The sequence below is a fragment of the Aphidius gifuensis genome, linkage group LG1 (assembly GCF_014905175.1).
Source record: "Aphidius gifuensis isolate YNYX2018 linkage group LG1, ASM1490517v1, whole genome shotgun sequence".
In the NCBI taxonomy this organism is placed as follows: domain Eukaryota; kingdom Metazoa; phylum Arthropoda; class Insecta; order Hymenoptera; family Braconidae; genus Aphidius; species Aphidius gifuensis.
In genome coordinates, this window is record NC_057788.1 from 6,983,196 (window position 1) to 7,037,347 (window position 54,152).

At 27.2% G+C, this 54,152-nt stretch overlaps 1 protein-coding gene across 3 annotated transcripts; it reads left to right on the plus strand.

Moving 5' to 3' along the window:
- The first annotated feature begins 6,418 nt into the window (after positions 1-6,418).
- On the plus strand, positions 6,419-53,816 carry LOC122847448 (frizzled-2). 3 transcript variants are annotated; one of them, XM_044145139.1, is made up of 2 exons: positions 6,419-6,817; positions 50,633-53,816. In XM_044145139.1, the coding sequence occupies exon 2, from the start codon at positions 50,678-50,680 to the stop codon at positions 52,901-52,903; it is 2,226 nt and encodes a 741-aa protein (XP_044001074.1). In that variant the 5' UTR covers positions 6,419-6,817; positions 50,633-50,677; the 3' UTR covers positions 52,904-53,816. The 3 variants fall into 3 exon arrangements, with proteins under 3 accessions (XP_044001074.1, XP_044001073.1, XP_044001072.1); XM_044145138.1 differs by lacking the exon at positions 6,419-6,817 and adding an exon at positions 22,080-22,601; XM_044145137.1 differs by lacking the exon at positions 6,419-6,817 and adding an exon at positions 39,136-39,554.
- Positions 53,817-54,152: the final 336 nt, after the last annotated feature.

Below are 54,152 nucleotides of genomic sequence, written 5' to 3' on the forward strand. Positions count from 1 at the left end.
TCATAAATTTACACGTGAATATATCTACAATTTCATTTTACACATATATATATATTTTTTTTAATTATTCATATGTTAATTGTTGAATAGTTAATTACACCTCTATGCGGTTCATTATCGTAAAATTGCATATGCAAAAATTTGCATGATTTAAATTATTCAAAATAAATAATTTAATTTTACTGATAACCAAGTCTTTGTTGAGGTTTTTAATAAACAATTGTATATGGCTTTGAAAATAATTGTTAATGATAGATAAAAAAAGAGGCAAAATATTAAATAAATACAAACGGATATGTTGGAGTATAAAAAGAGAAAAAAATATAGAGCATAATATGAGCGTTTTCCGGTATTAAAATTGACATGTTCCAGGATTGTCGTAGATTGTTGGCATATGACTAACAGTATTAGTAGAAATGCTAAGCATCAGGCCACCAAAGAAACCACAACATTTATATAACCTCCAGTATATGTGATACAAAAATAAAATATATATCAATATGGACTACTGTGTTCTTATTCGTAAACTTTGGTGTATCAGTATGTTAAGGTGATGAGAGTTTTACCACTTTAAACGACAGCTTTATATCTAGCTATATGCTTGAAAATAATACCAGTTAAAATTTATACTTTTTTTTTCTTTTTTATATTTGTTATTCCGAGCCAAATAAATGAAAAAAAAAACTCTCACATGAACAAAGTAAAGATAGTTTTAAAAAATAATTATTCTAACCGCGTTTTACTTTGTTAGTCGTTTGGTAATTCGTCAGTCTTTTTCTTCAATATTATCTTTTACTATTTGTTTTTAAAGTTTTTTAAATTTTTTTCTTTAACAAGTACATAAAAATATTTATTCTTGTTTTTGCTTATTAACTTTAACAAAATTTTTTTTTTTTTAAAAACGATAAAACCATTTACGAGTTTTCACAACCAGAGCTTTTTTTATATTTATTTTTTTCCCTAAATAAAGTGATATAGTTTTTTATTTTTTTAAATAAAAAAACATTTTTTTTATAGTTTGAAATATATATACTATGTATATGTGAGGACAGTTGGACAAAAAAGTAAACTCAGTACAAACGGAAATCCGAGACAACCGAGTGTAATTCAAAACCACGAAGCACGTGTATACTTCACACGTTTCTATCTTTGCAATATGTATAAATTTTTTTTTTCAGTTATGACTTTTTTGTGGTGCATTTTAACTACCCATCTTTTTTGTTATTTATTTATTTTTTGTTTGAAAAATTATCAAAATTTTAACACATGTGTTGCAGTACTTTATTGTCGACAGTTTTTATTTTTTTTCCAAGTAAAAGAATAATATATTGAACTGTCATAAGCTGATATTGTTATGATGATTCGATGCATTTTGATTTGGTCACACCTATATATATATCCGATAAAAAATATAATAGAAAAAGGAGCGGCCGTCATGGACTAATGACGAATATGTATTTTTATTTTTTAAATGCAATTTATTCTTAGGATTGGTTTAATATCTTCTTCAACAATTTTATTGTCCAAGTATTTTATTTTAATTTCATTGTTATTTAATGTTTTGTTTGATTATTTATTTTGTCATTACACTAATAAAACCAGGATTACTTTTAGCTACTATTTAATGTTGTTGTCGGGATTTTAAAAAATCATTTTTCGTTTTTTTTTTTTGGAGTAAGCTATGCGAACACTGATGCATATTGTTGATGGAATAAAATTGCATGCAGTTGAATCTGTACTATGTAGAGAGTTCAAATTATTCGAGGGATTTTTCTGGACTATTTCCTTGTATACAAAAAGCCACATCGATTCATCGAGTGGTCGTCTGGCACACTCGATGTCATGAATTCTACTCGTTCCAATAACCTCCTGTCAGTCGCGCATCAAGCATTTTTGTAGATCCCCTCTGTCATTTGTCTATTTTTTTATTCCTATTTTTAACCCTACTTCATACTTTTACTCATTTTTTTTTCTTTCGGCTTGTTCAACTGCTAATTAGAATCCAGCTCACATTCACTATCGATTTATTTCATCGACCGTTAAGATTAAACTTTTACCATCAAAATTATTCAACAAGTTGAAAATTAAAGAAGAAATAAAATAAATTTACAAGTTTTATTTATTAAAGAAAAAAGTTTATTATATTTCTTAATGATTATAATACTTGATAAAAACTTGAGAAAAAAATTTATTACTTAACTTTAATTTTGTGAAATTATATTAGCATGTTAAAGTTAATAAATATTTCTTAAAAAATAAAATTATTGGTAATTTTAATTGACATTAATTTAAAACATTTTGAGACTGTTGATATTTTTTTTTGTTAAATATTCAAAAGCGTAAAAAATATTTTATTTGTTAAAAAAATATATGAAATTTTTTAATTTGATATAATTAAAACACAAGTATTTTCAATATACGACTGAGTGTATATTTTTGAATTAATATTAATTTAAAAAGTCACTTTGCGAAAACTCCCTATTTAAATAAAAATAAATAAATATAAATTTTAAACTCCATAAGTTGTTGATGCGTTTTCTTGATTAGTATTTGACGCACTGTTTGACATAACTTGGAGGGTGTTGAAGGGAGAAATAGTTTATCAAATGGAATTCAAAGTACGATATAGAATCCAGAAGTTGGTTAGCTGGTAATTTTACTTTGAAACTCAATTGATTTCTCATTTATGCAACGACTAAACTGTCACACCAATCGCACACAAGCACGACTATTTTACTTTTTAAATCATCAACGACTCAATAAAACGCCTCAAGCCCTATTATTTATTCCCATCAGTTACACAATGATAATCCACCATACACTTTTTCATCTTCGCTTTGTGCTTGTTTATATATCAATCACATAAGAGAATAATATAAAAATGATAATCTACTTTTTGACGTTACCGAGAGAAAAAAAAACAGGTATAGTTGATTGATTCCAGATAAAGTAATTGTTTTTAAAAATAAATTGGACAGTTTATAGAAAAAAAATAAATAAAGAATCATATAAGGAAATTTGAAACTCGTTGGATGTTATGTATACAAATTTTAAGTTCCATGGTTTAGTAAAATTAAAATATATAGAATTTAAAAAAAAAAAATGCGGCTTTTCTTTGTGCGATTCTGTAGAATATAGTAATACATATGACGATTCGTAACGAGTGTTGCCATGACACCAACGACGGGTGTACACCCCGCATGCTTGAAGTCCCTCTCATCGTACTCCCTTAAATCTCACAAACCCTCTTTCATACGTATATACATAAAGCATCAACTCGTTCAATGTTCTATATATGCATTAAAATAATGTACATAAGGCACTCCTAGAAATTACGTCACTACACTTCTTGCCTTTTCGTCATTTAAAAAATTTTCTTTTATTTTTCCTCATCATCGTCATCATCATCATCATCATCATCATCATCGACAACAACAACAACATACTTTTATATTTATATGTACAAGTTGGTAATTGGAAGGAGTATCTACTTTATTATTTTACCAATTTAGTTTTCATTTTTTATATTTGAATAAAATATCAGGAGAGCAGGTAACATAAGAGGTGAACTAGGAATTAAATAAAATACCTCTTTGCTCATTCTATGATCCTGTGAAAAAATTAATCTGCCCACTATTTTTTTTCTAATTGATTTTTCAAAAATAAAATTTATTTTTAAAATATCAGGAGAGCAGGTAACATAAGAGGTGAACTAGGAATTGAATAAAATACCTCTTTGCTTGTTCTATGATCCTGTGAAAAAATTAATCTGCCCACTATTTTTTTTCTAATTGATTTTTCAAAAATAAAATTTATTTTTAAAATATCAGGAGAGCAGGTAACATAAGAGGTGAACTAGGAATTAAATAAAATACCTCTTTGCTCATTCTATGATCCTGTGAAAAAATTAATCTGCCCACTATTTTTTTTCTAATTGATTTTCAAGAAATAAAATTTATTTTTAAAATATCAGGAGAGCAGGTAACATAAGAGGTGAACTAGGAATTAAATAAAATACCTCTTTGCTCATTCTATGATCCTGTGAAAAAATTAATCTGCCCACTATTTTTTTTCTAATTAATTTTCAAGAAATAAATTTCATTTTCAAAATATTTATATCAGGATCGTAGAATGAGCGAAGAGGTATTTGAATTTCCTCGACAAAATATTTTCAATTATTCAATCAACGAGACAAAAGAAATTAGTGTATGTTAAATAATATTTATATTTCCTACATTAATATTGCTGAAAAAAAAGTAATACAAATAGTCTACGAGTTGACCTGGCCTGTATTTATAAAAGTGAATTTGTGGTATGATATATATATTTCTTATAGTCATCTCAATAAATAATAAATATACTTCGAAAAACTATGAATCCTCAACACCAAGGTACTTCTACTTTTATGACTTTGTTTTCTTTGGCACATTACCATTCTTTCATTCATACTCTTATTATTCATTCTATCATTAATATTTTTTACTTTGTCTTCATATCTTATTTTATTGTCCAAGTTATACTAAGAAGTGTAAGTTTTAGATTGTGCTTAATTCAACGGGTATGTTTATGAGAATATCGGACGCCAAAATCAACCCCCTTTCTCATAGTTGTATATTCATTTTATTACCATGTCGAAAGTATCATAAAGACAAGTCACAGTCGTGTCAATGAGTAATAAAATTGACTCAACTTTGTTCAACATTTATTTTTCTTTATACTTCATGTAAAAAAAACTTTTATTACTGACAATATCATAGCTGAATTATTACATATAGCTGAAAATAAAATCCATTGACATTCCTGAAAAATAAAAATCAAGTAATTAGCATTTCTCATCAATTCTAACATTATTAAAATTTCTACAAAGAAACAACTCTTTGATAGATTCGTTTCTTCTTATACATATAAATCAATTTTTTTTTCTATCAAGGCTAGTTTAATAAATGATTGTAGAAACGCTTTTACACGATTGGAGGATTTGTCTGGGATATCCGCATAATTGGATCTTACGAGTTGAAGTAGAGAACAATATATCGACTATCCAATCGTTTGATAATCCCCTTGAGTTAAATTCTGTTTTAGAAAGCTTCCTTGGATAACACTCAGCTGATGATATTTTTAAATTTTCACGAAATATTAAATTTATATCAATAATTTCTATACTTTTTCTTTTTAGGAATACTTAAAAAATTTTTATCGTTAAAATACATGCCAAAAAAATAATCTATTTAAATAAATTTATAACAAGCAATGACATTTTTTCGAGTCGTTTTCTTCTGGCGATTTTCCAGGTACATTTTTTTTTTTTTTATCCCATAGTACATGCTAACCCTTACAGTGTGAAACACGCGCGCCAACATTTTTATTTTTCAACATTTTTCCTTTCATATATTTATTTTTATTTTTACCATTATTATATTGTTTGTATTTTTTTTTTTTCCTATTTTTTCTTCACCTTTTCAGTGGGATTTTTTACGTTCTCTTATTCTTTCTTCCCTTGTTTTTTTTCTTTTTGTTTTTTGCACCCCCAACGATACAATTCACATGCCAGCGGTCTACTCGCCGGAAATTTTATGCATTCTTTATGATCATATCGGACCATCAACTTTTCTGAATTTATTTTATTTACCCAGTTCATTGGTAAATAAAAATTCTATTAAATCAATAAATTTATATATACACTGTATGTAAGTTTATAATGTTACAAGTAGAATAAAACTTGTGTTCTATTTACATGAAAATGACATACTTTAACTTAACCCTAAGTAAAACTTTTTTCTTCTACATTTATATATAACAAAATTGATGATTTGCATTAGTTGGCAATTTTTCATACTTTCATTATAATGAAAAATTGTAAAAGCTTCTTTTGTTACAACTAATCAATATATACTAGTAAATTTTACTTTATGAATAAAAATAAAAATTTTCTTTTACATAATATCATGAATATAAATTTCAGTAACTTTTATATCAAAAAAAAAAAAAAATTACTGGTGAGTAAAAAATATATTCAATAATGACAAAACTTTGAGACGTTATGCATTTTAGGGTTGAAAAAAAAAATAGATTTAAAAGATATTGCTATATTATTTTTTTTCTTTTTCAAAAATAAAATAATCAAAAAAAAAAAAAAAATATATTCGTTTTCTTCGGTCGTTGATTTCGTCGATTTTCATGGTATATATTTTCTTTTTCTTTGAGTATTTTTATGTATTTTCATCTTGGTTTAGTGTCAATCTGTCTCACTTTATTACCCTTCTTGATAGCATGATAAAAGTACGCATGTGCCATGCACCCTATCGATTTTACTTGGTTTCACATGATCGTCACGAGGCGTCGCACAAACCCCTAAATTTTGCCTACCAACATTTTTACTTTATATCACCCCCCCAAAACACTTTCGCGTATCGTTGCGGCCGGTGCCTTTCAAGGTTAACCCACATTTTCAATGTATATTTGTGTTTAATATATGTGAGTGTGTGTGCCATTCAATTTTTTATCTTATTATTATTATTAACAATTATAATAGTTGGATTATTTTTTTATAATCATAAATATATTGCGAAATAGTATATCATTATATTCTCTGTTGAATTTTTTAAATTTAACAAGTTTAAATTGCGTTTTATTATTTTTTTTGGATAAGACTCTTTTTTATTTTTTCATTATCAAGGAAAATTGTGAAAGTGAAATATTTATTTGGCAACGGGAAAATATTAAACTGAGGAAATTGATTATTAAGTGGTAGTGTCGCGTTACGATCAGACGTATTTCTTCAACCCAAACATCCTTTTTTTTTTTTTCTTACTTTGAGGTAAGTCAATACACTACTCGTTTTTTTATTTATTTTTTATTGACTTTTTTTTTGGTTTAGTGTTTATCTTCTTTTTTTTTTAGCTTCAAGGTATTTTTTGTATTTAAATTTTTGATTAGTTGCTACTAACTTTTTTGCAATTAACTTTCACACTTTTTTTTTATAACAGAAAGAATAAATAAAATTACGTATTTTTATGTTGATTATTAAATTATTTTTATAAATTTTTAAGGACACGGAAATTTATTTTATCTTTCAGTTAAATAAATAAATAAATACCCGTTTTTATGCAATCCACTGTGGACACTCGTTTTTCATTTATAAATATTTAATTTGATAATTAAAAATATGAAAAAATTGATATGTATTTCTGTTGATAATCATATGAATAACATGATGATTTTTTAAACCGATTACTTTTATTGGAAAATATAATATTTGAAAACAGAGAATTTTAGAAATCACTGGTAATTAAAAAGTATGTGATAATTAACGATATAAAATAGAGAATAGAAAGCTATATACAAAAAAGAAAAAAAAATGAATTTTCAACAACAAGGGAAGTAAAATGATGACGGTATAAAGAGGTGAGAGGGTAGAAACAACATTCGGAGGGTTGTACAAGCGGTCAATGTATATACCGGTATCTAACTGAAGCCAATTAGTGTGATTGGCCTTTGCACCATTGCACCTTCAAACACAGCGACCGCTCATAACTATATATATATTGTGATTTCATTCGCCTGAACCACTGCATTGAGCCACGATTCGATTCAATTATCCATTACATATTATTATTCAAATTTATTGAACTAATAGATTTTATAAATTGGCTATATATAATGAAAAAATAATAAAAAACTATTATCCAATAAACCACACTTCAAATTTATTGATTTAAAAAATATAAAATGGAAAAATTCCAACTACTATTTTGCTTAAAAAAAAGTAAAATAATTTTTCTTTTTTACTTGAGTTCATCCCTTAAAAAGATCGATGACTCTTTGTGTATACTCCGCTTATTTCTTTTACGCTCGTCTTAAGATGAACGTATATAACCCTTTTCAAGTTTTTTTTTTATTTTTTCTTTCTCGTTCTTTCGTCGAGGAAAAAAAAAAAGTAAAAAAAAAAATAAATAACCAAGCCACAGAAAGGTCTGTAAATTTACAGCAAAAGATCCTGAACTTTATATCGACGTAAAAGGAAAAAAAAAAAAATGTATATAGTTGTATGTGCACGTACGCAACTACGACTTGGATTATATATTGTATATACATAAATGTTGTAGGTGAAGAGGGGGATAAAAATAAGGGGGAGGAAAGCCTTCTCGGCCCCGGGTGAATTGATCGTGTTGAGGGTACAATCATCCATCACTGCGTGACAGTGTGTCCCGACCCAACTGCCTGAAAACGCACACCCCACCTCTTCTACGTTTATTTCCTTGGTATATAATATATATATGTATAATATAAACGAGGGAATGAGATGGCAAAAGTAGCAGTTGGGGGTTGCAATCGGTCGTAGGCCTCTGTAACGTCGGCCGATGAACCAACCCCCTACATATATAAAATTTTCTATCTTTTCTCCCTTCAACTTTTACCATTACAAAACTCATCCTTCGTGGTATATTCTACCCGCACTTTTTTTTTATTTTTATTATTTTTTTATCCACCCCTTACTATAACCCTCACCTATTCTCCTCTCTCATTTCAGCCAACCAAGCCCCGATGCGGTAATTCAAATTTACTTTTAAAACTTTTGAAAATTTGTCAACAAATTGAATTTAAATTGCCTCTCAGATCAAAGCAATGTATTTTATTTTTTCCTCAATTTTTTTGTTATAAAAAAAAAATTTATAGAAAAAGTAATAAAAAATATAATAATACTTTTTTTATTTTTTAATAAAGTTTATCTTGTTATTTGAATGAAATAAAACTTTGTAATATATATTGCATTAAAAATAATGTTAAACTTATAATTTTTATTGTTCTTTTGTTGGTCTTTTTACTGAAAGTTTATTATTAATTTATTATGTATTTTTTAAAAAATCATATTGACTTGAAATTTACTTTTGAATCGATAGAATAATTACAATTTACAAGAATCCCTGGGTATTTCGACTGATGGTCGTTAGCTTGAATCGAATTCTGTACGTTTATCTGGGGATTCCCGCAGCGACATCAATTTTCCCCGTCACGCAATGGTAAAAAATCAATACATTTGTATTTATTTTCTTGTCAGTTACAATGAAAAAAATGTTGAAAAAAAAAATAAAATAAATATTGATATAAAAGTTTATTTATACATATTCATCATAAACATACACACGTAAAAATCATGTTTTATTATTCATAAAAAATATGTATTGTTAATGAGAAGAGGTAAAAGTAAAACAAGTTGATGAAGAAAAAAAAAAAATAGTATATTTTTCTTTGTCTTTGTATGTGTGTATATACCTTTATAATTGTGTGTGTGTCTGTATTTCATGTTGAGCTCATTCAAGGGTTTTAATGAAGGATATCATCGAGCGTGTTCTCAACAGTGTTTGCTCGGTCAGCCATTGTGATCTTTAATGGACCAATATTTGCAAACGAAAAACCACCAATGTGTATACAATTCGTGGTAGCTTGATAACACCCATGGTATGTGAGATTCTCAATCATCTTGATGGATTGACTTCCATTATCTTCATAACTGTAATTACAAAAAAAAATAAAAAGAAAATTCCATTAAATTTCATAATAACAGTTTATTATTTATGAAGATAAAATTATGGAAAAATAATTATCTGAATGGAAAAAAATGTAGTTATATATTGCCTCAATATTTATGGTAAAAATAAGAATTTTTTTTTTGGAGAAAATATTTTCTTTGTCTATTCTTTTGTAGTCTATTCAAAAAATAATTATTTAAAAGTTTAAAGGGAAAGAAAAAATGGAAACATTATAATGTTTATTTAATCTTGTAACTCTTAAGTCAGCAAGGAAAAAAAAAATAGAAAAATGTAAAAAAAAAAAACTATAAACTTATGGATCTTATTTTTCAACTTGTGGGTCCTGTCAAAAGCCGGAAATACTATAAAGGGATGAGATGCAGTAGGGTATGAGGGACTTTGAACTTTTACCAGAAAAGCTGTTGCAATGGTGACAGGTTCATTTTGGTGACTGAATACTTTACATATTCATAAAAAATAAATCCTTTTTAGTTATATAAATATACTATTTTCCAAAACAACAAGTTAAACTTTACATGTGACTTTGAAAAACTTTTTGTCTATGACATATTTTTTGCTTAATAGTCTTTATATAAATTTGAAATGCAGAAGTACATAGTTAATTTTAATATGTCGCATAAACTCATCAATTTTATAAGAGTTTAATTTATTCATAATTAACGTGAGTCTTTAATTCTTTTATATTTTCAATACCAATTATATTTTATCAATTTTCAATTGAAACGGTTTCCTTTTTATTTTTTTCATTATACAATTAATTTTTTTGTCAACTTGATTTATATTCATTGTTTAATTATACTTGAATATTTTATATATAATTTTTTAAAGATATTATTATTTCTTTTGAATTTAATTTTAGAAAAAAATATATATTCTGTTACAAAGGTATGATTTTTTTTTGAAATTTATTTTTCTTTAAAAATGAAAAAATATTTTTACTTTGTTCTGTACCTGTTAAGATAACTGTGCCATATATTTTTTTATTCAAAAAAATGAAAAATTTCATTTTGGTTTGAGTGTACAAAGAAAGAATGTCCAAGAAATTTTAAAATAAATTACAAACAATTTACAAGAAAAACGAAAAATGACAACAGAAAAAAAAATATATATAAGAAAATTTTAAGAATAAAAAAAAATTACGTTTATGTGTCTGTTGAGCATAAAACAATGAAAAAATTTATATTTTTTTTATTTTTTCGTTTAGTAAAATACATAGAGTCATTTTTTTTTTACTTTATTTTTTTTGCACTTGCTAACGAGTGACGAGCTCACCCTTATGTACACTAAACTTACATATCGTATACCATTGAATTCAGTGACCCATTTATTCAATGGTAAATATTGTCATTTTAAGATTTACGTCACTGTTTAATTGCAACTTGTATTTGGCACACGACACCTTTGACATTAAATATTCTGAGCAACTTGCATAGATATGAAAAAGAAAAAAAATTGAAAGATAAAGAAAAAAAAAATAGTAGGTTTGAAGGAAAAGGGACAAACAACCGGAAACGGAAACGTGCAGAGGGAGTTGATAAAACCAAGTAAACACAACGTTCTCAGTGATATATATATACTTTTTTTTTTTTTATTTTTACTTGAAAACGGTGGCTGCACACACAGCATATCACTTGAGGTAAACTGTGTATAGAATCAAGGGTGAGAAATACGACTGTACACAATTGCTACGAAGATCTCGTATATTTACTCATCTTAAATCAAAATGTACCTTGGATAAGATAGTGAACATATTGATTCAACCATTACATGTCTAACTCAGAACAAAAAAAATACAGTTTAAGAAAAAAATAAAAAAGAAAATATTAATAATAAAAATTGAAAAATCTTTGACTTTTAAAAAAGATAAAAAATATTTCTTTGAATACAAAGAAAGAAAAGTAAAAAATTTTTAATCATAAAAAAAATTCTTTTCAAAATATTCAAGATAGCATATAGAAACAAAAAAAAAATATTAAAAAAATAGATAATAATAATGTGGGAATATGTTGACACCCCGGATGTTGTGCATTCATAATTTAAATCGAGGACACAAATACTTGAACAACATAAATAATATGTCAACTCTTTATGAAGAGACATAATGCATATATAGTTATTTGTGATTGTTACAATGCCGAAGATAATTGAAGATGTGACAACGACTGGACATTTCTAAATCATGTCACACGTCAAATAAAAAACTTCATGTCAACTCGAGACCAATTACTTAATTTTATTTTTTATTTTAATATATATTTTTTATTTTTTTTTTTCATACGCAAAATGTACCGCATGTTAAATTATTATTACTGTCAATTTATAATTTTTAAATCATTTACTGAAAAATATACTATGTATCAAAAAAAAAATATTAATAATTATTTATTTTCTATTATTTTCTACGACTGAATTTTCTATGATCCAGGTCGATTATCAAAAAAATAAAATAGCAAATTTATAATTCTATTTATTACTAATTAAATACTATACAAAAAAAAATATTATAAATATTTAAAGTACAATTTTAATCATTGAAAAAATAATATTAATAATAATAAAAAAAAAGCATGAATGCATATTAATTGCTGATTTTGCAAACAAGAACAGCAAGATTGATTAAAACTGTGAATTCCAGATTTTCTGGATTAAAAAATCCAGATGAGTTTGCAGTAAATTGAGCCAAATAATTTATCTTCTCATTGTATTAATTCCATGAGCTTCTTGGTGTCTATATATACTCATTTTATTATTATTCAATCTCACTGATAAACCACTAATATTAGAAAAATTTTATTATTCATCACGAGAATTATAATTAATTGGGAGAGTGATTTAACTGAAACTTTTTTAGATGAATAATTATGTGACACCAAAATTAATTTTGAATAAAATTTAGCACTATTATTCCTACATCTCTAAAATCTTGAATTTTGCTCTTGGATATTATATATACCCTATGACTTTAGAGTATATCAAGTTTCCAAGTATTCAGAATATTACTTTGATCATTCTCAGAATACTAATCACACTTTACTTCTAACATTACATCGAACTGTAAATATATTTAATATCAAATTTGGCAGTATTAAAAATTATATACCACAATTAAAATTTTTTTTTACAAATTGATAAATACATTTTTATTTATGTAAAATAATTTTTTAAATTTATTTTTGTAGTCTTTTTTTCTTATCATCACAGGTAAATAAGATTTATCAAAAAAAAAATAAACATAAAAATAATTAAATTAACATTTTTATATCTTGTTTTTGTTTTTTTTTAAGTAGCATGAGATTACGTATGCTAAAGAGTTAAAATTATCTACACGCAAAGTGAACATCATCGACACCTGTCTGCATAATATCTGTGAGTCGCGTGGCCAGAATATTGTTGAGCATCAATATAGCTCCAAAAAAAAAAAAAAAAGGAAAAAATAAACGTGAAGCATATATGAATGACCAGGAAAAAGAGAGAAGCATAAACTCGTAGCTTTCATTCTCGTATCGTCAGGCAATAAACCGGTCGTTAAATGATCGTAAAATGTTCACCCCGTGAAATGCTTTCAACTGTCTACATATATCCTGGGGCTAAAGGGTGTAGGACTACGATTAAAATGCGACAAACCAATGTGACACGGTTACCAAATAAAACAAAAAATAATTTAAATTATAACAAGTGTTTTTGAAAAATTATTTATAAATATTATTAACTCAATTAATTTTTCATTATCATCAATTTAATCAAACGAAAAAAAAAAAATCTATAATCATAATAAATAAAATTTAATAATCATTAAATTAATTTTAATTAAATAAAAATATTAATCAAATAAAAATTGATATATATTTATTATTTTATTTACTTTCATTTTGTAATTGAATTATTATTAATTGAAAAATTAATTTATATCTATTTTTTTTATGTAAAGAAAAATATTTAATAAATATTAAATGATAAAAAATAATTTAATGAACGAATAATAATGATAATTATCACACTCATTATATAGATAAATAATTCAGTGTAAATTAAAATTATCATTTGATTACATCAACATTTACAGATGAAAAAAAAAGAAAAAAAAAATCAACATTATTAATATATTTGCAATATTATTAGTATATAGTAATAAAATAATTTATATAACGTATTGATTTTAATTATATCCACAATGTTAATTGAGCGTTATTGAAATCCAGCTGAGTGTCGGACAAACAAGAATTACAAACACAAATACCAGGAAAGTTCCGAGATCAATACGCAAAAAACATATAACAAAGTCTATTATTTATTTTATTTTTAGATACTTTCATAACTAGCTTATTTCGCCTACTCGTAAAAAAAAATAAAAATTTAATTTTTTTATTTTTTTCGTGTATAGATAATATATATAAATGTGTGTTATGATTTTTTGAAAAGCAAAAATGTGACATCCGCTAGATGAAAAAGTGACTCACTCTGATGATCCCATATACATGTTTGATATATTAATTTAAAAATAAAACAAATATATTTATATTTAAAATTTGTCGCGTTAAATTTACTAAAAAAAATATATATTTAATGTTTGATAATTTCATTGAGTGTACATGATATTTAAATAAGGCATTAACGTGATTTTCTGTTATCTGAAAAGTATATCACAGGAGGGTCATACCGTTATCGTAAAAAAAAAAAAAAAGAGTCCCTTTAATAACGGAGGGTCTTGTCACGTTTAAACCCATCCACGTGTCGCAAGCTATATATTTTTTGAATATCTTTGTGTTTAGCTACTGCACACTGTTTATCATAATAATCAGCATAACAAAAAAATAATAAAAAGATAAATGAGAGGCGATAAAAAAACCTTTTTTTTCACATTGAAAAAATAAATAAATGCGTCGAGTAAAATAAAGAAAAAAATAAATTTTTGTATAATTAATCTTTTGTATTTTATGAAAAAAATAATAAGTTGACATTGGTCAATATTTATCACTGACCTGTATATAAATTTATGGATACTTTTATTATTGTTTATTATTTATTAATAATCTAAATAAATAAAACTGTAATATCAGCATAAATGATGAGGCGCCACATTTATTTTTCATTTTATTATCATTCATAAATATTTATTTCAATTCAATAAATGAATAGAGGGTAAAAACATATTTTCCATTATAAAAACATTTATAAAATATTGAATAATATAGCAGAGTCACGGTAAAAACCACTAAAACGTATTAAAAATTGAAAAATAATAAAAAAAAAAAAAAGATTATCATTTATCAAATAAAAAAAAATATTCGTAAATTTGTTTTTACATTTTGTAAAAAATTTGTTGAATAAAACTATTGAACTATATATTCACCGCAATCGAATTAACTTGATGCATTTTCATGGAAATCTCGTCTTTGATGTCGGAATCAAATCGATAGATATCTATGAAATTTGAATTATTCGCTTTTTATATTATTTTTTAGAACTGTTAAAAAAAATTTGAAAAATCAAAAGAGAAATTCTTGATTCTTTTGTGAGATATTCAGTTTGGATTGAATGATGCATGATGTCGAAGAGAAAGGGTGCAGTATTCAGTAAAATTTGTCACCCGGATATCAATCAATAATGAAATCTAAAACGATAGACACCCATCAGTATGCTTTATAGACTCTCCTAAAACTACACATATATATATTGCTTTATATATTTGATGATAACAAACTGGACTTTCTCTTTCGCTCTTTGCACTAGGCACACTTGAATCCAAAAATGGGGACAGCAATCTGCATCATGGGGACACGATAGAAGAGAACTTAACGATCGTATATATACAGACACAAAAATCACAGAGTTTTTGGACAATGCCCTCTTGATGTATCCTCAATATATTCACGCGTGACATAACATATGTGAATTTATATTTACTGTCAGTCTTTATTTATTAAATATTTTTATAAATATCAATAAATTATATTGTTCATGATTTCAATTTAAATTGACATATACCATTTAAATTATATGATTCATATATAATTTATATCAGTAATTTTTTAAATAATTTTCCAACTAAATTTGAGTCGATAAAAAATACTTTGACTACATAAAATCCATCAGCAATTTTTTAATTTTAAATTGAAATTTCTACATGTGAATTTTCATTACATCATTGTTTCTAAAAATAAAAATAAAACTAGAGTAAATATTTCTTGTTTATTTCATAAATAATAATTAAAAAAAACTTTGGATAATTATTTTTGAAAAATAATATAATTTTAGGGCAATTAGACAGAATAATCAATCATTTACAATACGACATTATGTATATATACTTTGTCACCACAATATTTCGTCCGGTGAAACGTCAATCATCTTGGTTGGAATGTGCAACGTATTTACTGTAATTGCGACACAGATGTTTCAGAGTTGAATTCAAGGGGAATTTAGAGAGAATAGGAAGTGAAGACCAAAGGGAACATTTAGACACAAAATGCTATATACTAGACAAGAGCAAAGATAGATCTGGTGGGTGGGTAAAATAAGGGAAATTCTAGGGGTCTAAAGCCGCACCCTGGATCATCAATGGCTTTTATCTATGTATATATATAGTCATTGATTCTATTCTCTATATAGTTTGTTATTTGTACATACATGCTGAACTTTGTAACTAAATTTAAGGCATCAGTATCCTGAGTTTAGTTATCAAATTGCTATTTAAATTATCTTCTCTTTTATATATATAAACTATATCCAGGTACATACAAAATACAAATACATGAAATTGTGATTCATTTCAAATTTGGTCAAATTCTGTGGAACGGAAAATCAATAAAATTGAAAATAACAAAAAAAAATAAATAATAGCTTTCCAGCTTCCAATTGCACCCCTTTTTTTTTGCGCTATATATATTTTTATCAACCACGCTTTTTGAATTTTTTTTAAATCTCCACCGTGATAAGATATCATACCATTTTTTTCATTTTTTTCCTCTTTCCAGTATATCCAATCTGACTAATCGATTATTCAATTTATTCCTTTTTTTTTTTTTTATTTTCCAGACAAATATATATGAAATTATATTCTTCATTTATCAACAATATTTTTTACGGAGAATAGATTTATTAACATTCAATGAATATATTTTTTTATGCTCTTCATAATTCAATGAATAAATACATATTAATTTTTAAATAATATTTTTCATTGACAAAAGATTGATTTTGCTTTTTTTTTCTTTTAAAATAACTAATTTTATATTTCAATTATAATAATGAGTTTAATTTTTCTTTTTTCATATAATCAAAGTTTTATTTTAATTTTTGTTTGATAAGTTGATTAAAATAGTTGTTTATATATTTATCTCCATAAAATTAAAAATAAAAAAAATAATTTTTATCTTTATAAATTATGACGGTATATAAATATTGTAGTATAACAATAATAAAGATAATAAAAATAATAATAGTAATAACCATAAAAATAAAGCTATAATAATAAAAGTTGATAAAGAGTTTGGAGACATGATATTTTGTTGAGGGTTAAAAAATAAAAGTCACGTCTAAAAAGTGTCAAAGTATATTGAGAAGTGGTGTATAGCGCAGAAGCAAACTCCTTGAATAATATTCACCGATGCACAAGATACTTGTCATATAATTACGCACTTGTGTGGTATCTATATTCAGCACAAATTAAATTGTAAAAAGAAATATAAAAAACAAAAAATTAAACTCTTATTAATTAATATATATTTAAGAGTATTAATGTATTTTATTTTTATGAAAAGTTTTTAAGGATCATAAGGAGTTTTTATAGATCATAATCAAAATAATCAACGTGGCTAATTTTAAATATATTTTTTTTTTTAATCTTAACACTATGATAAGAAGAAAAAAAAAATATTTAAAATATAAACTTGTTTAGTGGATATAAAAATAAAAATTCTTCGAGAAAAATAAGCTGTTTATCCAAGCAAAAACAAACTCGGAGAAATCGAAAATGCAAAAAAGTTTGCATCCTTATGCTCCTTGGAACATGCTCTGAAGATTATTTCTTTGAAATTCAGTGAAGACATATGTATGAAAAATAAAAAAATATATATACAAATCTCAGTATAAAACAGAATAAAGAGTCTAAAATTCAGCTTCACTTTTTTTTTTTTTGTAGCGTCACCAAACGCGCCTCAAAATCTCTTTGGCACCACGTAATTTTACAACCACCCCCATTACATACAAACATGAAAATATACATATATCCTAAGAGCCAGTAAAACTCGGTACATACAGTACACATCAAGTGTAAGAAAGAAAGCCCAAGAGTTGAATATAAAAAAGCCGAGTAGGCACTACTTTGATCGCCACTCAAACATTTTTTTTTTTATTTTGCTACCATCCCTCAACTCTTCTCTTTTTGGTAAAGGGCCTCAGCCTCGCTCTGCCACCAACTAATTATAGTGTGGATCAAAGAATTCATCGACGTGCCGACATCGCGTGTGAGTGCGTGAGAAAGAAAGACAAAAAAGTTATGATAAAAGTAAATGGGTGCTAGGGGGATGAAATAGATGGATGAAAAAAAAAAAAAAATATATAAGCAAAAGCGACAGTGGCCCCTTGCACCCTGTGACAACTACCAAAGCAACTTTCTTCTCAACACGTGATATACATACATGATGACTTGTGTACTGACTCAAATTTATATACAAGCTCATGTATGAATCACACATCAACATTTTTTTTTCTGCGTGTTTGTCTATCTGGAAAACAGGAGAGCACCCGAGAAAAAAAATAAAAGCAAGTAAACATTGGACAGAGCGGCATCTTTGCCCAAAAGAATTTCGCATATATTGAGCTAGGTTGGAAAATGACAAGAAGAAAAGGGATAAACAAAAAATAAAAACAAAAAAATATATTCCCCCAAGGAAAAAAAAAAAAAAAAAAACATCAAGGGAATCACGTACTCTCTTTACAGTTACGCATCTTTTTGTCAAAAGAAAAAGTTTTATAGGATTTTTCAAAGTATATTTCATAAGATTTACTATTGTATAAAAATTTTTTTCTTTCTTTCATTTTGAATAAATTTGTCTCAATTTATGAAGAAAAAAATTTATATCATAAATCAGTAAATTATTAATCAAACATATGTAAATATTTGTAAAAAAAATTTGAAAGAATTTAATTTATGGTAAATAATTAATTACTCAAAATAATTATACAAAAAATTTTTTAAACCCTTTGCTTCTTCATATAAGCATCAAAGACAATTCAAGCTTCATACTTTTGTAAACATGAGTAAAAAATTTTTTGCTTTTAATTATAAAAAAAATTGGCTTTTTCAAAAAAACTTCAAAGTAAAATTATACCTATTGTTTATTGTTCACAATAAATTATAAAATTGGCTAAAGTATATTAATAAAAATTACATGAAAAGTAAAATTTTAATTTAATAATTAACCCACGTAATTATGGTTGACGAAAAAACAAAAAAGTTGAAAAACATGCAGGTTGAATTTTATTGATGTAGACAAAGAACGAAGGGGTTGCAAGCAATCGAATACGTAAAAAAAATAAAACAAAATAAAAACAAAAAACCAAATTGTAAATCGTAATTGGCTAGAGTTTTTTTACGTGTCGAGTATATATCAAGCATCGAAGCACAAGTCACATGAACCCCCATATGCACGCATGTACAAAGCTTACCTCACAATTACAACGATATTATTAAGTATACATATGTGAACCAACTAATTACCTTGTTGTCATCAAAGTCGGTGCACTCAAAAAAAAAAAAACGACAAGTACAATATACTAGCCACTTTTACATTGATGACTTCAGATGCATCATCCAGTATCCAGGTATCCAGTAACCAGTACACCACACACCCAACTTCTGAAACATAAAAAAAAAAAGGAAAAAAATAAATTTAAAGAAAAATTTCGAAATATATAGAGGGATGTTTAAGTGTTCTGTTCGCAGTGAAGATTTCTTTTGACTGATTAGCCAAGTGGTATATAGTCAAGACTCTTGTGAGTTGTACCACAAAGAATATCAAAGCAACCGTTGCTATATATTAAAAAGCAAAGCCAAGATGACCATTATGATGCCACAATAAATAATTTGAAAAATAGGGTTGAGTATATAATAAAAAGAAAATAATTATGATGATGATGATGATAAAATACAACGTGAAATTAGAGTACTTGAAGTATTTCTCATTGACAAGTACAAAGACTTTATATTATTTGTTTTTTTTTACAAAAAAATTATTATTTTTTATCATTATGAAATATTTTTATGTCTAGTTATAATCATGGAGTATCAAATTGATATACAAGAGTGCGCTTGAGGCATATTTTTTTATATACACCTAAATTTGTGGCTGTACAATTGCCCTATGTTTTATCATCCATACCCGATGTCAAAGAACATCAAAGTACCAAAATACATGGTTCAACAATATATACTCACTAAGTTATATTACCACCCAAATCCATCAACTCCCTTTATCCACATTTTGTCATATTCACAAGTACAAGCCAGAATGCAATGACACCCATGCAAGTTCCCTTTGATTAACTACCTTGACGCTTGCTTGTTTCAAAATATCAAACTTTCAATCTTTTACTATGGCTTTTTATATATATTTGCCTTCTTTACTTTTATCCCCCCAAGAAACCAACCCTTGTGTCTGATGACTTTTGTCACAATGTTTCTCAGAGTGCGTGAGTGGTTTCAATGAGTTCTCTTGTATATTTCTTTTATCAAAATAACATGATACAACATTAAAAAACTTGACAAAAAAACAAAAAAATAAAATAAATCACAAACAAAATTTAAGAGACACATTAAAGTAAATATTAAAACAAAAAAAATTTGACTAATATGTCGATTAGCTATAGATTTTCTTTTATTATTATTTTTTTCTAATGGCTTTTGTCATTTTTCATCATTTATCAACATGAAAATTTTTGTTTTATGTCAATCTATTGTTGATGCTTAAAAATATACCAGACAATTTTTTATATTTTTTTCAATGTGATAAATACAACAAAAGAAATTGGTACTGATGTCACCTCATCATTTCATAAAAATATTTTGAATTGTTTAGTTTTCACACAATATTTGGAATATATGTCTGTCACAGAATTTCCGTTTTAACATGTTATAAACTTGCAAGTATATTTCAATACATATACGTACAATATGTCTGTACATATATGTATTTGAACATCAGTCAGATGCATACATCCTCGTTATCAATTCCGCATTGTATGCATTTACACTATTTTGCCTCTTCTATATATTGCCGCAGCTATTCGACAATCTGCAATATGTGCTGACACATACGTATGATGTTCGTCAATTTTGAGACTTTTGCAACAAAGTTTACTAACCCCTTTTATATATCATATACCTCTTTTGTATATTAAACATTACCTCATTTGAATTGACTTTAATATATATTTAACACCTTTTGATATTAACAGCAAAATGTCTGCCAAGTTTCTTACTTGTACTACTTATGTTCGTTAAACTATTTATCTACTTGCTCATAATACTATTTGAGACTCCAATATATATATTTTTTTTTTATATTTCTATTCAATTTTTTTAACTAAAAGTTGAGTAATTTTTAGCTAATTTACATTGAATAATCATTAATTGAATTTTTTTTTAAATTGATAACAAAATTAATACTCGCGATTTTTTTTTATTGGTATCTTTTGGAATTGAATTATCGTGATTAATGTCAGATATTAATATTCAAACATCTTGATATTTTTAGCACTTGTAAATTGTTTATTGATTATCATGATAATTTTTAGAGTATAAATCAATCATTCAAGATTATTTGTTGATAATTTTATTGGTGATTCTTAATTTTGCTATATAAATACCAGATGACACTGTACAGATGCAAGTGGTTTTAAGTAATGAATGCTCTGTCTTATTAATATCATAATTACGATATTTAAAATTTTTATTTTTATTAGAATTAATTTTTTTACCAAAAAAGTTGTCTGGCAACTTTCGACAAATATTTATCGTTTATTATTATCATGATTTTTTTATGTTCTTTGTTTTATTTAAAAAAAAAAATATCAAAAAAAAAACCTTTCAAATTTATCATCTGATGATTTGAACTAGAAGAAAAATATAAATGTTAAAAATCTCAACTCGATGTGCGGCATTGGAAAGCTTTTCACATATATTTCTTTCAAAAAAATACTGATGAGAGTTGTTCTTAACTTTTTTGGCAAATAAATTTAAATACAAAAAGAAGAAAATAATAAAAAAAACTTTATGAATGCGTGTATATATACAAAACGTGAGTATAAATGTAAAATTTTTTTTATTGTGATTACAATAGAATCTGTGGTTTGTATATCTGCGCATATATGTGTTGGATTTATGGATAAGAATGAAAAATAAAAAAAAATCATGATAATATGAAAATACACGTAAAGCAAATGTGTGATGATGATGATGAGTTGAGAAGAGATGCGCGCATGTCTTTGCTGGCGTCAATAAAAACGATGAGACATTTTAAGGAACGTGCATTTATCGTGTATCCACCAAGCTTGTTGTGTTGGTCCATATCAAAATACATTTCATTGTGTCAGCATTCCAGGATATATTTATATATCAATTCAACATTTAAATTTCACTTCGTGGTAATCATTGTGCTAACAATACACTTATTTTTCATTATCATAATACATCATATTTTGATAATATAATTCTTTGATAATACACTGACTTTAGTCTTCAATAAAAAAAAAAACAATAAATTATTTTTTTTTTTTCAATTTGAGTTGATTAAAGTTGCTTGTTATTCAATAGTGCTGGTGAAAGAATTAAAAGTTCAACTGTGTATGTGAATGGTTATTTAGCTTAATTGAATTTTCCTTGTTGTTATTTTTTTTTTTTAATTCATCTGAGACTGAAAGATAACAAGGTCATTTGAAATAACAAATATCAAATCGTATATTATTGCTGAGTTTGTGTGTATACCCAAAGGAGATTCCAGTTGTACAAATTCACTAATATTACTGCAATTTAATCTCAAAAGCAATCAGGTAAGATCGAGATCAATTCACATCCAATCATAATATACGATTATCAGAAATACTCTTTTTCATCATTTCGTTTTTTTTTTTTTTAATCAGCACAAAATGATTTCTTTTTTATTTTCAATTCAATTGCAATTAGAGGTTTTTTTTTAATTTCTATATATTTGAATTTTGAATATTCAGATATCAAATTAAAAAATGTGGTAAACCATCGATGGTTATCATAACAAAAGGATTTAATAAAGAATAAAATGAAATTTTTTTTTGAAATATAAATTACAATGTATAGTCTCATGCAGGTGAATCAATTTTGTTAAACAAATATTTGTGATATTCAACGAGCACGAATTGAATGGAAATAAAAAAATTGAAATGAATCAACCAGTAAAATGTGAGGGTAAAAATTATTATAGATATACAATTATAAATTTTGTTTGCTTTTATTTGTGTATATGCGTTTTGGTCGTATTTTTTTTTTTCTTTTTGTAATGTGCTTTTTGTCCTGATGTAAAACGAGTGACACAGAAAATGAAAAAAATTATATAAAATGTAAAAATAAAATTATGAAATAAAAAAAAATATATAAACCTCGAGGTTTTTCTTATATTAAACTACATTGTGTCATTCTATTTCTGACGAACACCTGGATATATACAAGATCTATCTGTCATTCAGATAATAATTGTACAGTTGTCACGTTGATCCCCATTCAATGGGAGAGCCATTCAGTTGAATCAAATTATAACAACCCCATGATTCACTCAAAAAATAACCATCTTTTCATCCATCAGTAAACTCAAAGAAATTATATTTATTAAATTTAAAAAAACAAAAAAAAAAAAATTAAATTAAAATTAACACTGATGTAATTATAATTTATACAAAAGAAAAATGCTAACAATTCAACACAATAAAATTGCATTTAAATTTAATGAGATAAAAAAAAATAAAATTCATAAAAATTCGCTACAAAGTCCAGACATAATTGTTAAAAAAAAAAAATATATATTAATTTTTCTTATTAATATTTGAAATGAATAGTGACACTTGTTATAGACAATACAAGTGGTCAAAGTTTGAAATGTATAATATTCGTGGTTCAATAAATGGCAATTTAATACTGTCGGTTCGTCTGTTGGTCGATATTCAACAGCAAGGAAGTTTGATAATATATATAGATATAATAGCACATTGAGAATAGACATACAAGCCAAGTAAAATTAAACGAGAGAAAGAGATAGATATAGCGACCCTTTGACAGGCAACTTTGGGGCTAATGCTGAAAGCCGGCCCTTTATTTCCGGCTGTCACCGTGTCCCTCCTTTCTCTGTACCCCCCTTAAATTCACCTCATTCCCCTATTTCTATATAGTATTTTGTAATATGCTTCATACGCCCACCCACACCACCCTCAGCCTCACTTGGATACACTGGGTTATTGCACAGACCACGCCCTCACTACCAAAGCCACGAGGATTTAATTACGAATTAATTGTGATGCATAGCTTCAAGGTAATTTCTACACTAGGTTAAAATCATCCCTGTATTTCTCATCTCAACAATATTGTATATACCTATATATATATATTTTGTCTTCAAAGTCAATTAAGCCAGCTCCACTCATTGTTTCTTTACAAATAAATTTTTTAAATAAACAGTAAATATAATTATGTATGATTTAATATAATTATTTTATAAAAATGGCTAATGCAATTTAATATAGTTTGATAATACATTGAATAATTTAAAAATGTCATATATATATTGGCAAAATGTATAAAAATAAATAAATAAAATAATAAAGATCAAAGAAAATATTTAACACGTGTTCAAAATCAAATGTATGTATGTATATAAGATGCTGAAAATAATATTAAATATATGCGTATATTAGAAGTTGTTTGCGTGTTTAAAAGTCATAAACTTCAAATCTTTGGTGGTCGTTTAACAGTGTTATACATGTACGCACTGTGATTTGATATTCTCTCCCTTCATTGAAAAATTGTGGAAGAGGTTTATATACGCTTGGAAAATATGTACACAAGAAAAAGTTCAAAAGAAATATTTTTGATTTATTTTTAAATATATAGGTATACTTGTTTTTTATTTATTTTATATTTTATGTTAAATCTTCTTTGGAAAATAGCGTGAATGGTTTATATTATAAACGCGAACTGGCGCGTTAGCCCAAAGGCTTTATTTCTTTAAAAAGTTGCAATATAATAATATATTTTTTAAGGGTATGGGCTAAAGTCGATTGAGAAGACTTTTTTAGAAAATGTTATTGCTGCCTGGGGCTATGTCGACCAAGAATTTTCTCGCCAATGATGATGTATCCGGAGACCGGATACAAAAAACTCGCTTGGACGCCGTTACAATTTAACGTCTGACGTAACTTGGAAATAATGTAATATAAGTCCAGTTTAAATTTTTTTTTTTTTTTTTACATATACACAAAACCCAAAAAATACAAAAGAATTTTTCATTAATTTTTCTCTCACAAGTCGTGTACAGTAAACAACTAAAGAATCTTTTGAAATTGACTTTAATGAATTTCAAAAGATCATTTTATTCAAACTCGTTTTTTCAGTGTACTTTAATCAATAAAATTATAAATAAAGTTGCTTGTTGACACACAAACTAGCTGAGCATTTATCCGTCGGACTTTTATTAAATTTAAAAATATACTTTTTTCATGCTAGTTGATTTTGAGTTATATGTATACCAAACAACAGCAAACATAAATAATATAAAGATAATTAAATTATAAAAGACACAAAGTCTATTGACTCTATTTTTATTTTTTTCTACTTTTTTCTTTCTATTTTTGTTTGTATTTTAATTGGCAAAATCTACATAATGTCTTATACAACATTTGTATAAATGTATAAAAGTTTTCTACATCAAAATTTAAACTGTGTTGGGAATTTTTTTTTGAACAAGTTTATCATATCGCACAGTATATGTGTAAATTAATTTACAAGTGTCAAACAAAAGAATTCTTTGGCTCAATATTTTTACATGTGATATAAGTAACATAAAAAATAATTCATGTGCGGTTATTTTTATGTAAATATACACACAAGTTGAATTTTTTTCATCATAAAGCTGAGATTAGTATTCGACAGAGAAACAAAATTCATGTTTTTTTTATTCTTAAATATCTGTCAAAATTCCAACGACAAGCATCTACGTGTTTTTTTTTCGTTTCAGTTAAATATATATATATTTTTAAAGATTTCTATCGACTTTATATGATACACACAAAAGAAAATCTAAATACTCTTATTTAATATTTTTTCAACAATGACGATGTAATATTTTTTTTTTTTTTCAACAAAACACAGCTGCAAATAAATGGAGAATAAAGCTCATGCGATAATATGCATGATATTTATAAAAAAAAACAAAATAAGGGTTGGATGATTTTTTTAGGGGTGCATTTAACTTCTCTCGTGATGCTAAACAACGCGTGCAATTTATACTAGGCATATATAAAGTGTCAAAAATCACACGGTAATATAGAAAATATTTATATATAAAAATTTGTGATATAATATGTGTGAGGATTCAACAATAGCGGATTACGGTCGAACGCGTTTTAAAATAACCTCATCCCTATCTGATGAAATTCACCAAGAGAGCTACTTCCCCATCTAGATCGTCCCAAGAGTCTACATGACAGGTCTAGATCAATCTTTTTTTTTTTTCCTTTCCTTTTCCTACCCTTTTTTTATTTTTATTATTTTCACCGCATGAAAATGTCTCACTCGGAGATTATCGATTTTATGTCGATTCAATTGACGTTTATCCTCAACGTCTGCTTCTTAAAATTTTAAATAAAAATTTAAATAACGACTGTATTCATCTCATCAAAAAAATATTATTTTCAATATAAAATTTCAATGTAAATTATATGAAAAAAAAATAGATAAAAAATGCTGTAAATTGTGTCACGTGATTCATGCATTTGACAATAATCTGATGGTCCAATCGAACCCACGAGAGTCGTACAACTTATACGTGAATTCAAACACGTTATATATGAAAAGAATAAATTTTTTTTTATTTATGTTTGTACGTGTTTTCTTGTGTATCCTAAGAAGCAAATATAAATGTATTTGCTGCATCATCAAATTGTCTTATTTTTTTTTTACATAGAAGACAGTGTATATATAAAGTGTGTACGACTACCAGAGTTGCCTGTTGAATAATTTTGTGAGTGTGGATAAATTGATGTTATTTATATGCTTGACGTGTGTCTCATTGTTTGTGATGTAGACTTTGGTGAAACCAATACAGATAATATGCATGTATATATATATTTCTACGTAAATTCTCAGTACATTTTTCAATTACCAATTGATATTTGTGTGTTGGTATACATTTAGTATGTATGCATATACAAGGTGCGATCAAAATAATAAATACTCTTGGTAAGAATATTTTTTTTATTGTTTTTTCTTTGTTGCTCAGAGCCAGAAAGACACACCCAACCCACAGTCTTGATGTTCACTCGGGCATTCTCGTTATCGCACCTTAAGACTTGGTACTTTTTTTCGAAAGTTTTTCTCTCTCAATGGTTTATATCGTCCAAGTGTCTGATCTCATTGAGGGGGGACACCTCGCAGTTTACGAGTTATTTTATTTATATATTATTTGCTTTATTATATATTGAGTTATTTCATTTTTTTTTTTATTGTCGCAACTGATTTATTGAGTCAATATTTTTTACTCTTTAAATTTACATTTACACTTCAGTAAACATTCATACATACAACAATGATAATATTTAAATAAATTATATCAATAAATGAAAAAGCACAAAATGTAAAATAAAATTAAAATAAACATTAAATATATTAAATTAATATAAAAATAATAAAAATTGGTATATATAAAATGTAAAAAGGTTGAACATCTGCATCCGGAAAATTTCAATATTGCCAATTTAATATGTATAAATGTATATATATTTTGTTGACGGTATATTGGATATTTTAGATGGAAAAATCAAGGGAGTTTTGAAGGTTGTGCTTGCAAGCTTGCTCTGAATACTTTGCCAAAAAAAAATGTAAAATAAATAAAAAATATATAATGAAAGAGGGAAAAATCGTAAAGAAGATACCGGTGTTAGATCGAGGAGGTGGATCAAGAAAAAAAAAATATATATATAGAGTAAGTTTGGGTGAATAGGAAAGGCGGTAGAGCTGTAGCTAACACGGCATGAAATCCTCTGGGCACGCGCCATTTCACTTGGCCCACGGCGTCGTCGTCTCTTATTTATTTTTTTATTTATTTTTTTTATTCTCATCTTGGTTTTCTAGTACCAATTTTTTCTATATACACCAAATGACTTTATTTTATATCATGTTGCATCTCAACTTAACTACATACATAAAAACACCGAGATTTAAATAAAAGATTCAAATATACCCTTGAGAAATAAATAAATATAAAAAAAATAGCCAGTTAAAGTTTCACTACAACGGTTAATTAATTTAATGAAAATATATTGTTTGACTGTCGTGTTATATGAATCGACAAAAGGTGAGATAAAAATTGTCAATGAAGAACTGCAAGTACAGCCGCGAGGAGTCAACTGTGGTAATTTGACACTCCCTTCACACACAAGGCGTCAATGACACCCTTTTTTTTTTTTACATATATTTTTTTGTCTAATCGATCCTCATAGCCAATCAGTAGCACAATGCCTCGAGCTTTTTTCCCATTTTGTGACTTAAATAAATAAATACATAGGAGCTTTTCTTTTTAAGTTTTAAATATTTAGATATATGCAAAAATAAAAAAGGAAACGGATGGACTGATTTGGCAATTTGCCATAATTTACAGGGAGGTCTGTATATTAAAATACGTGGCATGAGATGTCAAAAGTTGGATCTACATGTCGACAACATGACAAAGCACGTCATCATGAAAATATGAAAATGCAAATGAACTTAATTTTGAATATCTATTATGGAATGTTATTGAGAAATTCTTTATGATAATATACTCAAGTGCTTGCAAGTTTTGAAATATATATTACTCATTTAAGATTAATAAATAAAAATAAAGAAAAAAAATAAACAAGGCTTGCTTTGTAAATGATTATTATTCTAAAGACTATAATCAGTAAATTATACTTATGAAAAATGAATAAAAAAAAAAAAAAAAAATGAACTTGAAAATAAAATTATTACCCTCATTTGTAAAAGATGGATAAAAACATTATTTGTTCAAGAACATAAAATTCAAAATGGCGTGCTACCTCATCTAAGAATTTTATGATCTCATGAAACAATGAATAATGTTCATAAAATTTTTTCGAGACAATTTATTTATCCTTTCTTTTTTTTTCATTATTTAAAAAAAAAAAAAAAAAAAACATTTTAAAATGTCATATTTTATTGGTAAAAATAAAGAATAAAAAAATTGCTCATAAAAATTGATTGTCTGCAAATACTAGTTGGAAAAGTAGAGAGAAAGAAAAAAAAAAAATATATACTAAATGCTTATAATCCCTCGTCGTTTAATCACAATGACAAATGGTTATGGTGTGACTCGAAAAGCATAGTTATTCAACACATATAAAACGTGTGTAAATTTAAAAAATAAAAAAAAAAAAAAAACCAATGAGACAACGGGTGGTAAAAATGTACATCAAATATAAAATCATCATCAATTTTTATTTTTAATATTCATTTTCAAACGAATTTTTTATACATGATATTATAAACTTTTAATAATTTAATATATAAATTTTTTTTGTAGTTTTTATTATCTCTCAATGGGTAAACCTCGAGAGATTCATAGATATGCAAACATCAGAGTATAAAAAATATTTTTAAAAAAATAAAAAAAAATCCAAATAAAGATAAAAATTCATTGGATGCTTGCTAGCATTGGATGGCGATTCGCATGTAACAATTGTCTCTTCCCCCATGAGTTTCATTTTCGAGATCCGAATCTCAATGTAAAGAGGATGAATATATAAACGTTGTAGAGAATATACAGAATATATATATATATTTTGCTCGATTAACGCACAAAACTCGAGACACGCCCATGAATCTGCAAGAGCCAGCAAAAACTAACAGTACGTGTACACACATCACTCTATTTCATGATGAATATATACACGTAAATGTCTACACGTGATGGGACATATATTCACCGTCATCTTCAAACAAGCACGAAGTCTCTTAAATACACCTGCCTAACTAACGATCAACAAATTAATTGAATTTTACTGCTAAAAATTTAATTTCTCATCAACATTTTCAACGTTTATTTAACGTATAAATACACGTACTTTACTGAGTTGAATTTAAAATTTATATATCAACCTACGTAATACCTATATACTCATTAAAATTAATTATTATTTTTTATTTATTTTATAAAATAATTTATTTATATTTTTATTTATTATCACAACAACTCATGTTTTTTATTTTTAATATGTTTTTTAAAAATAATATAACAAAATTCAGTGTTGTTAAAATTAACCGTTTAAAATTGAGTTGATATTAAAGTAAATTCAAGTAAATAGACCATAATATTTAAAGTCATTAAATGTAATTTTTAAATAATAAAATAAAATTTAAAATAAAACGAAAAATATACACTCGTAAAAGATAAAAAACAAATAAATTTAATGAATGTGAGAACCACTGTTGGTTGATCATAAGTCACACAGCGTGTGGTTAAAATTTTTATAGATTTTTATATATACACACATTGGGCCTTTCATTTTTTGGGCCGTTTATTTTGGTTTTTTATTTTGAAAATGTTTTATTTAAAAAAAAAAAATTTTTTCATATAAAAATAAATAGAATTTGTTAGTTTGTCATCTCTCGATAAATATATGCAGTCCAATTTTCATAAGCACACACTCCAGGCGTTTGAATATTGTATACTCAAATTGTAAATTCAAAAAATATATATTCGGATGGGTAACAGAACGTCGCGTCGTATCCCGCTGGGCCCGACTCACGGACTCGGATTTCGTTGTTGTCCACATGATTATTTTTTATTTTTTTTTATTAATGTTTATGCACACTTTCACATATAGATAATATAAAAAATCACTTTGACTTGCTGGAATATTATTTTATCCAGTTGGGACATCGATTGTGTTTCTACGAAATGACACAACTTTCTGTTATTTTATTTTTCTGCAGTGTAAAAAAAGTTTTAGAATCCGCTTGACCTTCTCTTAATTAATCGAATCTTGATAACTCTTATGTCTGATCAATGTGTGTCTCGTTTGGGTTATGGCCATTTCACGAAACCTTTTTTTTTATTATTATCAATTCCTATAGATCAAACTCTTTTGATTTTGTATATTAATTCTTCAGTAAATAAAAAACAATTAATTATCCTTTTTAAATGTATATTTGATGTCGAAGCTTTTTTTATTAAATAATGAATAAATATTATTATTTAATTTATGATTATAATAATTATTATATTATTACTAAGAAAGAGGATACTTTTTGGAAGAAAGATATCGTATAACAATTTATTTGCATCTTGTATTTCTCGCTGGAATACTTAATCGATCCTTTCCAGAGTAACGCCCTCAAAAAAAAGAACAGGGGAATGAAATATATATACATCTAAAGGATATTTTAACTTTTCATCACTTCATGTGTATTTTATTTCTTTTTATATTTTGATTTTTTTCAAAATAGCGGAAGAGACATATTAAAAAATAAAAAAATATTGTCACCATGGTTCACCAGAAATTTTATATTGTGATGAAGAATTTATCATGAACTCTAGACCTTACTTTTCACGTGATAGAACATTCAATCTTTCAATACACACTTTAATTTTTTTTTTCTCATGATTTTGTGCAAGCACAGACAGACCAACATGAAAAACGACTGTGATCTTGAATACACACGTGGGTGGTTGATTCTCGCACGCAACACTCAACGTCTGTGAAATCGATCATGGTTATATTGCGTGGGTTTTAAACGAGGAGTAAGGTATGGTTAGTTGAAGAAAAAAAAAAATATATATATACATAAATAAATAAAACTGAAAATTTATGCATTTCAAATGCTACTGAAGAGAAAAAAAATAAAAACAAATTTTTTTATGTAAATATATACGTTTAAGTCGATCGATCTAATAAATAATTTTTCAATTCAAAAATTTTATATTAAATAAAATAAATAAACAATGATAATGTCAAGAATATACCATGTTAACCTGAATTTCACAATAGGACAATATTTGAAAGTCCAATGAGAATCTTGTTTCCCTTTTTTTTATTATACAGTAATTTTTTATTCTTCTATTTACAAAAGAAAAAAAACTATATATTCAGGTTTTATAATTGTCATATTTAATACAACAGCTGACCTAAATATAAAATATTACTTGTATTTTTTATTCCACAACGAAAACAAAAAAAAAAAAATAATATTTTTCACGAAGTTAATATTGTTCTGAATACCAGACATAAAATTCAAACTCAATTGAAAGGGCTTCAAGTTGCTTCTTGATTCCCACTTGTACTTTTATCCTCATTTTATTTGATTCTTTTATTCTTCGTATTTAATTTTTTTTATATTTCGTATTCTTTAGCTATTTTCTTATATTTTTTTTCATCAACGTCATCTTGTACGAATCGAGTGTTCATTTCCGCAACGCCAGAGACCCCCGAGCGATGAGAGAGAACTTTTGAAATAATGCGTTTTTTTTTTTTTTTTCATTTTCATGAAACGTTTCACCATATATATACACGTTTATTCAAGAACAGTACTGAAATCGTGAAAGACGTGGCGGACGTCTCGACGCCCTGGCATTTGAATATGAAAATTTAAGGAGAATTAAAATAACACTCGGCACGACCGGGAGCTTGCGACCTTGAATTATTCATGGGAGAACAAGGAGGCAATAGCAAAGCAGCATCAGGAAAGCCTCTTCACTCATTCTGGACGATCGCGCACCCCAAGATATACACACGCACATATACCACAAAGAATATATCTCTACGATTTTTTTTTTATCTTAAATTTATTATTTTTTCATTTTTTTTTTTTATTTACAAACACATATGACGTATTGATCTTCAACGTCGATCATCTTTTAAAATATATTCCAAGTATCTTTAAGCCATACTCTTGACATCTTTTGGAGGATAAAGAAAAAAATATTTAAAAAAAAAAAAAATATCATTTGATCCATCTTGAGAAAACGTTTTTGCTCTCAAGTGGTATACATTCTGAAGAAAAGTTGTGAAATAAAAAAAAAAATGTAGAACATGAGAAATGAGGAAAAAAATTTCTATTGGCAGTTAGAAATAGTATTGAGATAAAAAAAATAGAAAAAAAAATTTGATAGAAGAGCGACAACTGGACGTTGATGACATTCACCTTAAATCCCATTTACGTGTCATCCTCGTGAGAGAAACTCATGGGGTAATCGGCTGGAGATTTTCAAGTGTGATGCTCCAAATGTTACAGTATGAAAAAAAAAAAAAAAAAAAACGACTATAGACATTTGAAAGGATTTAAGTCACTTGTCATTGACTTATTTTTATTTTTGTATGTATATTTATATTATTCCTATTTTTTGTCTTAATCAAAAAAAAATTTTACAGCTGCATTTTGTTGAATTTGTAGGGTTAAGTAAAAGAGTGCCACCGAAATATATTTTTCTTTTTTTTTGTATTTAGTAATTTAATACCGATTTCGTTGGTTCCGGTTTGACACATCAATGTCAAGCTTTTCAAAGTAGTACATATTTAAAATGCTTTTTAAGCCTTTCTACTGTAAAAACAAGCAGTCGTCAACGTTTTTATTTTATTTTTATTATTTTTTTCTATCACATCTTATTTTCAATCAGATATAAAAATAAATTAATTATTATGGTAATATATTTGACAATAAAAAATTGATATAATCATGTTTTTTTCTTGGATTTTAGTGAGAAACATTAAATGTTAAAATTAAAATTCATTGATTTTCAGAATAAAAGAAAAGATATATTTGAAAAAAAAAAACAAGTAAGAATGTCGGTAAATTTAAATTGTGATTGTGGCAGTCAACTGTAAACATGAAACACGGTAGACTGGACAATATTTTGTTGAATTTATGGTCTTTGAGAGAAGGTACAACTTTATTATGACACCACAAGTGTCAAGCTACCTTGTTTGCCATACACTTGGGTTGTTAATTTTCAAAAAAAAATTAAAAAATAAAGTATTGGCAAATTTTTTTTAAAAATAAACAAGTTAATAAATAAACACACAGAGATAATGATCATCCAATTTTTTTTGTAATTTAATTTGTTGTATTAAAATTCAGAGCTTATATTCAGACAAATAAAATTAAATCCAGTATAATAAAATTGATTTTTCAATTTAAAAAATTATATTTGAATTCAATTACACTGTCTATTGGGTCAAAATAATAAATAAATCAAATAAATAGTTTATGAAAAATAAATATAGCCCAAAACGATTAACAACAAGGCAAAGAAAATAGTAGACTGTTAAATTTGACATTTCAAAAGATTATTTTGGTTCTTAGTTGAATGGTGGTAGAGGAGAAATATGAAAAAAATAAATAAAAATGATGAGAATAAAAGGTAAAAAGATGTGTATGATTGGCAAAGTTGATGTCGCACCATGGGTGCCAAGAGCAAAGCTTGACAATTCTCCTCCTACTTCCTAACATTCTGGGTTACCTTTATACACATTTCTTTATATATGAGTGAATGCCAAAAATGCCTACTTTTTTTTTTTGTTGCTACCTGCTGGAGCACACAGACTCTTCACAGCATTTATTAAATCTTATTCTCGAGACATATATTTTTTTTTTCTTTTTTTGGTATCTTGTATCGAGTTACCTGACGCCCTTTTTTATTTTTTTTAATACAATCCAAACGAGATTTACCTTTCTGTTGTTATTATATTTTTTTTTTTTTTCTTTTTTACATTTTCTCATTTCATTGTAACATGATTTGAATTTTTTTTTTTATTTTATTTCACGACAACTAGGACCTTTTTGCATGCTACGTTTGACATCTGGTGTTTATATAACTTTCACAATGTGTATTGAAAAAAAATTGCCACATAAATTTCTTCAAAACAATTGTGTATACCAATTTTACGCATTTTAAAAAAATATAATATATTTTATCAATACTTGTAGCTTAAATGTGCCATAAAATTTTTGTTATCCTTGAAAATCTTAACAGTGCTATTAATTTAACAAAAAAAAAAAAAAAGTCAACGACAAGTTCTCTTCAAAAAATTTTTTTTATGACTTGTTTTCTTGAACCTCGTTTTGTTGGACTGTTGTCCCAAAGCCACGGGATATCTTGAGATTTTTTTTTTTAAATTTCAAACTTGAAGATTGTTATTCTTTTACTACCCTAGAGTTTGAATACTCGAAAACTATCTAGTTATGGACTGTTCAATGTCACGAGCACAACATTATTCAAAATTTAAAAATACGTTTCGCTTTTACTTTTTGACATGATGATGACCTTAAAAGATCAATAAATACATGCCGCTATGAATGTGACATTTTGTTATTGATTTTAAAAAATAAAATGGTAATTATTGTTTTGTAAAATAAAAAGTATTTCGAGGTCAGTAAGTTATTCGATACTTGGAAAATTGGAAAAAGCGAAAACTCATTTAAACACGCATATAAATTTATTTTTTTAAAAAAGCTTTTCGAATCACACCCATCCTTGAATATTTTTGTATTTTTCCCTGAGGATATGTGCCTTCGAGGCGACAACAATCTTTGCATTTATTTTTTTATTTTTTCCTGAGTCAGCTTGACTGTTTTTATAGGTAGACACATTTCCGGTATGAAATCTCAAAATAATAAAACATATATTCCTTGTCCATTCTTTATTTTTTACAACAACAATAAAAAAAAAGATAAAAGAAAAGAAAAAATTTCAATCCCACAAATCCTTTTCAACCAGCCCACGCAATTTTCATCGTCCTGTTTTGTCGAAAAGACAGTATACATAATAAAGTTCACGATTATACTCTAGCAGTCTCCATGATTATGACATGGTCCAAGGAATTGTAAACTCAGCAGTCTTTTGTGCTTTTGCTTCATGTAGCAAGTTTGGTGAAAATAAAAAAAAAATATAAATAAAAAGCTTGGTGAATTCATTTCTCAAAAAAGGAAGCTAATGTTTGAAAAAAAACTTCCGCGTCGAATCATTCCTGTGTCTATGTTAGGATACATTTAGAACAATGAACAAAAAAGTTTTTTTTCAATTTCAATTTTTTTTTTTTGTTGTTTTTCATAAAAACTAGTCATAGCTAACAATGTACATTTAGAATACTTGATCATTGATCGATAAATCATCATTGACCTACTATGTATCGAAAAACGAAAAACACTTGTCAATCGAAATTCAATTAACGAATGGAAGTTTCGAAAATTGGATGCTATTCATAGGATGATTAAGTGACAAACTGACTCACAACATACATGGTGTTAATAGAAATAAAAATGTAGAGACTTACTTGGTAATGAGGAAAAATATATCTAGACATACAAAAGAACTCGTGCCTAACGTCAAATTTAATTTAACAGCGAATGAATTGAACTAATGCCTTCCCTAAATTTATTTACTGCTACATAGAATAATCAAGTACATGTATATGCCATGGCCACAATCAGGGTAGCCAAGTTTTTGACCACTTTTACTTTTTCCTAACATTCAAGAATATAAATTGGTTTCGTGGGATTTCTTAAACTCCGTGTCAAAAGAGGGGCAGAAAATCCTTGGGGGTTTGAGCTTTTGTCCCTGAAAAATACTCTATCCTTGTTACATTTTTTTTGACATACAATATTTTATCTTATTTTCATTTAGTTTTCTACTTTTTTTTTTTTTTCTTCGTCAATATTGTCATATGAAGGAACACACTGTGATGATTTTGACAATGCCACGACGGGGTACGTTTGAAAAAACTAAAAGTACCTCACACAGTATAAGATTGCATGCCACAAATGAAAAAAAAAAAAAAAAAAATCAAAACAAAAAAAAAAAGAAATAGAGAAAATTCTTACTTCATCTTGGCAAATAGCGAGTTACTCGGGGGGAAGTTAAAATGTCAGAGAGTTTTTGCTAAGTAGACTCCCAGACTCGTAGAGATTTGGTGGTGGTTTAATTATTATTCAAAAGTTTGCGAGTTTTCCAGGCTCGCCTCGAAACAACACAACTTTTATTGCTGCTTTTTTTCCCTACTTTTATATTTAATTTTTTTTTTACCTTTATATACTCTTGTTCGAAGACCATATTCTTTTGTTTAATTTATTTTTATTTCTATTCAAGTTAATTCGATTTTCCAATTTCATTCTCTATTATGTCAATTCTTTTAAAACGAATTTATTTTTTTTTTCTTTCTTGCAAACGCGTAATTGGCAGTTTCGACCGTTACAAGTAAAATTTTTCGACAAATTTTTTTTTGCATAGAGCTAAACTCTGAAGAAAATGCAGAGTCATTTTTGTGATGAAATTTGATGATTTACTGCGAAAAATAACAATGAATAATGAAAAATTATTAATGGGCTCTAAATGTTACTGATAGAAATTTTTCTTTACCGAAAATAACAAACGATTTCGATGATTTTCTCGACTCACCGACTGTCTTGTCATTTCGACCAACTCACCGGTTGTTTTTTTTTTTAATAATGGAAAAATTGAATAAACAAATTAATAAATAAAGATGAGAATGAATAAAAAAAAAAACAAAAAAAAAAATAATACTAAAGTCTTATATACATTAGCAAAACTAACAAGCAGTTGGAAGCTGCTAATGAAGCAATCGTTTGTTTTTGCCTCGAAGCACGAGAAAGGTGCAGCCAAGTGAATTAATTCATTTTTATTTATTTTTTTTATTTTTTGGGTCTTCTGTTATTTTTTTTAACTTTGTTCAATCTCTTTTTATCTTCTACCTTTTTAAATATTTATTTTATATATTTTTTTTTTCATTATGAGATATAAATCTTGTAGCCCTTCGACCTCAAGTCCTTCGAAGATATTTCAGGAGGCATGAGTGTGTATATACTGAGCCATACTATATACGATCAAGGGATTTTTCATCATGATTTTTATTACATCCAATACAACACACACGGAGTAACATACCTCTCTCATGATTTTAGCATTACCTTGATGCAGAAAAGGATACTAGTTGCATCGGTAATATGTGTATATGTACACATGAATCGTCGTTTCTCGTGACCGGTTTCATGGGGCCCTTGCCAAGATCGGAGGGTTACGATGGCGAAACACAGAAGGCAACGTAAAGCAAACGATCCACGCAACCAAGTATACACATATGTATATAACCAAACGAGATATTACCAAGTGGGGTAAAGACACAAAATAAAAATAAAAAAATTATTCTCAAGCACAAGAAGCAACCAACAACTTGAGAAGTCTTTTTTTTTTCCTCTTCCTCCTCTTCTTCAATATGATCGTCAGGTTTAGATAAAACTACTAGGTTTTTTTTTATTATTTATTTATGTATATATCATTTTTTTTTTTTTTGAACCTTCATCTTCTATCACATGACCAACAACTACCTGATCCTTAAAATGAAATTAAAAGTCCCTAATCCAAACAATGACTCAAAATCTTTAAAAAATTGAAACAAAAAAAAGCTATGAAAAAAAAAAGACCCTCTTCAAAGACATTCACAAATTAATAAAAATCAAAACAATCCAAAAATATGATGATATATCATGGGAAACATTTAAAAAAAAAAAAGTTTTAAAATAGACAACTTGATAATTTAAAAAACGTTTTAAATATGTGACAGAGAAAAAATAATATACATTTTTTAACGTCAAAGCTTAGTAAAAAAAAAAAATGAAAAATAAAAAAAAACTTCAAGTGTGAAGTTGATAATTAGTGATCGAATAAAGTGAGCGATAAAACCACGCTGAGAAATAAGCTGCGGAAAAAAGAGAAATAAATAAATTGAGAAACTTACCAGCATGATCTCGTTATCCACAATACCCATAGTGACGTCACTTGCTCAAGGAGCCAGCAAAATAAAAAATTATGAAATTATTGTTGTGTGTATTTTGGAGTAAAATGAAAAAAAAAAAATACACAGCTACATTTTACATAGTAGAGAGTATACGTGCGAAGACACCTACACACGTGCAAAACGCTTGCCTCGTTCAAATAAAAAAAAAAAAAGAGCGAGAGAGAAAAAGAGAGACACGCGCGCACTCAATGGCAGTGAGCAAGTAGAGGGAATTATTATGGCAAGAGGAGGAATAGAGCAAGGGGAAAACAACTCTCCTCGGGTTCAACAAGGGACGTTCAGACGGTGTCGACGATAAAAAATATATATATAATAATAATGATAATAAAATAAAGACAGACCGATACAAAATACTAGGGATAAAAAGAAGAAAAGACTAAAATTTCAAGCAAGAGAGACTGTTCTCCCACTCTTGTATAACCCTCGTCAGTGTTGGTTTCTCCTTCCCCTTTTTTACCACACTGATTCGCTTGGCGCTAGGCGGTTTTCGATCTCCAGACGCCAACAGACAACAGTTCGCTCACAGCCACCATCATATAAACATTAAATTTATTATATTTATTTTTCGTTTTTTTTAAATATTCAACTTAATTATTCCGTAAATTATATTTAACAATAATATACTATTTCGTTAACTCATGTGTTTTGACAAGTGTAATTAATTGACACTCAAATAATAACAAAAATATTTCATTGATTTATATTTTTTGCAAGTGAATTGATTTAATTTAAAAATATAATAATAACAATTGTTTTGTGTACACTAAGTGAAGTTATTGTTGTTGTTATTTTTTGATAATTTAAAATTATTTATTTATCATAAAATTGTTTATGTGATAATGGATTAAATTAATTGTTTATAATTATTGGAGTGTTAAAAAAGTTTATATTATTTATAAGGTGAGATTGTGTTTTTTTTATTTAAAATTATTATTTATTTAAAATTAATTTATATTCAAAATTTTTTTTTATTTTTACGTGATTATTATAGTTTAGAGCTTGGATTTTTTTGTTAGACAGTGAGTTAGTGTTATAAATATATAAAAAAAAAATTTGTATAAAATATACATGTGATGTACGCACGTACGCATGCACCCTGATATTCACCCTCGCATTTGTAGACCGAATACTAAATGAACGGCTGGAAGTTTTACTGGAAGAGATAGAAAGAGAAAAAGTATATAAAACTGTCTGGAAGCAGACCTTTATCTTTCCGCGGTCGTCCACTCTCTTGTCCATTTTGTTTCTCTACTTCTCGAATTTTTAGTTTATGTGTTATATAGATTTTCGGATGGTTTCGTTTTTAGCCATTTCATATGGGTTCTTTTTTTTTTTTTTTTTCTCTTTTTATCTTTTTTGGAGTAAAAAAAAATGAAAAAAAAGGAGCAGAGTGTCCTATATCTAACTATGAAGATACACAAAACTTTGTATTTTAACATTTAAATATTTTTCTTGCTATACTTTATATACCATTCGTATAAATTATATATCCATAGAAATACACTGCAAATAAATACTTAACATATCTTTAGCTTTTATGTATTTTAAGTGGAAGCCCTTTATTTTTACAATATTTAAATATATCTTTTTTTTATTCAACTGAAATTTAACTGAGTACCAGTCAAGTATATACTCATACTTGTATTTGTCTGATATCTTTTCTTTCATAAATTTACATCTCCTTGGAGTAAATATTAAATTAAAGAAATCAAAGGTTTTCATGTTGAAATATTTTTTTTTTTTCTTTTTCAATTATAATTTTTTTTAAACTTGTTTCAAATGATTTTACTTTTTGCGTAATGCATTAATTGGAAATACCCTTGGTCTTTCAACTTTGAATCAAGTTTATGTATAAAAAAAACTTTAAACTCGTTGCCAAGTTAAAGATGTTTGAAGTTTTTATTAAAATATACACAAAACAAATTTCATGCTTCAATTTAAATGATCAAAAATTTTTTTTCTTTTATCATTAAACATGTATTATATTTGTAAGCTAATGAATAAAATTGTTTGCTAAATATTTAAACTCATCTGCTGTACAAAAACAAGTATATTTTTTTTTTTCGAGTAAATCTAAAATAGAAGAATAAAGCAAATCAAGTTTTTATATTGCTTCCTTATAGGTATAGTTTTATTTTGCCATTTAAAGAGTCACCATGATTTGCAACTTGGTCAATTTTTTTGTTGTTTAAAAAATTAACAGTAAATTTATCTTATGATTTGATGGAAAATACTAAATATTATGGCTGATAAATATTTTTAAAAAAATCTACTTTTAAACAAAACAAATAATCAAAAAATAATATTTAAAAAAAGCTGGGGTTTTTAAATAATATTTCAATGAAAAATAAAAATCATATCCGCTCTATCTAAATTTATTTCTTTTCTATTTATATTGTGAATATAAATATAAATTTTGTATACAAATGGTCCATGATTTTAAAAAATTTCTGCATGTCTACTGAGATAATAACCATGTGATGTTTGATATTATTATCTGCTCGTTTGATAACTGGACATTAAGTATATATACACAAACGTGCAAGTTAAATATTATCATGCAATACCACACAAAGCACAAGAACTATTCCTAGAGTTTCATAAAACTGGAATGATCGTCCAGGGATTTTTGTTATTGCATCACAGTCTCAACTCTCGTTAAAAAAACTCTTGGGATGTATCTCTTGTCCCTTTTTATCATGTCTAAATGCCACTTTAAAGCAAAGACCACCCACAACATTTGCCTTTTTTTTCTTTTCTTTTCTCATTAAATATTATTATTATTTATTCTTTTTTTCACACTCACAAATTGGCCTAAACTGCAATCAAGATATGCCACAGTTAAATTAAATCTGCATCAAAATAAAATTGAAAAAAAGTTAAATAATATATCGTCTTGTCTGCAAAGTATATTCAAATAAATTAAAAAATTTTTATCAGTTAATATATAAAAAAATAATATTCAATTTTACATGAATAAATAAAAAAAAATGAATAATTTAGTTTAAAAATAATTAAAAAATTATATTATAAAAAGATTTATTTTTACTAAATTTTATATGACTTTTTAAAATTTATAAAAAATAATTAATTATCATTTAAACTATGACCTTTTATATTCATAATTAATTCTAGACACTGATTAATTTTATCGTCTTTATAAAAATAATATAAATTTATATGAATTTTATTGATTTTTAATAATCAATGATGCAAAAATTTTTGGTATTTATTTGTCGTTAAAGTACGCGAAAATTATTAAAGACACCTATCGAAAAATAAATGGATTTTATTCGATTTCTATGTCGTGACTGTTCGATATATATATGTAGCTCAACGTCTCACGTTTTATCTTATCGCATTTATTCTCGAGGTCCCACGACCTAAACTGCCTGGCTCTGTATCCATCCAACGATCCAAACCACATTCTCATTTACCTCGATGTTGTTACGTTGCCTGAAGAGTTACCATTACCATTTACCATTTTTATTTATTTATTTATATTTATTTAAACTGTACTTATTGTAACATCTGGTTCACTTGAATATTAATAAAAATGATTATATGAATATTTTAATAATTAAATTTCGAGTTTGAATATATGAAAAACAATAAATTACGAACTTTGCCCTATTTTAATAATAAAATATAATGAATATACAATATTAAAAAAAATAAAATGAATAAATAAAAAATGAAAAGAACAATATTATAAAGAGGAGAAGAGAGTTATTGTCTTTTGCGAATATATATAGTTTAAGATAAGTCTTATCTTGTCTCGGCGCATCTGTTTTCCGCTTACCAAACGATAATCTCTATCAAAAGATAAATAAAAATGTATATTACAAAGGGGAAATGCCAAGAGTAGGATAAAAAAGAATTATACCAAAAAATAAATAAAAGCATCTAATTAATTAATAGCAAAAGTAAATAAAAAAAAAACTATTTAAATATAAAAAGCAATTTTCTTAAATTACACGAGTTTTAAAAACATTTTTTTCGTTATTCAAGATATATATTTAAAAAAAAAAAAACCCGACGAACCTCTTGACCCGATAAGTCTTTCCTCGACAAAAAAATTTTTTTTCTTATTTTTCACGTCGATTACGACTAGTCTTATATAGGTATATATTTGCAATGATATAATTCCAGACTTGAAATAAATGAGTTGAAAAAAAAAAAAAAAAAGAGGGTAGACAAGTAGCAAGACAAAAAAAAAGCAGCAATAATAATGAAAAAATTGAATAAATATAAAAATATGAAAAACAGTCAAATGAAAATAATATAAAAAAAAAATTTCATAAATAATAAAAGAATTTAAAAAAATAAAACAAGGTGTATAATTCAGAAGGTGTGAAGCAAGCAGCCACCACACTGAGTGGCATTGTGGCTATAAATGAATTATTTTTAACGAGCCCGCATTATGCCCATAGTCACAATGAAGAATTTTATATAGAAACACACATTTTGAATGAAAAAAAAAAAAATTTCGATTGGACACAATACTTAATATTCGTTGTTATTGTTTATAATTTTTTTGGAGTCTTTTTTTTTAATTTTTTCATCCCTTATTTATCTCAAAAAAAAAACTGACGATGTCACTGTAATGCTAAAGAATAACCAGTGCAAATACTATTCTTTCTGTTACCACCCCCTTTTATATAGTAAAATATTTTTTTCTCTTTTTTTTTTTTCAACCCACCGGTTTCTTTTTCGTGTTGTTCTTCCCTTTTTATTTTTTTTTCGTCATTCGTCGCAGCCGGTGTACATCCCCGTCACCCTTTGTCAACGTTTTCTATTGCCTTGTCGTTTCAAACTATTTTTGTCCATCATCATCCCCCTGTATACAATATTCCATGTATATAGTTTTCTGTAGCATATTGCTACAGCATTAGTTTTATTTTTTCCTTCAAAGCTAGACTAACAAGACCCAAAATATATATATCCCTTTAAATTTCTCCCTTGAAATTCTTTTTCGATTTTATATTTATATATATATAATAAATAATAATGATAGTAATAAATATATACGATGTAGTTCAGTGTGGTCTCTTGAGAGGGGTAAAAGTACAGTGGCATTTTAGGGTTCTTCAATTCGTCTACGATCTCGTTGGGGTTAATGGCTTTTACAACTGAAGTATAGCTAATCTCACTTTTTGTTTTATTTTTTTTTCCTTTTTTTTTTTTATTATTATTTATTCGAGTTGTTGAACCCATTGAATTATTCAAGTCATTCATCATATTTTAAATATAGCTGTTATTAATTGACAATTCATCTATAATTACTGCAAATTATATTTATATACTCAAATTAATATGTTTTAATTTAAATTTAGATTAAAAAAAAAAATAATAAAAAAAATATATCATACAGCTGCTGTTGCTGCTGCTGTTGCTACTGGCAGAGAAATTTCTGCAAAAGTTAAAGATAAACTGGGAATTTAAACAGAAGAAAAAAAAAAAAAAAACATTTAAAATAAAAAAAATGAGAAAATTACGGGCTCAAGTTCGAGGAGGGTTAACACGCCTCAGTTATCGCTCGTAAAACCATGGCTTCCGGTAATTTTCGTAGCATCTTTTTTTTTTTTTTTTATTATTTTTCTCGAGTCCCAAGTATATTCGTGTCGTGTGCCGACTGAATTTGCTATAATGAGGAGAGAATTCATCTACCTACACACTCAACAAATCTAATGAATATATATAAAATGATATATATCATCATCTATAAATCAAGTTTTCACTTGAATCATTCAATTATATATAATATAATGACTTATTTTACAGCGTCGTAGAAATAAAAAAAAAAAATATAAATAACCATTTCAAGTGTTAATTAACATTATTATCTTATCATGCATGCAATTATTATTATTTTTTATTTATATAGTTGTACTGTATGTATATATAGAAGTGGCCTTATTCTCAATATAACCACCCCTGGTGTGGGAAGCTGTCGGATCGATAACACCACCAAAGTACCCTTAGTACATCAGTGGCGTGAACCAACTACGTTCGCTCTAATACCATATATCGACTGACGCTTCAGAATTTTTTTAACAAGCCTCTCAGATTTCTATCAAGCTCAAAAAATAAAAAAAAAACTTGAAATTAAAAAAAATTCACTCTATGGCTAATAAGTGAATGTTAAAATCACTTTTTTGATTTATTAAATCAATTAAAAATTGATATTTATTTATTTTTTTTTTTTTATCATAGCAGTATATTTATTTTTTCAATAAAAATTTATATTAAATTGATGCGTATTTAGATTTTAATAATAAATAAAATATTTTGTAATTTATCTATAATTATTAATGACAGGATGCAATAAGTAAAATTTATATTTTATCTACTTAACATGCTATGAATTAATCGTTGGCCCTGATCATCCGGTGAAAAAATATATAAAATACTTGGAAATACTTGTATGACAAGCTCTTTAAGAGATGATGCCTGAGTCTTCAATGTCATTTTCAATTCTTAGGGACACATTTGTATTGCGAATAAAACAAGTTAGCGTCTTCTTGAATTTACTGTCGCAGGAAATTCCGGTTGTCTACAACTTGTGCATACTTATATCAAATCTTGTACTCAAGACAGGTTTTATTTATTTTTTTTTTAAATTATTTATTTAAGTTGTCCAAAAATAAAATTAAAAAAAAATTTATAGACAGTTTTCTACGAACACTTTTCCATTTTTTTTTTTTTTTTTTTGGTTTTTAACGGTACTTTTGGTTTATACTGAATCTTCACTGATGTATCACTTTTGAGATATATATTTATATGGCAAATGCAGCTTTTAAATATCAGGTATTTTATACTATCAAAAATATTGAGAATTTTTTCGATTAAAAGACATGATCGCATGTATCATTTCCTTCCCTAACAAACTGGACAAAGCGGACGCAAATGGTAAAAAAATTTTTTATCACAAACTAGCAACTAACAGTTGACAGCTATGGTGATGCATCGTCAGCAATCTACATTGGCGTCACAAGTATCCTATATATTCATCAAACTTTTGCTGACTTTGTGCACATACCCACACATACATTATCATCAATATTACTTTATAAAGCTGTGAAATATAATCCTCTTTGTCTCGTTTTTAATAGTTACAATATCTATCTCACTATAATTAAACTCCAATAGACTGTGATAATTATTAAAATTTTTTTTTTTTTTTATCTCTTTCAACAATTACTTTTGTTGGATTAATATTAATCCAATTTTCATTAATTTTTTTTGATATCAAGTAATATTAACGTTGCAATTTTTTGAAATTTAATATTTTATTTTTATAAATGAATTTTATCATCTAGCGTGATTGTTTACGAAAAAAAAAAAAAAAAAAGATTCTTTTAGACAGCTAAGTACTTGATGATGAGAATGTCTTTCAGTTGGTTTAGTGTCCAGGGGCAAAAAACGTGGGATGATGACAGATCATTCATGATAAGAATATAAAAGAAGAAAAAAAAAAAAAATACTATGTAGCAATGTGACATGAAAAACTCTCAAGGATTTATTCCCTTCACCAGTTTTATCTATCCAGTTCTCATCAATCTTTAGCATAATATTTTTATTATTTATGTATTTTCATATTTTTTTACCTCCACATAATCCAGTCATCTTCGACGTGGGATGATGATACACCACCCATATGCCCCACCCAACATTCCTACTGTATAAAATTTTTATCTGATTTGTATTATCCATTTGAACACAATTTATCAATAAAACATTCAACAAATCATGACAATAAATATTTAAGCTGTTAATTGCCATTAAAAAACCAACAAAAAAATTAATTTATTAATTATTATAAAATATTTTTTTAGTCTTATAATATAAAATACAGACTGCACTAAATAAAATGAGTAATATGTATTTCATTTTTTGCAAGAAAAAAAATTCTTATGTATATTATGAAAGATGGTTTTACACAGGTGGAAGAGGGTGAATAAAAAAAAAAAAGAAGAAAACTCAGAAGCAAAAAGATGAAAAAAAAAAATTTATAAAAACTTCTAAGGTCTATGTCGGTTCAAACAAACGCTTCGCTACACTTCAGACAGAAGTCTCTTTTTTTTTTCTGGGAGGTGGATTGGTCGCAGGTGTGCTTAAGCACAGCACCAAGTATCGACCGAAGAACCCACGTTAAAAAATAATATATATAACTAAAAAAAAAAATTTTTTTTTTATCCTCGTTAGCACTAAAATTTAACACTTAAATCACAAATTCACTTGCAATGTATTTATTATTTTTTAATAGTACATAAAAACTGATTCACATAATACATTTTTTTTTTTCAAATAAATGCCGGAAATAAAGTTGTTAGGTCAGTTTGTGAAATCACGTTGTCCATGTGAAGTTTGTTAATACCATCATAATGTTATATGTATATAAAGTAACTAACATATACGGTTCGAAGGGTGTTAATAAATTGTTCCGGTTATCGAGACGATGTTGCAGTTACACTCTTTCCATTCTCGTTACATTTTAAAATACAACTTTATTTATTAACATCGAGATCTCTCACTCTCTATGACATATATATATATTGATGATAAAAGTATTTTTGAATTTTATATACAGTAATTAACTGGTTATTCAAGTTGATAAACTTATTGAAGAATTTTTTTGCATGATTTTTCTTATATAAATAAAAGACAAATCATATAATAATAAGAAAAAAAAAATGAGGAAAATGATAAACTACACAGTGAAAGCTAGCAATAGAAAAAAAAATATATAGTCACCCTTCAGAGTATGTCCATTTTTCATTTTATGAATAAACATAGTGATGAAAATATAAAAAATATAAAAAATAAGTAAAGGAAGGAAATGTGCATGTGTGTATATTACGAACAAGTAAACGGCACTCGCAAATGTATAACTCTCTGCTCTTTAATGCTCTCGGTCTCGTTTTGTCCCCCCGTCAAACTATCCTCGTTGAAAAACTCCTAGGGGGTATAAATGCCCGAGGTCTCAGAGGATATTTTATCTGCCGAGTTACGTCTACATCCCTTCAAGAATAAAAAATAATATAAAAAAAATACCCCAGTGATACTCAAACCATTGAATCCTGACGAGTTCACTGGCACGTCAAGTTCAACTATAAATATTTTATAAACGAATAATTTTATTTCTATTTTTTTTTTTTGTATTTTTTAAATTTACAATTGTACTAGTAGTCAGTCATAGAAAAAAGAAATTGTCAATTTTAAAAACAGATTTTTTTTTTTGCTAACAGTCAATCATTTTAGAGAAACTAATAATGAAAGTTTGAATAAATCAGCGCTACAACATTAAAGCAATAAAGATACTCTTTGAAAAAATGACTAATCATAAAAAATAAATAAAATATAATAATACAATTTAAATTGAAATATGATATTGAAAATTTATATCGTTTGATTCTTATCGTAATTGCCAGAGGTAAAGAATTTTTTCGAGGCTCTATTCGTGTGGTTAAAGATGGTAGTAGTAGTAGTCGTCAGAAGATAAAACAAAAAAAATACAGGATAAGAAGAAGCAAGAGTTTGAAAAAGATAGATAGAGTGAGTTAAAAATACAAACCCACTTTGTGTCTTGAGTCGTGACTCGGAACATCACCAGTGGATATCGCGCCTACCTGTAGTTTATTTAAGACAACTCCATGGGACACCAGAGTAGCTTTTTGCTTTTTTTAAATAATTTTTTATTTCATTTTATTTATCATTTATTATCTTTTTTTCTCATCTTTGTCTCATTCTTATGAAAAGGTGCGATAAAGACAAGAGTAATAATAATTTATTCGTAAATAATAATAAAAAATATCCATGAAAGAGAGAGCATGCTGTGGATGCCTCGTGAATTTATATTTGAGATCTCTTGGTTGGCCAATTATTGAAAAAAATTTGCATCTCCTACGTAATACTTGCTGTATTTTGATTTATTTTATACAACAAGTCATAAGTTGAACAAATTTTTATTGAAGGTATTTCAAAAGGGGAATTTAAAAAAAAAAAAATTAAGCAATTAATATGCATCTGTTAAATTGATCGTATAACCAAGATATTGGTCCAGCAGTCGCGTCTTATTTTATTTATTTTTTCAATATATTTATACAATGTTTTAAGATGAAAAAAGTAGGGGTGGAATATATCAGTATAAAAATTTTACAGCTAGCTCTGTAACCACGTAAAACATCAGTGATTTACATGCACAAAAAATAAACAAAAAAAATTGTATATCGTAAGCCAAACACAAAACAGTTTGCATATAAGTATATAACCATGACAAAGAGGGTTTTTTTTTTTTCTGGTTCTAAAACTGATTCATTGCCGGGAGTGCATTTCAGACTTTGCTTTTACTATATATATATATTATCTCTCCCTTCTTACTTTCTTCAATCTTCATTTACTTGTTGTTTGCTTTTTCATCTTGTTCGCCCACCAAATTCATTTTTATCTTTCACTCCTTCATGACATCATGAAAACCAACTTAAAAAAAAGAAAAAAAAGTTTCTCGTTTCAACTTAATGGGAAGTTATTGCACGCAGTCAAAATACTTATTAAGAACAGATACAACCTTCTTGACGTATAAAAAGTTTACAAAGTAATGTAAAATAAAATAACATTGCTAAACTAACAGGAAGAATTTTTTTTTTTATTTGTTTGTTTGTTTATTTGTTTTTTTTTTCTTATGGTTTAAATAACAGATCGATATGACGTTAACCCTGAGTTTTACTGTAAATGCATACAGTCTCGAGCATTAATTTATAAAGCACGTACGATAACTTTCTTTCCTCATTTTTGAGTCATAAAATCTCTCATACAAATGAGTCTCTCCCTTGCATGAGTCACGTGCAAAAATTTTTCATATTATTTTAAGTTTTTTTTTTTTTGTTATTCACTATAATATAAAAGTGAGAAGAGAGAAAGATGGAAAAAACAAATGAAGAGTAGCTGATAGGTGTCGAGAATAAAGTGAGAACAATTGGAAAGACCCGTAAGTGAAGAGACAAAAAAAAAATGAGGGAAAGTAAAGAGGAAAAATAAAAAAAAAAATAGGTGTGAAGTATAAGTTGAAATGAGTGCAGAGCAACTTGATGATGTCGAGGACAGCAGGGTAGTGTGAAGGTACATGCACCCTAATTTATCATACGAGAAAAGAGTGACTAGACTATGCTTCCATCGACTGCTCGTTATCCTAGTTTGAATTCTCTTTCCACATTTTTTTTTTTTTACACATATATATTTTATATTTTTCCATCGTCCAATCGGTTTTTTATTTTTCGCAGTCAATTTCAAGTGGACTGTTAGGACCAAATGAAGAATAAATGCTATGTCACACAATGTCTACACCAGGAATATTGATGATTCATTCCAGTCACTCTGGTGAAACACACTCAAGAGGAAGAGTTGTATTTTTTTTTTTTTTTTTCATTCGTTTAAATTACTTCTTATATTTATTTTTGATACAAATTGAAATGCGTATATATGTTTTGTTTTTTTAAACTTTATTATTATTATTTCATTTCTCCGTTTTTATTTCTTTGTAAAGTCATTGGCCACACACCACACACGTTGATAAAATAAGAAAATACTGACTTTACGTTACCTCAAATAAATGGGAATATAACGTGTATATACGCGGTCGTTTGGTAGGCCCTATAAATACTCTTGAAGTTTTAACAAACGTTAAAACTAACAGCGGGGCCTCCTACAATAACATTTAGCTCTGGCCACGTGTTTTTTTTCTTTTTTTTTTTTTTTAATGCGTGCAATGTTACCTCTATTATAAGATCAGTTGAGTTTATATAGGCAGTTACTGTAAAAGTCAGTCTACACGACTACGTTTTGCTCATACATAGCAAGAGAGAAAGAGAGAGAGTTAATAAATCAAAAAGATTGATAATAATCAAGATATAATATTGATAATATATTTTTTTTATATGTTAATATTAATTATGGTATTTTTTGTTAAATTGTTTTAGATTGGAGTAATGTCATTTTGGTCATAAATTATTCCGGAGGACGCAATGGGACGGACAAGAGTTCCGCTGACTAGTGGAGGAATGCCAGCGATATTACTCATCCTTTTTCCCCTAGTCCTCACGGTGACAGCTGTACCAAATGTCAGATCAGAACCTTCATTGGGTGTGGCAAATAGCGTTGGACCAGTGCCAGGTGGATCATCATCAGTATCATCATCCTCATCATCCCCATCATCATCATCGTCGTCATCATCATCATCAGCAATTGGATCAGCATCTGGTAGCAGTCAAAATTCCGATTCACTTGACACTGGATTGAGTGGCAGTAATAATGGTGGTGGAGGAGGAATTTCAAGTAGCCACTCTGTTATGAGTTCAAGCTCAAATGGCAATGGCAGATGTGAAGATATTACAATTCCCATGTGTCGTGGAATTGGATATAATTTAACAGCAATGCCAAATGACCTGAATCATGATACACAAGAAGAAGCTGGTCTTGAAGTACATCAGTTCTGGCCACTTGTTGAAATCAAGTGTTCGCCTGATCTTAAATTTTTTTTGTGCTCAATGTATACACCAATATGTTTAGCAGAATATAGTAAACCACTACCAGCTTGTAGAAGTGTTTGTGAACGTGCTAGAGCTGGTTGTGCTCCATTAATGCAACAATATGGATTTTCATGGCCTGAAAGAATGTCTTGTGAACGTTTACCATATCATGGTGATCCAGAAAATTTATGTATGGAACAAGATAATCATACTAGTAATAGTGGTGGTGGAAGTAGTTCATCAGGTTCAGCAAGTAATCCATCAAATGCTGGTGGTGGTGCTTCAATACGTCCAACATCAAAACCATCGAGAAATAATCAACCAGCCCGTTGTAAACCGGGTAAGAACCAAAAAAACTGTCAGGTTCCCCAGGAGGAAAAGACGAAAGATTGCGACTGCAAATGTCGAACACCTCTCGTCCCCCTGGGGGCAAAAAATGTCGGCATAAATGGTCACGGAATTCTGGAAAGCATGACCGTCATCGGGGTACCAATGTCACCAGCAATAGGACCACCCCAAAATCGAGATCTTGTAATCGGGACAAAATCTGCTCTAAGCAATTGCGCCCTACCATGCGATGGAGCAGTTCTAACCGCCGAGGAACGAGAATTCGCAGCCATTTGGCTAGCACTTTGGAGCGGCCTATGCGCCGCAAGCACACTCACAACCGTAATCACATTTCTCATAGACAGACAAAGATTTAAATATCCAGAAAGACCAATTGTATTTTTATCAGCATGTTATTTTTTTGTATCACTTGGTTATCTTGCAAGAAGTGCATTGAGTCATGAAGAAATTGCATGTAATGGAGAATTATTAAGAACAGGACCACAAAGTGTTGGTCCTTGTGTTTATGTTTTTTTAATGATTTATTTCTTTGGTATGGCATCATCTGTTTGGTGGGTTATTTTGGCATTTACATGGTTTCTTGCTGCTGGTTTAAAATGGGGTAATGAAGCAATAAGTTCATATTCACAATATTTTCATCTTGCTGCATGGCTAGCACCAACAGCACAAACAGTATATGCATTATTAGCTGGTGGTATTGAGGGTGATTCAATTGCTGGTGTTTGTACTGTTGCACCAGATGGAATTAAAAATTTTATAATGGTACCACTATTAGTATATTTATTATTGGGTACTAGTTTTCTACTTGCTGGTTTTGTCAGTCTTTTCCGTATAAGATCAGTTATAAAACGTCAACCTGGTGCAAAAGCTGATAAACTTGAAAAATTAATGATACGTATTGGTGTATTTTCTGTGTTATATACTGTTCCAGCAAGTGCAGTACTTGGTTGTTATCTTTATGAAACAACAATGAGAACAGAATGGATACGTACATTAGCTTGTCCATGTGAATCACGTATAAGACCTATATACTCAGTTCTTATGCTTAAATATTTTATGGCACTTGCTGTTGGTATAACATCTGGTGTATGGATATGGAGTGGAAAAACAGTTGATTCATGGCGACGATTATGGCGACGTTTATTTGGTGGTGGTGTATCATCACATGGTGGTAATGCTGGAATAGTTGGAGTTACTGGTGTCAGTGGTATTGGTAGTGCAAGTATGAAAGGTGTTATGGGACGTTCAATGATGCAAGGATATGCTACATCTGGACCAGGTAGTGCATTATTACCACCAGGTAGTGTTGCAAGTGCATCACAACATCATCTTCATCACCATGTTTTAAAACAACCACCACTTTCGCATGTATGACGTCATCAGTCAGCGGGAGGCGATATGAATACAGCTGGTTGTGATTCGCAACAACAAAATCAGTTGCAACATGAAAGGCCCTCCGCATTGAGTAATTATGGGCCCATTTAGCCCTTCGCCTCGGCCTCAAGGAGGCATACGCCAGCGCATACGGCGCCACATACACCACATTCAGCTGCTACAATTTATTCAAGAAGATCACTTGCTTCAACAACTGGTCCATTAACACCAGCTCATGGTCTTGCACCATCTTACACTCAAGCAACTGATGTCTGATCCACAATTCAACCCGCCATCAATGAGGGCAGGTGGTAAAATTATATATCAATGTGGTGTATTTTATTCGTAAAAAAAAAAAAAAATTTGCCATACAATTTTTTATATTTAAAATACCAGAAATACGTATATAAGACAGGGCTAGTTAGGGGTGAACTCTACTAAGACAACCCAGTGAGTCATTTTAGGTGATTTTTTTTAATTTTGCTTATTTTGTTGTTGTTTGTTTTTAAAAATTATTTCTCATATAATTTTATAAGATTATAAAAAAAAAAAAATTTTATTATTAATTAATGTTTTTTTTTATTTATTCAATTATTTTTTTTTTTTTTTTAATGATAAAATAAATAAACCAATTCATTTGTAATAGATATAACGAGACTATAATACTTTTCATGCGATAAATTTATAAATTGGAAAAAGTTAACCGTCCTCGTATGCGCAATAAAATTTTTTTGAAAATATTAAAATACAGTTTAAACATGAGACACTTTCTGGCTAGTTTGTCAATGATGATTGTGCATTTGTGAATGTTTATATAATGTGTAAATGTATAACCGTGAATGAAGAAAATAATGTTTTTTCTATTATTTGAAATTTTTTTATATATTTTATTATTATACTCAAGTCTATTTAATATCATTTTTTTAATTTTATTATTTCCAAAATTTACGGTTTATTGAGTGCGAGTACGTATATCGTGTATTTGTCTTGTCTATTTATCTACTAGCCATTTAAAAATTAAATAGATGTGTACTGATTAGAGAGTCATCCTCATACTTCTCATTCGAGATTTTTTTATAAATGATGATTTTCTCAAAGACATATTTCCACATAATTTAAGATAATTAAATATTAAAATTTAAAAAAATAAAAAAAGATATAATGTATAGGATAGTTGTCGACATAATGAAATGATTATTATTATAATGTAAATATTATATATTGTTTAGATGATAAGTTCAACTGTAAA

Excerpts from the sequence above, each read along its gene's own strand:
- LOC122847448 (XM_044145139.1), top strand. The coding sequence starts at position 50,678 with ATGGGACGGACAAGAGTTCCGCTGACTAGTGGAGGAATGCCAGCGATA.